The sequence below is a fragment of the Cervus elaphus genome, chromosome 9 (genome assembly GCF_910594005.1).
Source record: "Cervus elaphus chromosome 9, mCerEla1.1, whole genome shotgun sequence".
Lineage (NCBI taxonomy): Eukaryota > Metazoa > Chordata > Mammalia > Artiodactyla > Cervidae > Cervus > Cervus elaphus.
The window spans coordinates 102,422,596-102,494,684 of record NC_057823.1 but is presented as its reverse complement, the minus strand read 5'-3'; the positions used below and the strand labels follow the sequence as shown (position 1 = coordinate 102,494,684).

Genomic DNA, 72,089 nt, shown 5'->3' with positions numbered 1-72,089 from the left:
TTGTTTAAACTATATAGACAGGCATGTTCTAACTCTTTAAAGATTACCTTTACTTGCTCTTTTTCCCTCAATGCTTTGCTTTTATCGTCTTTTTCTATGAAACTTTAAAGTTTCTGCTGACTCCTCTGCTACTCGGGTAGTGTTTATTTTGGGAATTTAATATCCCTTGCTCCATCTAAAAATGTTCCACTCTCTTCTACCTTTTCTAGGATTTATGGTCTTAGTGTTATAACTTCAAGTATACAGAGCAGGTAAATGCTGATATTGATTTATGCATAAATATACATATACATATACATACACATACATATGTGTGTAAATATTTATACACACACACACACACACATTAAAGTTCAGCAAGCTTTGCTTGCCTGTTACCAAATCGTTTTTCATTCTAGAAACTATAATCAGGAATAGGCATCACATAACCAAAGCTTCAAATTCCTGTATGTGATATATAATTCCTAAAGATGATCATCATTGCTGGGTACACAGGGATCTTGTCTGTTTTCCTCTTTCGTATTCTAGGTTGGCCTTGAAATTTATCTTTATCAATAGAATATAGAACTGGCATTGCATTAGTTCTATGCCTTGCCCTAAAAAGGCTTGCCAGCTTCACATTTCAATCTCTTGAAACCCTGAGGTACCATGTAAAAAGATCTGCCTACACTGCTATAGAAGCCAAGCAGAGAAAAAGAGTTGCTTGGACAGCCCATAGCTATTGCAGACATAACCACTGAGGGACATCTCCTGTGACCTGAGGCATATTGGGTGTTTCAGCTCTAATCAAACTCCCAGACAAATGCACTGTATGAGTGACCTCAGCCAACCATGTGGAACAAAAATGATCTTTGCCCAAATTTCAGAATCATGGGCACATAAATAGTTGTTATTTTCCCACCAAGTTTTGGGGTGATTTATATAACAGCAACAGATATGTAAAATAGTCATTAAAAAGAACACATAGAAGAACGAAATATGGAAGAAAGTTTATCATGGGAAAAAGCCTCTGTAATTAAAGTTTTAGGAAGTTAGAGAAGAATCTTCACACCAAAGTGTCTTAAAAGATTTAAAAGATTTGCTGTTGTTGCTTAGTCACTAAGTTGTGTCGACTCTTTTGTGACCCCGTGGACTGTAGCCCACCAGGCTCTTCTTCTGTCCATGGGATTTCCCAGGCAAGAATACTGGAGTGGGTTGCCATTTCCTTCTCTAGGGAATATTCCCAACTGAGGGATTGAACCCACGTCTGAAACATTGGCAGACAGGTTCTTTACTACTGAGCCACCGGGGAAGCCCCTTAAAAGAGTAAATGCGTATAAAAGATATTCTTTAGAAAATCAGTGAAGCTGATCTGTAAGGAACAAGTTGATGCTTTTGACTCATTATAATAAATACAAAAAAAAAAAGTTAAGAAAACCAGTTTAGATATGGTGTGTATTATTTATTGATCGTAACGTGTTACAATAACCCTTTTTAAACAAGCAAGAATAGCAGTGAGAAATTTTTATATTTTATGTTTGATGATTGCCAGGAGGTATAGGAATGACAGATGAGGCAAGTGAGACGCTCTCCTTTATTATCCTCCTATAAATGACAAGAGGAGGGCATTGGAGTCTTTTCACCACTAGGCACTTTTCTTCACTGTCATAATTTTTAACAAGAGCTAATTATTTTGATGGCAGTGTTGGCTACCTGTTATTAATATTTGCTCCAACACTTAGTGCATAAATCAAAAGACACCTGTTATTTTACATTTTCTATAGGTCACAGATCTCAGCATGGTGTAGCTGGGTCGCTCTGCTGCAAAGCCTCTTGTAAACCCTTGGTCAAGGTACTAAATAGCCAAGGCTAGTTCTCATATGCATTGGAGAAGGAAACGGCAACCTACACCAGTGTTCTTGCCTGGAGAATCCCAGGGACGGGGGAGCCTGGTGGGCTGCCATCTATGGGGTCACACAGAGTCGGACACGCCTGAAGTGACTTAGCAGCAGCAGTTCTCATATGAGGACTCCAAGGGAAAGCTATGCTCCCAAGTTCAACTGCATAGTCGTTGGCAGGATTCAATCCCTATGGGCTACTGGACTGAGGACCTCAACTTGTGGCTGCTTTTTTGTTCCTTGCAGGCAAGCTGACCTTCTTTCTGAACTAGTGAGTAAGAGAGCAAGGGTGGATGTACAAAATTGAAACTACAGTATCGTTATAACCTAGCCTAAGCAGTAACATCCCATCATGTTTGTCATTTCAATTTCTTAGAAGGAAGTCAGTAATCCTAGACCCCACTTAAGGAGAGAAAATTATAAAAGAGCATGAATAGTAGGAGACGATAACCATTAAGTTCAGGCTAGTGGTTGCCTAACATGGTGTTTCTCAAAAACTGAATAAGGTCTCCCAATCATGTATCACTAAACTGCATGAAATGCTTAGTTCAATACAGAAAACAAATTAAAACAAGTCATTGCATAAAATTTAATTTATATTTTATTAGTAATAAAAAAAATAAGAGCAAGAGAAGTACTGGAGGAGAGCAGTAAAGAATTAAATCCTCTACGTGAGGTGCAAGATAAATAATCACGTTGAAAAGCCAAGCAAGGCATGGCAAGATTGCTAAACTCCACATACGGAGCAGGCAAAAGGAAATATCCACATGATGAGAGTAAATTCTGCACTGTAAAAAGAAGAAATGGCGCTCAACAGTTGAAACTACCCAGGTACAAGACAAGGAGTTAGGCTAAAATGCAAAGAAACTTCACGGAAGATGGGAAAGCAAAACTGGAACCCAACCAAGATTAAGAATAGTAGGAAGACTGAGCAGATGTGGATATTGTTATTCAGCTGATTAGCTATAACCCGGAGCTCATTTCATGTCTACACACATAAAGCCAGGGATGTCTGGGCTGGAGTTGATTCACTAGAGTTTTGAACATCAATGTCAGTTCCAAATTAGAAAGATAGAGAAAAGCCATGGAGGTTGTTCTGAAAAGAGTTGATAGGCTGATCTCTCCCAGCCCAATTTAGTTCCTGTAGCACTATTGTTAGCACTGGGACAGAGGACAGGTTCATATCAGATTTAGGAGAATTACGCTGGACATGTGTGAAAAGCACAGGAGACTTTCTGCCGTGTGCATACCAGAATTACAGGGAAAGCGGCTTCACATCACAGTGAAGACATTTGCATACTGCTGCCCAGTTGTCAGATGGCATCTCGGTTTATAAATGTAGAAATCACAGCAGACTTTCTTTCTATCAGGATGTTAGGCTCCCTTACTGAAATACGAGCATCAGCAAGCCTCTCTGAATCTCCATTATCATATTTGTGCAGTTTGGGGCTCAGAGGTATGTAGAGTGGAAGTGGAATCAGCAGACTTTTTCACCTGGGGAAAGTCTCCAGAAGTGACACCCTTTCAACAAAAAATTTTAACGTGTAATATCTGACATGACTATTGAGTTAAGGGAGAAATGAAAAGTATTTCCAAGGAAGCAACTATCGGCAAAGCAGAAAATGCGATCCAAAATATTCCTTAACAGCTTTCTCTCTCACCAACTGACTGCTTAGGGTCTGTTTACTGCCCCACTTCCATGTCGCTTTTGCCCCAAATTTGCTCCAATTGATGTCAGAACAGGGCATTGTCTCTGGTCAACCAGTTGTCGAGGGTATATCCCCAGGATCCATGGAAACTAGAGTCTAGTTAGGAATATAACCATTTGAACAGACACAATCATAAGACAGTATAAAATATTTCCATGGTTGATCAATGATAGGAGAGAGGTAAAAACATTCTCTGTGAGCACTAACGGAGGAGATGCTAATTCTGAATAAGAGGACAGAGGACAACACTTGATCTGGATTTAGGAAAACTGACAGAGATTTTCTAAGCAGACTTACAGAGTGGGTGGGTTTAAGTCAGCGAGAGTAATATGAGAAGAGGTACAGAGCTGGAAACTGCAGGACCTGTAATGATCAGTCTGTCTGGAATAAAGGGGCAGGTGCCTGTGGGGAAGGATGGAGATATGTGAAGACAAGTCTAGGAAGATGGACTGGGTAGGTTATGGACTACCATGCTAAGAAATGATAGGAAATAGGATGTCACTGAAGGTATTTGGCAGAAAGTGAAGAACTAAAGAGCCTCTTGATGAAAGTGAAAGAGGAGAGTGAAAAAGTTGGCTTAAAGCTCAACATTCAGAAAACTAAGATCATGGCATCCGGTCCCATCACTTCATGGCAAATAGATGGGGAAACAGTGGAAACAGTGTCAGACTTTATTTTTTTGGGCTCCAAAATCACTGCAGATGGTGATTGCAGCCATGAAATTAAAAGACGCTTGCTCCTTGGAAGGAAAGTTATGACCAACCTAGACAGCATATTAAAAAGCAGAGACATTACTTTGCCAACAAAGGTCCGCCTAGTCAAGTCTATGGTTTTTCCAGTGGTCATGTATGGATGTGAGAGTTGGACTATGAGGAAAGCTGAGCACCGAAGAATTGATGCTTTTGAACTGTGGTGTTAGAGAAGACTCTTGAGAGTCCCTTGGACTGCAAGGAGATCCAACCAGTCCATCCTAAAGGAGATCAGTCCTGGGTGTTCATTGGAAGGACTGATGCTGAAGCTGAAACTCCAATACTTTGGCCACCTCATGTGAAGAACTGACTCATTGGAAAAGACCCTGATGCTGGGAAAGATTGTGGGCAGGAGGAGAAGGGGATGACAGAGGATGAGATGGTTGGATGGCATCATTGACTCAATGGACATGGGTTTGGGTAGACTCTGGGGGTTGGTGATGGACAGGGAGGCTTGGTGTGCTGCAGTTCATGGGGTCGCAAAGAGTCGGACACGACTGAGCAACTGAACTGAACTGAAACTGAAGATACTTTACTGAAGTATTAATGTGTCTGGAGCTATGCTTTAAAAAAACTATATAGAAACTCTATGGAGTGTATATGTAGTAGCACGGTTTGGTATTAAGGTGATTTGCAGAAATGCTGCAATGTATTCATGTATGTCTCTCTTCATAAAAGTATGTGCAAATATGGCTACAATATTAAAAGTGCATGCATATTTCATCCATATACATGTACACATATATGGGCTTCTCAGATGGCAAAGCAGTATATAATCAGCCTACCAATGCAGGAGACACAGGAGATGTGGGTTCGATTCCTGAGTTGGAAAGATCCTCTGGAGTCGGAAATGGCATCCCAATCCAGTGTTCTTGCCTGGAAAATGTCCATGGACAGAGAAGCTTGGCAGGCTACATACAGTCCATGGGGTCACAAAAAGTCAGACAAGACTGAGCATTCATGCACCAAACACATGTACATATTTCTTGAATTTAGAGGTGAGAATAAAGTTTTAGTCAAAATTATTTTTAATTTTACCATAAGGTACCATTTTATATTATATTTCAGTACAAAAGTGAGCATTTCTTCTCCTCTGCAATAGCTCTCTGTTTTTTTAGCCTTTTAACTTTATTGATGCTTTCAATGACTAAGTCAAAGATCCCTGATAAATGTTACATTGCACTTGAAAATACATGGATTATCTTCAAATATCTTTTGTTGATTTCAAACATACTTCCACAGTGATAGGATAAAAGACTCTATCTGATTTCAATATCTTTAGACCATGAAATTTGCACACCTTGCTGTATGACCATGGATATGTTCCAGTGTCTCCCGGTTTATCGTCTCTGGGAACTTAAAAAGCATTTATTTGTCACTGTTGTGTGAAAACTGTATAAATATTCATTAGGTGAAAAAAGTAAAAATCTGTATGTAGGCAAAAAAAGTGAGCAATTCCATTCTGTTTCATTCTCATACATAAGGGAACTTAAATACACACTGCAATACCAACCCGGGCCATATTAGAACTACTGGTTTAGAAATGATGGCCCAAAGTCATTAAAAATGGATAGCTGTTTAGTGGTGTGTGGGAAATGAGATGATGGTCACAGTCCAGTTCCTACTTAACAGGTGTCTGCCTCATAAAAACCACCATCACAATCGGCACTTATTGGCACCCTTATCATCTGTGTGAAGGGAGAAGCCAAGACTCAAGATTGCTTTCCCGTCTCTGTCTGTCAGCACTGCGTAGGATGCTTCACTTCAACATTTCATAATGGCTTTAGTTCTCCTTCTAACAATACTAATTTCTAAAATGAATTTAGTGTCTAAGAAGCCATCTCTAGGGACGGACACTGACTTCTCAAACAGAAAGCAAATTCATTTTAGAGAATAATACTGTTAGAAGGAAAACATGGAGCCATTATAAAAGGTTGTTTATAATGAGAATATTTCAAGGGGTACCATTTCAGATCAGCAGTTTAAAGACAAACATATGTTCCCACCACAGGGACCTGTCCTACTGTTTGAACACCAGAGGAAAATTCATTACTTAACATCATTAAAGGATCATACTCAGACTTAATCATGATTTACAGGGTGAAATCCACAGCTTTACTCAGTGATCCTTGATTGTGATGTTGGACGCTACTCAATGGGAGGAGAATTTGTTTTCCCTTGCTAGCGTGTCATCTCTCATTTTTCATGCTTTATACATGGAATCTAACTCCAAAACCCACTCATTTACCACAAAATTATTTTAAACCTTCACTGACTGTATAGGTGACTATTAAAATTCATCTTTTGCATAAAGTTTCATTTATAGATAAAATACTTTAGGAACATTCCACTGTGCAGTATTTATACTTGAATTTTCTCATTTTGAAAAAAAAATCTTTACTGTGGTGATGATAAGAAACAATTAGCTCTGTTTAAATGACTTAGTGTGATGTTTCAATAGCAGTTGTTTAGGCTTTTGAAGAGTTAAGGGGCAATGGACTTGAATGCATTCCAATCATTTCTATATTATATTTTTATTGACCTTTCCATTTATAAGACAGAAAGAATAAAATTACCTGCCTAACAAAATGCATTCAAAATGCATTTATATTTATTACACAGAAGATAAAAATCAAAGAAAAATTCACAAACACGTATGCTTGCTGCTGCTGCTAAGTCGCTTCAGTCGTGTCCGACTCTGTGCGACCCCGTAGACGGCAGCCCACCAGGCTCCCCCGCCCGTCCCTGGGATTCTCCAGGCAAGAACACTGGAGTGGGCTGCCATTGCCTTCTCCAATGCATGGAAGTGAAAGGTGAAAGTGAAGTCGCTCAGTCGTGTCTGACTCTTCATGACCCCGTGGACTGAAGCCCACCAGGCTCCTCCGTCCATGGGAGTTTCCAGGCGAGAGTACTGGAGTGGGGTGCCATTGCCTTCTCTGCACCCATGCTTAAACCGGTCTTATTTCACACAGAAAGACAATAAATAAAGAAAAAACATGAGAACTTCCAGGATAAAATTAAAACTATAAATAATTCATATTTTTCATAATAACCTTTTAATTTATACAACTAACGCTTACTGAAAAGTTATTAAAAAGATATTTAAAATATTTGATAATACAAAGAAAAGGTAAACCATTTTGACTGTAAAATGTATACAAGCTTGTTGGCTGAAATTTTTAAAGTACAGAAACATATAATTGCTTTCCAGAACACTTTCATTCATTTTATACTATTTTGTAGTCTCTCTTCATTCCTGCCTACGAACATAATTTTTAAGGATATGAGACAGCATTTTCACACAAATTATGTAAAAATAGAAACTGAAATAAAACGTCTATGTTTTTGGATTACAATTTTGACATTATTGCTGCCCCATAAAGAGAAAATAATGCATATCTATGTAATTTGGGACATAAACCTCAAAATATCTCATTTGCAAGTGAAAAAATTATCCAAGGTATAAAATTATCTCAAAGAAGAGTCAAATGAATATCTGTTTATAGTCTCTGTTGCATATTAGAAGTGAAGACTTTACACACAACATTACTTTAGTATGTTCTTCTTTTCAATATGATGATAAGTCAAGTTAACATATTGTTCCTTAAATTTTCAGGTGTTTTGTTAATATATGACTGTTGTTTTTCTACCCTTCTAAAAAAGATCTCTATTATCTACAACACAGGTGACTTATGTGGAATTTAGATATCCAGAAAAGATGACTTGTTTCAAATATATGTTCTAATTTTGATGTACATTTTTGAAAAGTATACTTAAACCTCTCATAATCAAACTACAATTTGCCTAAAGACTTGAGGACTGGGCCATGATTTACTTATCTTTGAGAAAACCTTACACTGAGCTTCACTTTTGACTTAAATCCAATAAATTCATATTAATAATTTTATTGAAGAAATGAGATGATACAGAAATTCTTTCAGAAGTTATAGTACAGGTTGCATTCCACATGGAAGCATACAAACATATCTCCTTTGACTTTAAAATTATTCCTAGGAGCAAGAATAGAAGCCCATTTATCAATTTTACTCTGAAATAAGTTGATGATGCTAGTTAAAAATAAGTTTTCCTGGCTCTAAAAAAAAAATAAAAGAATGAAACTTGCATATAGATTCTTATGTTGTGATTGGTACAGATTATCTTTTTATTTATTGCTTCTCAACTCTTTTTTTAAAAGAGAATCTACTAGAAATATTATTTCTGTCTAATTTTTACAATTTAGAAAGCATATTCTGAAGACAATATATTTCTACATTTAGTAGCTAATATACAAAATACTTCATAAGGTGATAGCTCTAATTGTCACAAACCAAATAGAGTTTAGTGTAGCATTAAAAAATGACAGTTCTTACTTGATTTCATGTGCTAAAAAACACCACTTCAAAATAAAAAGAGGCTTTTGATACGAGTATTGACAGGTGAAGGTTCATAACGCACAAAGACACAAAGTGGAAACCTGTAATTAGTAGAAACTACAAATCTGAAGTATTGCATTAATATCACAAAGGTAGGAAGATCACAGACAGAAAAGAAATCTTCATTTTGTGGCTCAGAGTTTATTCTCTTTAAACTCTTTCAATTTTGCATAATTATCATCCATCTTTTCAGCTGAATGCCATTTCATGCGTTGCTGATCTCTGAGACTCTCCACATGTGGAGAATATCCCAAGGCAGCTTAAAGGACAGTGGTCTGTTAGGAAACACTTCAGCTTCACTCCTTCACGTGTGTGGTACTCTCCGCCCATGCACACCTTAAACCCTGCTCTGTTCATTGCTCTCGCTGCAGTGTTGCCCTTTGACTTCTCAAACATTATCACCTCTTGTCAACCCTGGCATGAAATAGCTTGCAAGGTTTCTATGTTGATTTTAAGGAATTAGCAGCATCAAGCATGTTATTTATTCTGGGTTTATCTTCAGTAATATACACTGCTATGAGCAGCTCTGGATTGCATCATGAATAATCTTCTCAGGATCGGCTGCTGAAGAATTATATCTTCGTCTGGATTAAGGTTGTCTACATCCTGCACCAAAAGTTAAATTTTTAGGACTTCATGTGGCTAAGTTCAGTCAATAAGAAATCTAGCTTCTCAGAATTCAAATTTACAAGGCCATGTCCCCCAAGCTAATGCAGAATATTTAGCATCTTAGTATATTATACATTCATTTACAAAGTCAAGCTCTCATTCCTATCCTGTTTCCAATAAACACACACACACACAACTGGACTGACAGATTTGTTACAGGTTTCTTTTCAGTTCCAATGAAGAATCAGTTCAGTTCAGTTGCTCAGTCATGTCCGACTCTTTGGAACCCCACGGACTGCAGCACACCAGGCTTCCTTGTCCATCACCAACTCCCGGAGCTTGCTCAAACTCATGTCCATCATATTGGTGATGCCATCCAACCATCTCATCCTCTGTCATCACCTTCTCCTCCTGCCATCAATCTTTCCCAGCATCAGGGTCTTTTCAAATGAGTCAGTTATTCGCATCAGGTGGTCAAAGTATTGGAGTTTCAGCTTCAACATCAGTCCTTCCAATGAATATTCAGGACTGATTTCCTTTAGGATGGACTAGTTGGGTCTCCTTGCAGTCCGAGGGACTCTCAAGAGTCTTCTCCAACACCACAGTTCAAAAGCATTAATTCTTCGGCGCTCAGCTTTCTTTATAGTCCAACTCTCACATCCGTCCATGACTACTGGAAAAACCATAGCTTTGACTAGACGGACCTTTGTGGCAAAGTGATGTCTCTGCTTTTTATATGCTGTCTAGGTTGGTCATAACATTTTTTTTCCAAGGAGTAAGTGTGTTTTAATTTCATGGCTGCAGTCATCATCTGCAGTGATTTTGAAGAATGAGTGGAGACAACTCTGCAAGTATATAAAACTGTTCACAGAATTCTGCAAAATAATTTTCAGCAGTGTATATTTGACAGATACAGTTTCAAAATCTTGAATATCAAAAAGTGAAATAAGTTTGTGGAGTGAGGGCTGGACTAACACAACTCGAAGAATGAAGACAGAGCAAAGCAGACATCTGGGTACCAGAGAACCTCTGAGTCAGTGATGGGCCCCGTCACAGGCTCTGCTCATTGCTCTTATTCCCTGGCGGCTGGTGCTTTTTTCTCCACCCAGCACAGGCCCTTCCTCCCAGCAGAGCTCACACATTGGCTAAGATCAGCTATAGTTAGCTCATTCACAGATCGAACAACAGATCTATGTTTCCTTGTTCTTACAGGTAAAATTAGGAGTTGGGATTAGATCAATTATTCATATACAGTTTTGGTCAAACTTCCCATTGATAATTAGAGGAGAAATTTGGGAATGCCACAAAAGACAAAAAAGCACATATAGTATTTTAGAGGTTTAAACCTTCTGCAGAATAAAGAATTGTATGGTAGTATACATTCTTTGGCATTGCTCTTCTTTAGGATTGGAATGAAAACCAACCTTTTCCAGTCCTGTGGCCACCACTGAGTTTTCCAAATTTGCTGGCATGTTGAGTGAAGCACTTTAGCAGCAGCAACTTTTAGGATTTGAAAGAGTTCAGCTGGAATTCCATCACCTCCACCCACTTTGTTTGTAGTCATTCTTCCTAAGGCCCACTTGACTTCACACTCCAGAATATATGGCTCTAGGTGAGTGACCACACTATCGTGGTTACCTGGGTCATTAAGACCATTTTTGTATAGTTATTCTGTGTATTCTTGCCATCTTAATGTCTTCTGCTTCTGTTAAGTCCTTGCCATTTCTGTCCTTTATCATGCCCATCTTTGCATGAAATGTTCCCTTGATCCCTCCAATTTTCTTGAAGAAATCTCTAGTCTTTCCCATTCTATTGTTTTCCTCTATTTATTTGTATTGTTCCCTTAAGAAGGCTTTATTATCTCTCCTTGCTATTTTCTGGAACTCTGCAGAGGAACCAGAGATCAAATTGCCAGCGTTCATTGGATCATAGAAAAAGCAAAGGAATTCCAGAAAAACACCTTCTTCATGACACCATTAAAGCCTTTGACTGTGTGGATCACAACAAACTGGAAAATTCTTAAAGAGATTGGAATACTGGACTAATTTACCTGCCTCCTGAGAAACCTGTATGTAGATCAAGATGAAACAGTTAGAACAAGTCATGGAACAATGGACTGGTTCAAATTTGGGAAAGGAGTATGAAAAGACTGTATATTGTCACCCTGCTTATTTAACTTATGCGCAGAGTACAATCACAAGCTGGAATCAAGATTGCCAGGAGAAATATCAATAACCTCAGATATGCAGATGATACCACTCTAATGTCAGAAAGAGAAAGGGAACTAAACAGCTTCTTTATGAGAGTGAAAGAGTGAAAAATCTGGCTTAAAACTCAACATTAAAAAAACTAAGAACATGGCATTCTGACCCATCACTTCATGGAAATACAAGGGAGAAAAGTGACATATTTTCTTTTCTTGGGCTCTAAAATCACTGTGGATAGTGACTGTGCCCATGAAATTAAAAGATGTTTGCTCCTTCCAAGGAAAGGCAAGACAAATTTAGACAGTTAAAAAGCAAAGACATAACTTTGCCAACAAATATCCATGTAGTCAAAGCTATGGCTTTTCCAATAGTCATGTATGGATGTGATAGTTGGACTATAAAGAAGGCTGAGCACCAAAGAAATGATGCTTTCGAATTGTGGTACTGGAGAAGACTCTTGAGAGTCCCTTGGATTGCAAGAAGATCAAACCAGTCAATCCTAAAGGAAATCAATACTGAATATTCATTCATTAGAAGGACTGTTGCAGAATCTGAAACTCCAATACTTTGGCCACCAGATGCTAAGAGCTGACTCATTGGAAAAGACCCTGATGCTGCGAAAGATTGAAGGCAGGAGGAGAAGCAGGCAGCAGATGGTTAGATAGCATCACCAACTCAGCGGACATGAGTTTGAGCAAACTCCAGAAGATGGTGAAGGATGCAGGAGTCTGGCCTACTGCAGTCCTTGGAGTTGCAAACAGTTGATGCTACTTAGCGACTGAATAACGACAAAAGTCCTGCATTGTATAATGTGTATCGGGATCATATTTCTCTTCTCCCAACCCTTCTCTTTTCAATAATGTATATTAAGCTTTCCTGCTCATGGACCTGGCATAAAAGTATTTGCATTTATATGTATATTCACTGAATCTTTTCTAAAAAAACTTTTTTTGCTGAGCAAATTTGTCCCTATTTTTAAAGACTCTTTCAAAATAAGCTTTCCTAAAGTGAGTATATAAAATTAATATCAACAGACTTCTGAAGTATATCTTTACCTATACTTTTTAGAGCTGCAAATCAGGTAATATGTTAGATAAGATTTGGTTCAAAATTGTTACAGCAGATTCAATTTACCTTTTAACCTGATATCTTTCAATACGTCCCTTTCCTTTCCTCATTCCTCCACTGATGAGTATAACAGATAACCATGTCATATCTGTTAAATAAGAGAACATTTACGCTCAACACCACTTTCCACTCCCACTCTTAAAATTGTAATGAAGCTAAGTAACACATAAACGTAAAAAGGAAAGGGAAAGCCAGACACATTTTCTGCTCAGTGAAACAAACCCTTCTTTTTTTCATAGCACTATTTTCTTTCTGGTACTTTATTTTCCTTTCCAAAGACAGCTGTTACATGCACTATGCGCTTCACCCTGTTTCTATGGCCAAGCACTTTTCAGGTCCTATAATTTTGCCTCCATTTTTCCATCCAAATATGAACATTCCCCTTCCCATGAAATGCACACAGATTCTCTATTTTAGGTGCCACGGTGTGTCAATAGCATTAATCACCATTCGCACCATCGATCACGCAGCTATGAAGCAGTTGGATGATATCTGCCATAACACCCTCTGTGCTAAGATAATGCACTTGAATTCTGATGCAGAAAAATATTGGTTTGCAGACTTGTAATCAATCACAGTATCTTTTCAAGCAGGATTTCTTAGAGATGTAGCAGAGAGTTAATCACACATTCTTAGAGTATGTTTGGATGTGAATATAAGAGAGTTTCTTGTTGTTGAATGATACTGAATAATTAAAATATAATTCATAATTCTCCCAACTACCAATGCCATCTAAGTTATTCCAAATAATATACTGCTCGTTCAACTTTAGTCCTTGCCTCCATAACTGTTCAATATTCTAGGTCTTTAAAATTATTAAATTTAAGCAAGATTCGTGACATTCTAAAATGCAAAGCATAAAGACAAAGCAATCTCCTATTTAGAGTTCTCTACCACAGTGTCATTTAATGAATGCAGATTTTATACAGCAATATATTCCTCGCATTGCTGATGGTGACCTCTGGTATATAGAAAAATTGTAATATATCATAGCAAAATTTAAATAAAATATGAGGGAAATTTTGTAAATGGAAACGACTGAAATAAATGAACAGTAAAATATACTTGAAGGCTCGTTTAACTTGGTTTCATTTGAGACTAAGTCATTACATCCTATGGTGAAAGGCATGGCAACCCACTCCAGCACTATTGCCTGGAGAATCCCATGGACAGAGAATCCTGGTGGGCTACAGTCTGTAGGGTCACAAAGAGTCAGACATGACTGAAGCAACTTAGCACGCACCCACACATTACATCCTAACCTGAAGCCCTTTAAAGCCCTTGCTAGTTTTTTCATCTTCTAAAATTTCATCATTATAGCATTTGGTAAATGCATTACTGATCCTTAAATGTATTTAATACAAAAGGTACTTGCTGCAAGGCTAGGAGCAAGCAAGAAAGTACCATTTGGGTTTCTAACAAATCTAGACATTTTGAGGGAAGAGGCTTTGTTTCTTGGGACGTGTTTATGTTCATTCACTCAGTCATGTTCAAGTCTTGGCAACCCCATGGTAGCCCACCAGGCTTATCTGTCCATGGGATTCTCCAGGCAAAAATACTGGAGTGCATTGCCTTGCTCTCCTCCAGGGCATCTTCCCAACCCAGGGACTGGGCCCACCTCTCTCCTGTCTCCTGCATTGGCAGACAGATTCTTCACCACTAGGGCCCCCGAGGGGTTCCTGAAAAATTCAGACTTATTGAGGGAAGAGACTTTGTCCTGGGATAGAACTCCCAAAGCAGAGCCAGGTTTTGCCCCCAAGGAAATGTTTCATTACATCACACTTCTCAGAGCAAAGAGCAGAAAACGGAGAGGTTTGGAAGCAGGAAGAAGAGGCTTAAGTGTTTAGATGCTAGGTGAGGCAGAACTCGTTTGTCTGGGATTAGAAGGTTTTAAGGCAGAGTGTGGGATAAAGGTAGAGAGGTAAAACTGGCTAATTTTATAAAAACGTTGAGTATGTGTGTATATATATCACATAACATATGTATGTTATATATATATAACACATATCATATATATATACACACATATTTGAAATATTATGTGGTTTGCAGGCTACCAACTTGTGACCTGGGTTCAAATTCTTCAGGGTCTCCTCAGTGTGAAAAACATGCGCGCTCTGCTTCCATGTGCTGTGTGCTTAGCCACTCAGCTGTGTCCGCTCTCTCTGACCCCTTGGACTCGTAGCCTGCCAAGTGTCCCTGTCCATAGGATTTTTCAGGCAAAAGTACTGGAGTGGGTTGCCATTTCCTTCTCCGGGGGATCCTCCCGACCCAGGAAGATCACAGCTGCATCTCCTGCATCTCCTGCACTGCAGGCAGATTCCTAACCCACTGGGCCACGGGGCCCCCTTTCTGCTTTGGTATTTAGGCTTAAGTTCACGGATTGAGTAATATTTACTGAATAATGGCTCAATGATGGTCGTTAACATCATATGGTTCATAACTGTCTATCTCCATTCCTTCCCATTTTTTCTTCCCTTACAAATCTCCCTCTCTCAATAATATCCACCTAATAACCTTCTTAAACTGGACTGAGCTTTCAAGGCCTTTTGTAAGTGCTACCAGCTCCATGAAGTTTCCTAGTTTTCTATGAAGAGAATGAACTTTTTTTTTTCCTTTCTGTGCTTCCATCTTTTTTATTATTTACTTTCAAATTCTTCCTTTATTTATACAATTCTGCCCCTTTATACTATTCTGCTATTATACACTCAGAAAAAGAATCTTTATATTGGGCCAACTGCTTGGACAAGATTAAAAAATCTTCCTTAATAAGGTAATTTTGTGGTTTGTGAGGTTATAATGAGGAATCCATCTAATATACAGAGCTTGAACCCTTCTGCTTACACATACACATGTCAATTCTACTTTCAACATAATACCCTCTGCTTTAATCTTATCTAGTTGGAAAATGAAGTGGTCCAATTAATCAAATATTTTGTTTTATATATATATATATGATACATTTAAAAATCCACATACTTATAGCATTTATGTAAACATACACATATTTATAGATAAATTGACATGTGAATCAATGCAAGGACAGCTTGATGTCCTTCTTGACTGTGTCCTTACAAAACTGAAGTGTTATAAATTCTACTCATTTAAAAAGTAGGCAAATAATATGCATTCTGAAATTTCCACTGGGAAATTTATTCAATAACATATTTAACATATTGATTTGCTTTTATTCATCCAAACTACAAGAATTGATGCTATCCCTTTCATGTGCCTGGCACAGAATTAAACAGCAGGGGACACTGCAAGGCATACACACCAGAAAGATATAAATATTTAGAGTGGCAGTTCTCAACTGGGAAATTCTTTGGCCCCCAGGGGTCAATTGAAAGGTCTGGAGATATTTCCTAAAGTAATTGGGGTAGGGTTCTATTGGATGGAGGCCAGCAATGCTGTTAAACATCTTACAATACACAGGGAAAGCCCCCAAAACAAGGAACTTTTGGCCCCAAACTGTCAATAGGGCTGAGACTGAGATTCTAAATTAGAAGGATCATGAAGGAACATGATAAATACTGTGTTTTTTTGGTTCTGAAGTGGTACAAGGAGGAAGTCATCACCTCTACCATGGGCAGTCGTCATGGAAGGCTGAAAGGAGAGAAACACAGAGATGGTGGCTTTCAGCATGTCTGCCAGGAATATAACATGATGGAAGGACAGGGTACCTCCAGAGGAGAAAAGGAACACGCACAAAGGCACAGACGAGGACTCTAGGATGGCTGGAGTGTATGACAGCTAACGTTATGCGGGATAATGCTGGAGAGTGAGACAGAGATCACTTCAAAAGAGGCGAGGAATATTCTCCTTAGTGTGATATACTCACACACAGGCATATGACTGGGAGACCTTAGGTGTCACACCCGAGACCAGATTGCATTCTAGACAATTGGAGAGTCACTGAATGACTGGTTTACCAATGGATTATAATAATGAAATATGCAATATTTTTTACAACAAATTGCAAGAGAACTTAGTATGTTGGGGTGAACTGGCACTGGAAACTAAAACAGAGTTTATTTTGCAATGAAACCCAAGAGAAAGCATGCAAACCAAGAAGTCAGACATGAGAATGAGTCAAATAAATGACTTAAGGAATAATTAGGACGATGGCTGAAAGTGCTCTGCAAAGCAGACCATCTATGAGAAGTAAAAGTTAGTGAAAAGAGACACTTAAGATTCTAGCTTGTCCTCTTAACTGCAATATAAAGTAACTTTGGAAGTAGAGTTTGGGATAAGATGAACACACTAGCTTCAGTGAATTATATGTTGAAATTGTGATTTCTGGATAATATTTAAGTGGAAGTATCATTAAGGTTTTGCATGCGGAATTTGGAAAGTAGTTCTGGGTAGGAGACACTGATTTGAGAGTTATCAGAATATAGAGAGACATGAGACCCATAGAATGGATCCATTTATCTGAGGGAAACAGAGAGAATGAAAATATAAAAGAACCCAGATGAAGTCCAACAAGGTGATTGGGCTGGCCTCTAGGAATCTAAACTATTAAGAAGACAAAGGAAGCGCTAGTTGAAAAAAGGAAAAAAAAAACTTGTTAAATAATGCAAGAGAGTATGGTATCAGCAGGGTAAGCAAGTTATGTTTGACAACTTTTCATTAAATACATTTTTAACAAAAGAATGTTAACTACAAATTAATAAAAAATATGATTTGAGGACACACTTATGATATTCCATCCTTTTATTCAGGAGACGAATAAAAGGTATAGCCACCTCTGTGCGAAGGCACAGAGAGAGAGAGATATGTCCTGTGCATAAAGGTGCTCAGGGGAAACATCTGGAATGCAAAGGTATCTGTAAAACACCTGAGAGCTAAAACAAAGCCATGTAATGCCAAACAAAGGAGGGTGTGCCTGACAGAGAAGTTAGGTCAGCTGTGGCAGAGGAGAAACCAACCTTCTACCAGAAACCACTCCACTAATCTTTTTTTCAATTTGTGAACATCAAAAGTATCCTGGAAACAGAAGGAGAAGCTTGTTAGCATAGGAGAAAAAAAAAAAGTAGATAAAGTATGTTTATCCCTTCTTGCTTCTTTTGGAAAGGTGGGTACCTTGGATCCTTTTCTTTGTTATATAGGTTAACAAGTAATATTTCACTTTTTTGATAATAGTTTGTTTGTTGGAAATTAAAGCAATCTCTTTCAAGAGGTGCCTTCAGATTCCAAGGTTAAATAACAGAATGCATGCCTTTCAAATCCTGAGATATTTCTGTCATTTACCTTATTGACCTTGGTCTTTCTAGGATGAAAAGTAGTTTCCAGTTTGTTTTTGTTGTGCTTCAGACCCTCAAATGTCAGCGCCTTCCATTAAACTTTGGAAGGCATTTTTGCCTCCTGAACCATCCTTTCAGGAACTTGGTTTATTTATGCTTTCTTCTCTAACCTTTACTTTCAAAATCAACTTCTGGAAAAATAATGTAAGTCTCATATCACAGTGTTCATTTAAGATAGTAATATACTAATTAATCATTATATCAGTCAACTATAACTGTCAAATATGCTCAGTCAATAAGTGTGTCTAATTTCTTGTGTTTAAGGTACCAATGGAAATGTTAGTGTGATTTATTTGGATAATGAATGAGGTTGTTTTTTCTTTTTTAGATTTCACATTTTATTTTATTTTTATTTTTATTAGCTGGAGGCTAATTACTTCACAATATTGTAATGTGAATTGCCATACATTGACATGAATCAGCCATGGATTTACATGTGTTCCCCATCCTGAACCCCCCTCCCACATCCCTCCCCAGTTTTGAACACTGAAATCACACTATGTAGTAGCTTTCCTTGGTATAAATATGTTGAAATAAAATCCTCTTCCCTTCCAGTTCAGAAGGTGACTATTTAATTACATTTCTCTTTTCAGAAAGTAAGTAGTTCCAACTTAAATGGATACACTTAAAGAGAAGCTATTAATTTTTTAATGTGTTAATAGAAACATAGGCTATTCCTCTCTGCTCCAGAACTTTCCTTATGCATTTTGATCTCCCATATTCCCTTTAATTCAACTATACACACACATATACACACACACACCCCTTTGGGAAGAGTTCTCTTCATCTTCTCTTATAGACAGGTGAAGACCTTTAAGAAGTCATTTATCTTTTGCCATTCATTCAAAGAAACATGATCTAGCTTTGAATAATTTTGAGTATTATATATACATTTACTGTGCAAAATTATGTTTTATTATAAATATGAGTATTTTCATATGTATTTATGGTACATTTGCTTTCTTTAATTGAAATATTTTCTTTAAGTAGTAATTTACATAAATCTATCCTATTTGCTGGAGGAGGATATGGCAACCCACTCCAGTATCCTTGCCTGCAAAATCTCATGGACAGAGGAGCCTGGTGGGCTGCAGTCCATGGGGTCACAAAGAGTTGGACACAACTGAGCGACTAACACTTACACTTACCCTATTTGCTAGCTAAAGTCACTGTTATTTTGCTTTTAAGTATCTATGGCTTTTAAGAAAAATGTCCCTTTTCTGTATAAGATTTATTTTTACATTTGATAATAGGGTTTTCATTTTTTTAGAGAGTATAGCTAGGTGTCATCTATGGTACAAGAAGCCTTTCCCCCATCCAATTCCCTAAGTTAGAATTTACTAATAAATAGTTTTAACTTTTTAAAAAGTAATTTGTAAATGTCTTTACAAAAAAACTCTCAAGATTATATCAATTCACTAATAACCCATTGTTTTTTAACCCCCGATTCCTTTTTTCTGTCCTGTTGTTCCTTCTTCCTTCCCCTCCTTCCCATCCTTCTTTCCCATCTTGCTTTCTCCAAGTGCTTACTAATGTACACTGTGTGCACAGTGACATACATGTGCTTCAGATTCCCTCTGCTGCTATAGCAAATCAACAAAACCTAAAGACAAGGCAACACATAGGCAATATCTGGCAGTTCTGGAGTTCGGAAGTGCTAATAACACAGCGTCACAAGCAGGGCTGCATCTCTTCTGGAGTCTCTATAAGGGTTGTTTCCTTGTCTTTTCCTGCTTCCAGAGTCTACCTGAATCTATTCTTGGCTCATGACATCTTCCTCCGTCTTCAAAGCCGACAAGGCAGCAATTTTAAATCCCTCTCTTCTCTGTACCCTTTTCATCTCTACCTGTCTGACTCTATTTTCTTGTGTTTTCTCTTATCTGCATGATTGTGACTATATTGGACCCAGATGTATAATCCAGGATAATCTTTTCATCTCAAAATCACCAGTGTAATCACATCTGCAAAGTCTTTTTTTGCCAACAGATTAATTAGTTATAGATTCTGGGCACACATTTTGAGGAACCATAACTGTGTCTACCACAACACACATTTTATAACTCTTTAAAATATGAAAGTTATAGCAAAATGTTGAAAATGCTAATATATTTATAAACATACATGCATATATATTGATTCACAAATATTTTATACATATTATATGTTCAAATAAATAATGCAGCTTGGTATATGGTGAATAAGATAACTGATGTACTTCTAACGCTTCGTACATTTTAAAGCTTTTATTCAAAAATTGTACTTTAGCACATGAAAAGATGCTCAACATCACTAATTATTAGAGAAATGCAAATCAAAACTACAATGAGCTATCACCTCACACCAGTCAGAATAGCCATCATCCTAAAGTCTACAAACAATAAATGCTGGAGAGGGTGTAGAGAAAAGGGAACCCTCTTACACTGTTGGTAGGAATGTAAATTGACACAGCCACTGTGGAGAACAGTATGAAGGTCCCTTAAAAAACTAAAAATAAAACTGCCATATGATCCAGCAATCCCACTCATGAACATATACCCAGAGAAATCCATAGTGGAAAATGTACATGCACCCCAATATTCACTGCAGCACTATTTACAATAGCCAAGACATGGAAGAGACCTGCTTGTCTCATGACAGAGAAACGGATAAAGAAGATGTGGTACATATATGCAGTGGAATATTACTCAGCCATAAAAGAGAAAGAAATAATGCCATTTGCAGCAACATGGATAGACCTAGAGATTATGATACTAAATTTAAAAAGTCACGGAAAGATAAATATCATATGATATCAATTATATTTGGAATCTATAAATAAAAAAAAATTTAGAAAGATACAAATGAACTAACTTTCAAAACAGAAACGGACTCCAAGACTTTGCAAACAAAATTATGATTGCCAAAGTGGAAAGATGGGGGTAGTGAAAATAAGGAGTTTGAAATTAACAAATTCACACTACTATGTATAAAATAGATAGTCAACAAGGACCAACTGTATAGGACAAGGAAGTCTACTCAATATTCTGCAATAACCTATGTGGGAAAGGAATCTGAAAAAAGATGGAGCAACACACATATATGAATAAACCACTTTGCCGTACACCTGAAACGAACACAACATTGTAAATTAACTACAATATTAAAACAATTCTACTTGTCATTTGCAGCTTCCTTAAAAGCTCATATATTTCCTGCTATCACAAAGGTTTTTCTTTGTTTTTGCATCCAACCAATTACGTTCTCATACACTCTTCTTAATAAACATACTAGTTAATAAGGCATTTTGGCTAACAAGTTCGTGGACTCAAGTGGTCTATTAACAAAGTTATTGATATATAAGGAATGTGGTATAAAAGTCTTGCTACAGCCACACTCCTTCCAGCCAGCACCAAGCAATGGGCATCTCTTGGGACAAACTGCACAAGCCTCGGAAGACCAGGGGCAAGAGAAAGCCCTACCAAAAAAATATGAACGGGGACTCCCCACTGCCAACACCAACACTGGTCCCCGCCGCATTCACACAGCCCCTGTGCCCCAGGCAGCAAGCACCCGGCCTTGCGGCTGGACGTGAGGAACTTCCGGGGCTTCCAGCGCTGCACACGCCAGACAAGATCATGGATGTTTTCTGCACCGCTTCCAACAACGAACCAGCCCCTACCGAGCCCCTGGGGAAGAAGTGCTTTGTGCTGGTTGACAGCACACCAGAGGGACAGTGGTATGAACCCCACCCTGCACTCCTTCTGGGGGCAAGGAGGGGGCCGGGCTGACTCCCGAGGAGGAAGAGAGTTTAAACAAGAAACCATCAAAGAAAATGCAGAAGAAATATCCTGAAAGGAAAAAGAACGCCACGGTTAGCAGTCTTCCAGAGGAGCGGTTTCAGCCAGGCAAGCTTCTTGCCTGCATCGCTCCAAGACCAGGCCGCTGTGCCCCAGCAGAGGGCCATGTGTTAGAGGGGAAGGAGCTGGAGTTCTGTCTGAGGAACATCAAGGCCAGCAAGGGCCAAGAAACCCTCCTCCCTCCTGTCTTAGCTCATGCAATAAAGGCATTCACCGTTCTAAAAAAAAAAAAAGTCTCGCTACAGCCAAGAAAAATTACATTAATCACTTCACCTCTATATATCAGATCTATTACTCTAATCTAGCACATTAAATTTATGTCAGAAGAAGAGCTTTCAACCCCAAACCTAAAATCTAACAATTTAAACAGCCATGCCAAGCTTTTCTTTAGTGAATATGGATGTAGTTAACAGACCAACTTCTGCCATGAAAATTTATGATCGCACACCTAATTCAATTTGATTTAAACCACTTAACACTGCGTAGTGAAAAGAACACTGGTCTAGAATCAGATTGATATTGCCTTAAACTCTGGCTTGATTGCCCCAGTAGACTACGACTTTTGGCGCATCTCTTGCCTTCTCTAAGTTTTCGTGTTTTCATGTGTAAGATGGAAATAATAACATGTATCCCTATTATTCTTATAACAGTGGCTCCCTGATACAAAGGATTCTAAGTAAACGACAGCAGGTTTGAGCACAACCATCTTCAAAAGAAGAAAGAACAAATCATGGAACAAGTCATTAAGTCATGAGCATAATCAAAGGAAAATGAAAATAAAAAATTAAGAGTTAGAGATATGCTTTACTACTTATGAAAGAAAGAAGCTTAGCCAAGTAGTCAGGTAAGGTACTAGGGAAATTTCTAATAATACACAAGTTTGTCTATATAGAGACATCAGGTTCAGTTTTTAAATGTACTTACACTTGCCAGATATTAATCTACTTTTGCACTCACTATTAAGAAATTTGTGGGTTCCCCCCCTTTTTTTATCATATTATTTGTTCAGGCTATTTTGATTCTTTTCTTCTTTTTGCAAACATCTTTTTTATCATAGTCTTTTTTATGATGCTATGCCTTGGACCAGTCAAGCAAGATCACTTCAAAATTCAAAACTTGGGCTCATTTGATCTTTTTTTTATATATATAATAAAATTACATATAATACTATATGTATAATATTCAATACTATAACTTTGTTTTCCTTGTACCACTATGAATATAGTATCATAGAAGAATATATCTCATTCTTTTTATCCAGAATACAATATTATATATAACACATGCTATATAAAACAATATAAATATTATCCTTATATGCAATGCTAACATAAAGTTAAATTTTTATATAAATTAAAGAATTATATTTTATTTATAAAGTTAACTTAAAAGATGGACACAAACATATACACATAAACAGGCACATACCTACAGTGCTATTGAAATAATGACTATTAAAATATCTTCCCAGATGATATCCTTGCTACCTATCTGCCTCCTTATCTAGCTTATCTATTTTCTAATCTAATTTATTTTCAAATTGTCAAGATAGTAATCCTTCTAACCAGGCATGTTTGATTGTTTCTCTCTGGTCTAAAATGTCAAGTGGAAGTCCATTTTGTCTGGGAGGATACAATGGGATAACGCAAGGGCATGGTCTAATAAGGATCTCTGTAATCAGCCCTTCTGAACTCTCCAGATGAATCCCGAGGCCTCATTACTAGTCTCAGCACTCAAATCCTGAATGCTTTTTAGTGTTCCTTTCCCTTTCCAGTCACTTGGATGATTTCTCTCTGTATTTGGTTGACCTTCTATATTGAATATGCCCTCTAACTACCTGGCATAATTTTCACGTATCTATCATTTTATTTCACAATTCTAGTCTTCTGGAGAACTTTTCTTAATTCACTTAACCAATATTCATCACTTTCCCTTTGTGCCTTCAGGTTTTCAGGCCTTCTTCTGTGGTCCTTTTGGACTATTTTGGGGGAATGTGCATGTACTCATTATTGTGAGTACACTTCTTGATGCAAACTTCATGATGCTACAGGCCACATATATGCACTTCTAGCACAGTGCTCCTGACATGGAAGGAAAACAAGAAAGGTTAGTCAGTAAGTAGTCAATAAGTAAACAGACAAATGAATGAAGTTGGTATTTCTAAAATTCAATGTTTAAAGCCATCAATAATTATATTAATGCTATATAAATATATGCTTGTTTTTTTTTTAATTAAACAATATAGAAAACACTGCATGCAAAGTTATGGACTCTGAACATTTCTCCCTATTGTACTACCTTCCCATGAGATACTTCTCCTCAGGGCTTCTTCTTCCTTGAGACACAACACTATTTAACTTAGATCTGTTAAGAACCCTACAGTAGCCTGTAAGTGATCAAGTGAAAGGAAGAGCTTCGAGTCTCTAACTCTAAATCAAAAGTTAGAAATGATTAAGTTTAGCAAGGAAGATATGTCGAAAGCCTAGAAAGGCAGAAAACTAGACCTCTTGTGTCAAGTTATGAATGCAAAGGAAAAGTTCTTGAAAGAAATGAAAAGTGCTACTCCAGTGAACACATGAATACTAAGAAGGTGAAGCAGCCCTATTGCCGATGTGAAGTTTTTGTGGTCCTGACAGATCAATCCTGCCACAACATTCCCTAAGTCAAAGCTTAATCCAGAGCAAGGCCCTAACATCAAACTCACACCTAACAGCGAAGTGCAGGTTGAAGCAGCAGGTCCTGGTGCAGAATTTGCGACAAGTTATCCAGAAGATCTAGCTAAGATAGTGAATAATGGTGACTGCAATACACAACAGATTTTCAATGTACAAAATATAGCCCTCTCTTGGAAGAAGCTGCTATCTAGGACTTTCATAGCTATAGAAGAGAAGTCAAAGCCTTGCTTCAAAACTTCAGGGGACAGCCTAACTTTCTTGTTAGGGGCTAATGAAACTGGTGACTCAAAGTTGAATCCGATGGTCATTTACAATTTTAAAAGTCCTGGGATCCCTAAAAATTATACTGTATCTACCCTGCCTATATATACCCTTCTTGAATATTCATTGGAAGGACTGATGTTGAAGCTGAAACTCCAATACTTTGGCCACCTGATGCGAAGAACTGACTCGCCGGAAAAGATCCTGATGCTGGGCAAGGTTGAGGGAAGGAGGAGATGGGGACAACAGAGGATGAGATAGTTGGATGGCATCAGCGACTCAATGGACATGACTTTCAGTAAACTCCGGGAGTTGGTGATGGACAGGGAGGCCTGGTGTGCTGCAGTCCATGGGGCTGCAAAGAGTCAGATGATTGAGCGACTGAACTGACTGACTGACTCACCCTGCCTATGCTCCATAAAGAGAACAGCAAAGTCCGGATGACAGCATGTGTCTATTTATCATATGGCTTAGTAAATATTTTAACCCCAGTGTTGATACTGATTGATTCTTCTCAGTAAGAATATTCCTTTCAAAATATTACTGCTCATTGATGACATGTTTGACCCCCTTTAAGAGCACTGATGGATCTGTTCAATGAGATTCATATTGTTTTCATGTCTCTTTACCCTACATCCATTTTGTAGCCTGTGGATCAAAGGGTAATTTCAACGTTCAAGTCTTATTCTTTAAGAGATACATTTCATAAGACCATAGCTGCCATAGATGTTTATTTCACTAATGGATCTGGAAAAAAGTAAACCAAAAACCTTCTAGAAAGTATTCACCATTCTAGATGCCATTAAGAACATTTATGAGTCTTGGGATGAGGTTAAAATATCAACCTCAACAGGAGTTTGGAAGAAGTTGATTCCAACCCTCATGAAAGATTTTGAGTCATTTGAGACTTCACCTACAGATATGATGAAAACAGCAAGAGAACTAGAATTAGAAGTGGAGCTCGAAGATGTGACTGAATTGCTGCAATCTCCTGATAAAACTTGAATGGATGAGAAGTGGCTTCTGACAGCTGAGCAAGGAAAGTGATTCCTTGAAATGGAACCTACTCCTGGTGAAGATGCTGTGAAGATTGTTAAAATAACAAAGGACTGAGAATATTACATAAACTTAGTTGATAAAGCAGTGGCAGGGTTTGAGAGGATTGACTCCAATTTTCAAAGAAATTTTACTGTGGGTAAAATGTTATCAAACAGCATTACAGGCTACAGAGAAAATTTTCCTGAAAGGAAAAGTCGATCAATGCAGCAAATTTCACTATTGTCTTATTCTAAGAAACTGCCACAGCCACCCCAAACTTCAGCAACGACGGCCCTGATCAGTGATGCCACAGTTGGCATCACTGTGGCAAGACCCTCCACCAGCAAAAACATTACAACTTTCTGAAGTTTCAGATAACAGCAGTTTTTTTTAACAATAAAGCATAGCTTTAATTAAGGTATATACATCGTTTTTTAGACACGCTATAGCACACTTATTAGTCTACTGTATAGTGTAAACAACTTTTATTGGAACTGGGAAATCAAAACGTTCATGCAATTCAGTTTGTTAAAATACTTGCTTAGTTGTGATGGTGTGGAACCAAACCCATAATATCTTTGAGATATGTTTATAATCTAACTCTGCACAGTTTAACTCCCAAATTATCATAGCTTCATTAATACAGAGTTACATAGCATATTAACAACTGAAAGTTATAATATATTCATATTTACTGGAAGTGGCTACTAAATGTACTACTAGTAGAAAATCAGGTGTTTGAATTTTAAAATATTTTAAACTACTAACTTTCTGAAAAAGTTAGACTGTGTAATTAACCACGATGCAAAACTGGAGAATAAATGAGTTTGGAGCATCACTATATACAAAGGTTTTAAATGTTGGAACACAGAAAATTATAAATTTGAGGTAATCTCTCATATTCAATAAATATGCTTAATAAGTTTATTTTGAGCAGTGCAGAAAGGATCATGCAGGTCAAGTAAAACATGTGAGTGCTTATGATTTGAGTTAACACAACTGTCTTATTTTTTAAAAATAATATATCAATTTTTAAAGATTAAATGTACTAGGCGATTTTTACCAAAGTTTCGGCAATATACATACATTATATAACTGACAAGAAATGCCTTACCTTGTGCTGGGCTTCAAAAACTAAATCTAATTGACTTTAAATTAAATTAGTCAAATCTACTGTGTGTTTGGCACAGAAATGCAATTCCACTGAAAAACAGTTGATTGACATTTGGGAGTTATATCTTAGTTATAATATTCAATTATATAATTGGCAGTCAGGAAACAAACTAGTGTGTGCTAATATGAAACATTATTTCTTACCTTGTTTAAATATAAAATTTATATTCAGCTGGCAAGAATGTTATTATGCAAAATATCAATAAAATAAGCATATTGGGAACAGACTGAAAATTCACATTCAAATTCAAGATTCTCATTGTTCTGATTTATTTAGATAATAACCAACCAGCTGCCTAAGGACTGTATGGAGGATGTGTGTTAATAGTGGCATACGTGGGAAATGGCTAATTTTAACCTTTGCTGCAACATAATGCATTTGACATTTTAAAAAATATAAAAATTCTTATATTCCAAAAGAAACCTCATTGATAGTGAATTGCCAATTCTTTTTCTCTTTTTTTTTCTGGCAACCAGGAGACCCAGATGCTCAGCGCTGGAAGATATTTCTTCCAATAGCAGCATCTGGCGTGCTGGCAGACTCCATAAGCAATTTTGTTTTACAGCTTTAAAGCAGCTTCTGGGTCTATTACATGGTTAATCTGATGGGCTTGTCTGGACTGCCTTGTCCTCCTGGATGCCATATGCCAACAGCCAGAGATGCAGTGAACTATCTGCCCGTTAGGGCTGCTATAAAGAGCACACCTGAAAAAAACCAGCTGCAAAGAGAGTTCTCTGCTTCCGTTCAGGCATTACAGTACCAGTGATGAGTGACCTGGCTAAAACAGTGCAAAAAGACCTTGCCAAAAATATTCACTATCCTCTGAGCACCAGAGAAGACCAGGAAGCTGTAAATAATAAAATATGCAGCAAATCAATGTATCATTTGATAATGACATACGTATTTGCAATCCCCCCCCCATGCAAGAGAAGGAGCATATAATGAAATGTAAAATTGTGAGGGTAAGAGACACAAATTTGATTGCTGCTATTCTGTGGCAATTAGATGATGAGAGGATGTTAGAGATTGTGTCTCACTCATTTTCATACTTTCAGGGCCTGCCAGAGTATTTGGACATGGCAGAAATAGAATAACTTATTTTAAGTAAATAAAAGCGAATAACGTGATATTACTACAATTGTGCAATAAATTGTATAATCCTTAAATTCTTGGCATCATTAATTTATTATCCTTTAGATATTACATTTTATACAGCTCTTCCGGGGAATACTTTTCTTGACCAGAGAATAGACTGGACCAGCCTTCTGTATACCCCGATATCTGTTAATACATGTCATTATACCATGTGACACCATTTACATTTATGTCCTTGTGTGATCACAGTAAATTGCATCCCAGTCTTTTAATTGAAAACAGAAGTTAATTCTGTTTTAATTTAAAACATGTCAATATACACTAGCCTCTTAATTTTTCATGAGGGCTGAAGCATACTCTTTAAATTTAGAAGAGTTTAGGACCTCTGAAATCTAAAACACATCAGCTGATAAACAATGAAAATGGTAAGATAAGAGGAAATGTGCAACTTTTTGTTCATCAAATAAATGACTTGGTGGTGGTGAACTAAAGACTTTCTACTTTACTTGACTAGCTCTCACACTTGGAATCGCTCCCTCTTTTTCTAGTATCGTCTCTCTGATCCACTCTTTTGTTGCTCTCTTCTACTTCTAAGAGCTCATGAGATTAGACTGGGGCCTCCAGATAATTCAGGATAACGTTCCTGTTTTATTAGTTACCTGATCAGCAATCTTAATTCTATCCATAGTCCTCCATTTTTCCTTGTCACAAAACCCATTCATAAGTTTTGGGTTTAGGACCTGAACCTCTCCTGTTCTCCACACTGTCCAATAACCAGAATTTAAAGGGACAGATGGAATATACTCTTGTTAAAGTTGTTCTCAGTTGAGCTCAAGAGTGATGTACAGAAACAGGAGAGGGTTCACTGGTTTATATCATATCAATGCTGATAATTTAGAAATGGTTTAGTCATGCACCCTCACTTTATATAAGGGGAAATTAAATCTTTAAGACCTAAATCATGAAGGCAAAACTATCTCTGCAAGAACTGGGGATAATGACTATTTTTCTAACTCGTATTTTAATGTTCTCTATACTAAGCCATCCTCCTTAATCATCTGCTGGTTCAGGACAAAAATAAATGGGAGTCTATTTCACAGGTTATACGATTCTTAATGATTCATAAAAATAAGTATAAAAAACAAAAATGCGATTATAATAAAGTATAAAATTCTTACAAAGGTTAAAATAAAATGTAATAGGTGAAGGCTACAGATAGTCTCATTCTAATAAAACGAAAGCACAAAAAACAAATGTACTATACAAGGCATGTCATTAGAGCTTTGTTCAGGTATAGCCAGAAGAAAACACTTGGAAGTTGACAAATTAGTTTAGGGAAACTCACTGCTCCAGGCTTCATGCTTTACCCTTGTATGTGGGGAGAATAATTCCCCCCACCTCTGGCTCCCACCAAATAAATTCATGGTAACCTGCTTTTACATGTCTTTATAGTAGCAGACTATGCAATAAAACAAACCAACCAACAAAAGAATCATGCTGAACTACTCAAGTAATTAGAGAGATGGTTTGTCATCCCAGGAAGTTTAATAACTAAAAATCTTAATGAAAATATGTATACTTTAAAACCTGAATTACTCTATTACCATAGCCCTTTCTTTACACCATAATTATTCACTGAATAAAGCACCTTAAGTGATTCTATGGTTAATTTGACTCAGTTGATCTGGCTTCAAAGTCACTCCAGATTCTGTTTGTCATTCTGAAATTCCAACTGTGCTGGAAATCCTTGAAATCATAAAAAAGATCCCCCCTGTAAAATTTCTTTTTCTTTTCCTACTCAACAACCAATGTCCTGAAAAGAATTAGGTATTGACATTGCTACCGCTATCCAGCATGCAAAACCCTTGCCATTTCCTAGCCTGGATGCTAGAAGCCAAACTGAATATTCTCTTGTTCATTGAGACCTTTGTTTTCATATTTTTTTCATTAACAAAAAGGCTGTTTAATATTTCAATACTCATTAGAAAGGATATTTTAAAGGAGAAAGTAATCTAGAATAAAGTATTCAATCACAAATTTGAAAATCTTCATTTAGGAATTTTATATTAAACAAAGCATATTTTGAGTGAGCAATATTTTTCTAGTTTTAATGAATAACATTTGACAAATAGAAATTATATATTGTTAAGGTATACATCATGTTTTGATATACATTGTAAAATTATTAACACAATCAAACTAACTAGCATAACCATTACTTCACTTAGTCACTTTTGAGTGTATATGTTGAGAACATTTGAGATCTACTCTTAGAAAATTTTAACTATTAATAATAAGTATTGTCATAATTCTGAATGTTAGGTCTCTAGAGCTTATTCATCTTTTAACTGAATATTTGTTCCCCTTCACCATTATCTCCCCATTTCCCTGGCTACTAGAAAACAAAATTTTATTCTGTTACTATGAGTTTGACGTTTTTAGATTCCATATATGTGAGATTATGCTCTGGGAGATGGCGAAGGACAGGGAAGCCTGGGGTGCTGCAATCAAGGGTCACGAAGAGTTGGACACTACTGAGCGACTAAACAATGAGCAACATGCAGTATTTGTCTTTCTGTGCCTGACCTGTTTTACTTAATATAACGTCCACTGAGTATATCCATGTTGTCACAAGCGGCAGGATTTCCTTTTTAAGGTTAAATAATATTCCACTGTATTTGTATGTGTACATGACATTTTCTTTATCCAATTACAAATCTACAGACACAGGTTATTTCCAAATCTCAGCTACTGTGAATAATGCACAATGAAGACGAGAATGCAGATATCTCTTAGAAATACTGAACTTACTTTCTTTGGCTGTATATCCAGAAGTGACCTGCAGCATCTTACTCTAGTTTTGGGGTTCCCCAGTTGGCACTAGTGGTAAAGAATCTGCATGCCAACGCAGGAGACATAAGAGACGCGGGTTTAATCCCTGGATCGGGAAGATCCCCTGGAGGAGAGCACGGCACACCACTCCAGTATTCTTGCCTGGATAATCCCACGGGCAGAGGAGCCTGGTGGGCTACAGTCCATGGGGTTGCACAGAGTTGGACACGACTGAGGTGACTTAGCACACATGCTAGTTCTATTCTTCAACATTTCAAGGAAACTCTGCACTGTTTTCCACTGAGTATCAATTTACATTTCTACCAATGGTGGAGAAGTATACTCTTCTATTCAAATTCTCACAAACATTTGTTATCTTTTGAGTTTTTATTAATCTCTGTCCTAACAGGTGTGAGGTGATATCTCATTGTGGTTTTGATTTGCTTTGCCCTCACTGAACACCTTTTTATGTATCTGTAAGCCACTTGTATGTCTTTGCTAAATTAATTTTTATTGAAGCATAGTTGGTTTACAATGTAGAGTTAGTTCCTACTGTACATCAAAATGAATCAGCCATACATAAAAATATATCCCTTCCCTTTTGCACTTCCTTCCCATTCAAGTTACCACCTGCGTTAAATAGAGTTCCCTGTGCAACTAAGTTCCCGTTAGTTGTCTATTTTATACATAGTATCAATAGCGTATATGTGTCAATCCCAATCTCCCAATTCCTTTCCCCCTCCTTTTCCCCTTGATATCCTGATATCCATACATTTGTTCTCAATATCAGTATCTCTATTTCTGCTTTGTAAATAGGATCGGTTATACCATATTTCTAGATTTCACATACATGCACTCAGTTCAGTTAAGTCGCTCAATCCTGTCCAAATCTTGGCAACCCCATGAACCTCAGCACACCAGGCCTCCCTGTCCATCACCAACTCCTGGAGTTTTCTCAAACTCATGTCCATTGAGTCAGTGATGCCATCCAGCCATCTCACCCTCCTCATCCCCTTCTCCTCCTGCCCCCAATCCCTCCCAGCATCAGCGTCTTTTCCAATGAGTCAGCTCTTCACATGAGGTGGCCAAAGTACTGGAGTTTTAGCTTCAACATCAGTCCTTCCAATGAACACCCAGGACTGATCCCCTTTAGGATGCGCTGGTTGGATCTCCTTGCAGTCCAAGGGACACTCAAGAGTCTTCTCCAACACCACAGTTCAAAAGCATCAAGTCTTCTGCGCTGAGTTTTCCTCATAGTCCAACTCTCACATCCATACATGACCACTGGAAAAACCATAGCCTTGACCAGACGGACCTTTGTTGACAAAGTAATATCTCTGTTTTTTAATATGCTGTCTAGCTTGGTCATAACTTCCCTTTCAAGGAGTATTTCTTTTAATTTCATGGCTGTAATCACCATCTGCAGTGATTTTGGAGCCCCAAAAAATAAAGTCTGACACTGTTTCCACTGTTTCCGCGTCTATCTGCCATGAAGTGATGGGACCGGATACCATGATCTTAGTTTTCTGAATGTTGAGCTTTAATCCAACTTCTTCACTCTCCTCTTTCACTTTCATCAAGAGGCTCTTTATTCGTCTTCACTTTCTGCCATAAGGGTGGTGTCATCTGCATATCTGAGGTTATTGATATTTCTCCCAGCAATCTTGATTCCAGCTTGTGCTTCTTCCAGCCCAGCATTTCTCATGATGTACTCTGCATATAAGTTAAATAAGCAAGGTGACAATATACAGCCTTGACGTACTCCTTTTCCTATTTGGAACCAGTCTGTTGTTCCATGTGCAGTTCTAATTGTTGCTTCCTGACCTGCATACAGGTTTCTCAAGAGGCAGGTCAGGTGGTCTGGTATTCCCATCTCTTTCAGAATTTTCCAGTTTATTGTGATCCACACAGTCAAAGGCTTTAGCATAGTCAATAGAGCAGAAATAGATGTTTTTCTCTGGAACTCTCTTGCTTTTTTCAATGATCCAGCGGATGTTGGCAATTTGATCTCCGGTTCCTCTGCCTTTTCTAAAACCAGCTTGAACATCTGGAAGTTCACAGTTAACATATTGCTGAAGCCTGGCTCGGAGAATTTTAAGCATTACTTTACTATCGTGTGAGATGAGTGCAATTGTGCAGTAGTTTGAGCATTCTTTGGCATTGCCTTTCTTTGGGATTGGAATGAAAACTGACCTTTTCCAGTCCTGTGGCCACTGCTGAGTTTTCCAAATTTGCTGGCATATTGAGGGCATGTACAATATTTGTTTTTTCTTTCTGATTTACTTCATTGTGTGTAACCTTCTCTAGGTCTGTCCGGATTTCTACAAATGACCCAATTTCCTTTCTTTTTATGACTAACATTCCATTGTAAATATGTACCACACCTTCTTTATCCACTCTTCTGTTGATGGACATTTAGGTTGCTTCCATGCCCTGGCTATGGATGTCTTCTTTAGAGAAATATTTATTCAGGTCCCTTGCCTAATTATTGGTTTTATTTATTTATTTTGCTATTGAGCTATATGAGTTTCTTATATATTTGGATATCAGTCTCTTAACAGGTGTATTGTTTACAAAGAGCAAAGAGTAAAGGTCACCAAGTGGTGATTTAATTGCTCAGTCGTGCCCGACTCTCTGCGACCCCATGGACTGTAGCCTGCCAGGCTCCTCTGCCCATGGGATTCTCCAGGCAAGAATACTGGAGTGGGTTGCCATTCCTGTCTCCAGGGGATCTTTCTGACCCAGGGATCAAACCCAATACTCCTGCATTGCAGGCAGATTCTTTACTGACTGAGCCACAAGGGAAGCTCGGCATGGTTTACAAGAGTCTTCTGCAGCTTTGTACTTGATCTTTTCACTCTGCTGAATGTTTCTTTTACTGTTAGTTTGATGCAGTTCTACTGCTTTCGCTTTTGTTGCCTTTGCTATGATGTCAAATTCAAAACATCCCTGTTAGACCAATGTCAGGGAAATTTTCCCCTATGTTTTCCTCTCAGAGTTTTATGCTTTCCTCCAGAAGTTGTATGCTTATATTTAAGTCGTTAATCTAATGAGTTGATTTTTATGTATGTTTTAAGATAAGGGTCCCATTTTATTTTTTGCAGGTCAGTATCTAGTTTTGCTAATATCATTTATTGAAGAGACTATTCCCACTTTATTTTCTAGGTACCTTTCTGGAAGACTAGCTGACTGTATATGCATGGCTTCATTTCTGGTTTCTGTATTCTGTCCACTGGCATGAGTAAGCAAATTAAAACAACAACAACAACAACAAAACAAAACTAGAGACTGCTTATTGCCAAACAGAAAATGAAATTTGATCATTTATCTTGTTCTTAAGAAAACTGTAAGTACTTTTGAAGAAATGGAAATTTATTTTGCCTTACCTTGTCTCCTAAATTTCCTTTACTACGGCAGTATTCCCATATTTTGGTAGAATTGTAGTCAAAGTTTAGACAGCTACAAATGAAGTGGAATTAAAAATTGTCCTTAGAATTCCAATATTTATCAAAATGTGGTTTGCTCAGGAAGCTTTACTCTTGAGGTAAAAATCAAACACAGAACAGAAAACAAGCCGTGCCTAGGCAGAACACTCTCTGACAGAAATTGCAGCAAGATCTTTTTTGACCCACCTCCCAGAGTAATGAAAATAAAAACAAAAATATACAGACATAAGCTGCCTGCTGCAGCCCCAGCTTGCCGCTACCCTGTCCGAGGTACAACTACCATGCGGCCTTGCTCAGCGGTCTTCTCTTGTTTTATCAGAGTTTTTCCTTTGATTCTCGTGATTCATTCATTGTGCTGTGTACTGCCATCAAAATAATACCTAAATCTTATAAGTCAACTGAGGCTGTGCGCCGAATGGCATGGCCATGCCATGACCGTGGTGGCTGAAACCCACCAGACCCTTGGGGGATGGTGTGAAGCTGGGGTGTGACGTTTACTGATGATGAGAGTGATTCACACAGCAGCCAAGAAGCCTGGCGGTCCAGGACCAGCCTGGGCAGCAGTGACAGGAGATCAAAGTGGCTTCTCTCTACTGTCGGGCAGCCCAACCACACTTTCCTGCAATCCGCACACGGACAACCCAGAGTTCTGCCCCGCGTAATTACAAAGAAAACACTGACACGGAAGACGTTTCAAGCCCCTGGAGGAGGCCTCTGCCAAACACGGCTGTTACCTGAAACACACGGAATGCCCAACCTAAAAATGTGTGGTGTAGGATGAAGCTCTGATATAAGGCTGGGCGTGGATTTAAACACTCAACATAGGGAACTGTCCAGATTCTATCCAGGGCCTCAAAACTATCAAGAGAAACAAACAAAAAAAAACTATGAACCCAGGTCTCCTGCATGGCAGGCGGATTCTCTTACCATCTGAGCCACAAGGGAAGCCCTAGAGCACTGGAGAGGGTGGCCTATCCCTTCTCAGGGGAGCTTCCCGACCCAGGGGTTGAACTGGGTTCTCCTCCACTGCAGGCGGACTCTTTACCAACTGGGCTACCAGGGAAGCCTCGATAACAAGTTTTAGTAAATTTTTTAAGTGATTTTGATTATACATATACATAGAACCTTCTTTTTCAGATTGTTTTCCATATAGGTTACTACTGAATGTTGAGTAGAGCTCCCTGTGCTATACCTGTAGGTCTTTCTTGATTATACACTTTATATATAGCAGTATGTGTGTATCCCAAACTCCTCATTTGTCCCACCCCTCATGCTTCCCCTTTGGTAACCATAAGCTTGTTTTCTAAGTCTAAAGTCCACATCTGTTTTCTAAATAAGTTCATTTCTATGAATCACTTTGTTGTACACCTGAGACTAACACAACATTGTAAACCAACTATGCCCCAATATAAAATAAAAATTAAATTTAACATTGAGCAGAGTTTCCTGGACTATACAGTAGGTTCTTGTTGGCCATCCACTTTAAAAATAGCAGCATGTACATGTCAATCCCCCCCAAAACAGTGATTATGTGTTAAGAAAGGCTGCCTGATGAAGCGTGCCTCAATGTAAATATCATCATACTAACAAAGCACATGATTTGGTAAAACTGAGTATAAATGAACCTGCTCCTTTGGGCTATTGAATCTTCATGGTCAACACTGCCCTGTCTGTATGTTCATCGATGCTGATAAAATGTGAATTGGAAGTTGATTTTCAGTGCATAATTAATGTACATGAAACTCACATTAGGGATGTTATCCGGTGAGTGCGAGATACAGAAAATGTTACAACAGGAAGTAATTTAAGATAACTTAGCTATGCATTCTTATTTTTACAAAAGAAGAAAATAGGTCATGGGGCATTACTAAGAACCTTACAAAAAGTCAAGTCAGGATTCAAAAGTGACTTTCTTGGTCTCTGGACTTATTTGCACTTATATTCTTTTTGACACTATTCTTCAAGCTTTGTGAACAGAATTTCTTTAATCAAAACTAGTTAATTTTAAGGAAATTCTTAATCTCCGGAAATTGTGTATTGCTCATCTTCATCAAGGAGCAATTTCCTGACACTATTTCTCAGGTTTATATTAAAGACATTAAAAGCCTTGAGACATGTCAAATAACAAAGTTACACACATCATCAACTGTTCTCTTCATGGCATTAACATAAAATAATCTTAAACATATGGATTACATTTAATTGTATTGAGGGAAATTTTAAGAAAATGGTAAACCCATCTTTGAAAGTTCTATAACTTAGCCTTGCAGAGTCAGTGCATCAATATTAGCTAATTTCAATCAGATTAATGTTTTATTTATGTATTTTCTAAACATCATGCTTTATACGTCACTCTGCCTATTCAAATACGTGCTTTGAAAAATATATTTTACTTTGAAGCTATTAAGCCATGAGTGAATATTTAAACAGATTTTATACAAATCAGTATAATTCCCACCCAGTCTACTTCCCATTCCTTCCTCTTAATATCTTTAATATCAGAAATAATGGCATTTCAACCACCCCTTTCCTTTTCCTTCTATCCTGTCCAATTGATCTCTGTGTTACTGATTGCTTTGTAGGAGAGCAGCGTGAGTTACTACTTCTAAACAATATGATTCCACTCAAAATGATGCCTTTGAGCTACCAATCACAGGCAAAGCACAGCATGAGGACTGTAAGACAAGACTGTGAGCTCTACCCACGACCCACAAAGTCGTGCTTTTCCCATGTGTTTTAGTAATTTCCCATAAAAACTGGCTTCAGAGAATATTCTCATACTTTAAAACTCCAAAATTTAAAATAGAAACTTCTGTGACAACTTTTCTTAAAGTCACTCTTGGACTCCCTAAGAGCAGCCATTGTTATTTAATTAAGAAAACAAAGGCAAATTTCCCATGGGTTTTCTTTCTGTATGTATCATAGTACGATAAAATATCTTTTAATATGAAGGAGAGAAATAGATTGGTACTGCTTGTTTTTTTTTTTAAACTTTTTATTGGAATATAGTTGTTTTACAGTATTGTGTTCTTTTCTGCTGGACAACAAATCAGCTATGCATATATGTATGTTGTCATTGTCATTGATTCAGTAAGTTGTACCTGACTGTTTTGCAGCCCCATGGACTGTAGCCGGCCAGGCCCCTCTGTCCATGGTATTTCCCAGGCAAGAACACTGGAGTGGGTTGTCATTTCCTTCTCCAGGGGATCATCCTGACCCAGGGATCAAACCTGCATCTCCTGCATTGGCAGGCAGATTCTCTACCCCTGAGCCACCAAGGAAGCCCACACACACACACATATTTCCTCTTTTTGGATTTCCTTCCCATTTAAGTCACCTCGGAGCAGAGTTCCCTGTGCTATACAGGAGGTTCTCGTTAGTTATCTATGCTTCACACAGTAGCGTATATACATCCATCCCAATCTCACAATTCACCCGTCTGCCTTTTTCTCCCTAGGTGCCCATACATTTGTTCTCTACATCCCTGTATCTATTTCTGCTTTGCAAATACGTTCATCTGTACCATTTTTTCTAGATTATACATATAAATGACATCATATATATGTCTTGTCTAACCACGTGAAGACAGATGGGAAAAATCATCTACAAGCCAAGGAGAAAGCCCTGAGAATGAAACCAACCTTGCCAATACCTTGACCTTAGACTTCCAAGTGCCAGGACTGTGAGAAAACGCATTTTTTAAAATTGTTTAAGACACCCAGTCCGTGGTACTGTGTTATGGCACAACTAGCAAACTAATACACCCAAAATTATTTAAAGTACTAACTCTATCTACTCTGCAATCAGTAAATATTTTGCTATTATAAAACTGGTTAATATGTTCTATTCAGTTCCTATTTCCACATGCTCTTCAGACATAGCTGACCTTCAGCAGCAAAGGGGCAGAACACACCTTTACTGGGCTACCCATGGAGGACCTATGCTGCCTTGCTAAGGCAAGCTGTCTTTCATGCAGAAGAACATAACTGTATCCATCTTTCTCCAGGAACCTTGATAATGTTACATTGATGACACCTCTCTCCAAGGATTATATTGAGCACCCTTATTAGGGACACATCATTCTAACAGTTTTTAGTCCATTTGGAGGCAATACATTCCTACTTTACAAATGCTACTTAATCTCAAGAATACTGATGCTTACAAATCAGACCACTTAAATGGAGATACTTCAATAAAAGTTGTAAAATCTGTTGAAATTAAAATCAGTGGGCATTCCTGTTAGTGCCCTCAGACACCATTAAAGAGCCTTCAGTAACCTCCTTATATGCCTCCTAGAATCTCTGGATGACTTGTGCTGGCATAAACTGTCCATGGGCTTCGGATGCAAGACTGTGTGGTTTTCACTTCTGCAATATACACACATATGTATGCATGTGTGTCCATGCATATATACAAATCAGTTCAGTTCAATTCAGATGCTCAGTTGTATCTGACTCTTTGCGAGCCCATGGACTGCAGCATGCCAGGCCTCCCTGTCCATCACCAACTCCCGAAGTTTACTCAAACTCATGTCCATTGAGTCAGTGATGCCATCCAACCATCTCATCCTCCGCTATCCTGTTCTCCTCCTGCCTTCAATCTTTTCCAGCATCAGGGTCTTTTCCAATGAGTCAGTTCTTCACATCAGGTGGCCAAGTATTCGAGTTTCGGCTTCAACATCAGTCCTTCCAATGAATACGCAGGACTGATTTCCCTTAGGATGGACTGGTTGGATCTCCTTGCAGTCCAAGGGACTCTCAAAAGTCTTCTCCAACACCATAGTTCAAAAGCATCAATTCTTCGGCATTCAGCTTTCTTTATAGACCAACTCTAACATCAATACATGACTACTGGAAAAACCATAGCCTTGACTAGATGGACCTTTGTTGGCAAAGTAATGTCTCTGCTTTTTCATATTCTGTCTAGGTTGGCCCTATCTTTTCTTCCAAGGAGTAAGCGTCTTTTTATTTCATAGCTGCAGTCACCATCTGCAGTGATTTTGAAGCCCCAAAAATAAAGTCAGCCACTGTTTCCACTATTTCCCTATTTGCTATGAAGTGATGGGACCAGATGCCATGATCTTAGTTTTCTGAATGTTGAGCTTTAAGCCAACTTTTGCACTCTCCTCTTTCACTTTCATCAAGAGGCTCTTTAGTTCTTCACTTTCTGCCACAAGGGTGGTGTCATCTGCACATGTGAGGTTATTGATATTTCTCCCGGCAATCTTGATTCCAGCTTGTGCTTCATCCAGCTCAGCATTTCTCATGATGTACTCTGCATATAATTTAAATAAGCAGGGTGACAATATACAGCCTTGACATATTCCTTTCCTGATTTGGAACCAGTCTGTTGTTCCATGTCCAGTTCTAACTGTTGCTTCCTGACCCACATAAAGATTTCTCAAGAGGCAGGTAAGTTGGTCTGGTATTTCCATCTCTTTCAGAATTTTCCACAGTGTCTTGTGATCCACACAAAGACTTTGACATAGTCAATAAAGCAGAAGTAGTTGTTTTTCTGGAACTCTCTTGCTTTTTCAATGATTCAGCGGATGTTGGCAATTTGATCTCTGGTTCCTCTGTCTTCTAAATCCAGCTTGAACATATGGAAGTTCATGGTTCATGTACTGTTGAAGCCTGGCTTGAAGAATTTTGAGCATTACTTTGCTAGTGTGTGAGATGAGTGCAATTGTGCAGTCTTTGAGCATTCTTTGGGACTGGAATGAAAATTCACGTTTTCCAGTCCTGTGGCCACTGCTGAGTTTTCCAAATTTGCTGGCATATTGAACACAGCCCTTCAAAGCATCATCTTTCAGGATTTGAAATAGCTCAACTGGAATTCCATCACCTCCACTAGCTTTGTTCGCAGTCATGCTTCCTAAGGCCCAATTGACTTCACATTCCGGGATGTCTGGCTCTAGGTGAGGGATCACACCATCGTGATTATCTGGGTCATGAAGATCTTTTTTGTACAGTTCTTCTGTGTATTCTTGCCACCTCTCCTTAATATCTTCTGCTTCTGTTGCTGCTGCTGCTGCGAAGTCGCTTCAGTCGTGTCCGACTCTGCGCAATCCCATAGACGGCAGCCCACCAGGCTCTGCCATCCCTGGGATTCTCCAGGCAAGAACACTGGAGTGGGTTGCCATTTCCTTCTCCATCTGCTTCTGTTAGGTCCATACAATTTCTGTCCTTTATTGAGCCCATCTTTGCATGAAATGTTCCCTTGGTATCTCTAATTTTCTTGAAGAGATCTCTAGTTTTCCCCATCCTATTGTTTTCCTCTACTTCTTTGCACTGATAACTGAGGAAGACTTTCTTAAAAATCCTTTTAAAAAAGCCACTTTTATTTTTTGCATTTCTTTTTCTTGGGGATGGTCTTAATCCCTGTCTCTTGTACAATGTCATGAGCCTCCATCCATAGTTCTTCAAGCACTCTGTCTATCAGATCTAGTCCCTTGAATCTATTTCTCACTTCCACTGTATAATCGCAAGGGATTTGATTTAGGTCATACCTGAATGGTCTAGAGGTTTTCCCTACTTTTTTCAATTTAAGTCTGAATTTGGCAATAAGGAGTTTATGATCTGAGCCATAGTCAGATCCCAGTCTTGTTTTTGCTGGATGTATAGAGCTTCTCCATCTTTGGCTGCAAAGAATAAAATCAATATGATTTTGGTATTGACCATCTGGTAATGTCCATGTGTAGAGTCTTCTTGTGTAACAACACAAGAGAAATTGTTTATAGTGCCCTACTTACTAGGTGTTAATTTGACAAATTTATAACATCATCTAATATGGGATTCATTTAGGACTAAACTTCCACTGCCCGAAAAAGTCTTTCTCAATATTCAGATTTTAGGAAGTGGATAATTAATCCAGGTTCTCCTTCTGATCCTTTCCAGGAAATTAAAATTAATCTTCCCAAGCCATTTCCACAGATAATGCAGACTACCAAGAAGGGATATTAAAAAAACAAACAAAAAAAATAAACCAAATAAGCCCACATTTACTTAGTAAAGGAAAACCAAATTTAGAAATAATAATGGAATTAATACCATATCCCATAATAAAACCAGACAACAACCCCTCCATGGTAATAATGCATGGTACAAAAAAATCTACATCAGGCAAAAAAAAAAAAAATGTCTCTCAAGTGCCGCTGCACAGCATTCTGCTGACCCTTGTCCTGTTATTATTGGTCTGAGTACTCTCATTGATATGTGATCCAGAGGCCCAAGCTCTCCAAGTAAGTCATTGTTTCAACCCACCACAGTAAAGGCTCCCATGTCATTGGATTTGGCGGATTCAAGATTTCCCTGTCACCAATCAAACCAACAACTGAGACACGGGCCCACAGTCACTGGCTCAACTGGAGGGTCTACCTACACGTTAATGCTGAAGTCTCACCTCCAGCCACTGACACTAATCGGTGAACATCTGACATTGATTGAGAAAATACACCCAAATCAGGCCATGTGATTTAAAATCTGCGTTCAGGAGAACCCCTTGCCTTATCCATCTGGGCAAAATTTTGGACTCTTGGGATCTTTTATATTCAGCCACCTGTAATTGGGGCTTTAACTGTGCCCATCAGATTCTAGCACTATGGTTCAATTACAGCAGCATCAGGCGTTCTAGCATCCTCCTGGCTAGCTGTGCCTCCACAATGCTCACTGATTTAAAAGATGCGCACAAGTTGAATTCCAAGGCCCACAGTTTCCTTCAAATTCCACAAGTGATTTATCTTTATTATGATACCATGGATTCACCAGAAACATCAACCAAAGATAGGAACAGATTCTCCAGTTGCACATCCCAGACATCACTGCACTAGAAGCTCACCCCATTATCAACCAGGGGAAAGTTATCACTTCAGAGCACATTGCCCCAACCCAAGGCGTAACTGCTGGGGATGACGTCTGCACCAGAGACATCTTGGCCCCGACACAGACCACTGTCCCAGCAGCGTCTACAGCCTGCTTTTCCTGAGTCACTGACAAGTCGGACCTGACAATTTTCACTTCTCTTCCTGCAGTACTAGGGATCTTATTACATCTCATGAACTTGATGTTCATCTCATGAACCCCTTATCAAGGAGTCCTTGATCCTCCTGGACTCCTCGATGTCTGCCACAATGAACAGCTCTGCCCTCTCACACCTGAAAAGAAACCTGGTAGAGCTTGGTACTAGTCCACACCTGTGACATTCGAAATATTAGCGGAGACTGTTGCTTTCTCCAGGAGGCACTTGCTTCACGTTGGGTTACTCCTTGACCCCTCGGGAAGAGAATTCTCATTCTCCAGGACCTTCTTCTACTCCCTCCATCCAGCTTTCCAAAATGACCCTGTCCTGTGACTCTGGTCGTGTCCCACAAACCAGCCCTTCCTCCTGGTTACAAAGGCCGCCTTCCCTTACTATCCACTCAGAACCTCCAACAGCATGACTGCTGAACCTGCCACCTTGACTCAAGGAATACATGAAGATATTATTATAATGAACAACATATTAATAACTCATGCTTTCAATACACTTTACCACTCCACGAAAGACCCTGAAATTCCAGATCTGTTTTCTTGGTTAAGGTTATATAACTGATTTTGTTATTAGACTATAAGGAATTCTAATACTTCGATTTGTTTTGCTCCATTTTATTCTCATAATAAAAAGTTTTCTGTACCACATAGGGGATATAGCCAATATTTTATAATAACTACAAATGGAGTATAACCATTAAAAATTGTGAATTACTATACTGTACACCTGTTACTCATATAATAGTGTATATCAACTAAACTTCAATTTAAAAAGTTGCTTTCTATTCTGTTTAGGGCAACGTATGCAGGTGTGGGTGTGCGTGCGTGTGTGCGTGTGTGTGTGTGTCTGTGACTTAAGTCTTAGGGGATCTCATTTCCCCAACCAAGAATTGAACTTGTACCATAACAGTGAAAGCAACAGGGAATACAAAGTTTTAGTTTGTATGTTCTTGTTCTCAGTGCTCTGTTGACCCAGGTTTTATATATATATATATATATATATATATATATGTATATAAACGATTTATTATATTCAAGAGTTTATAATCTGTGAGTTAAAAATAATTACCAAAAAGAAAAGGAAAGCAAAACCCAGAGATGACCACTTTCCTGCTATCCATCTTAAGACACAGGTCTAAGTCCGTGTGTGTGTGTACGTGTGTGTGCACGCCCCTCTCAATCATGTCCTGACTCTTTGCTACCCCATGGACTGTGGCCCTCCAGTCTCTTCTGTCTATGGGACTTTCCAGGCAAGAATACTGGAGTGGGGTGCCGTTTTCTCCTCCAGTGGTTCTTCCCCACCCAGGAATTGGACCCAAGTCTCTGGCCACTCCTGTACTTGCAGGCAGAGTCTTTACCACCGGGAAGCCTCTTAAACCCCTGCATGTCCTGTTCTAATTACTACTTTCATTCCCAGAGGCAATTGCTATTCTTATGTATATCATTTTGCCTTGATTTTACATATAGCTTTTGCTGAAAAGAAAAAATCGCAGTGCTTGTACACGTTGTGTTTTGCATGCTTTGACATCTGCACAAACTGGATGTTTGTATATATTCTTCTGCAGCTTGCTTTTCTGGCTCAGAGATTCATCTGCAGCTATAGTTATTACATAGTCTCTACAGTACTGTATTCCATTGTATTTTACTTATCCATTCTGCTCCTGATGAAAATGTTTACAGTTTTTTTTATTATTATTAGTTTATTTTAACTGGAGGCTAATTCCTTTACAATATTGTGGTGGTTTTGACCATACATCAACATGAATCAGCCACGGGTGTACATGTGTCCCCCCATCCCAGAGCCCCCTCCCACCTCCCTCCCCATCCCATCCCCTTGGATTGTCCCAGGGCACCAGTTTTGAGTGTCCCATTTCATGCATGGTCCTGGGACTTTGACCCAGGTTTGAGGCTGGTTTCAGGCTGGTCAGCTCCTCTAACTGAGCAGCCGGTTAAGCTCACATCCTGATGCTTCCTTTCTTTGGCTCCCATACCCCGGAGTTACCACGCACAAGCCCTCACTGCCCCAAGGCAAGGGGCAGACCACTAGGGACAGTCCCCATGCCTTGCCTAGAGCCTGAGAAATCATTTGAATTGGCAACTCCACAAGTAGCTACAAAGGCTAGCTAACCCTAATCCCCTGTCATACATAAGCTGCCCCCAATAGCACCTGCTTGTTGCTCATCTGTCCCTGAGTGCAACCCACTGCGTGGCCTTGCCTGGCAGTTTTCTCTGTTTGCATCCTGAGGACAATGAGTTCTGTCTTTCATCTATATGAATGTCATTGTGTCACGTCCTGTCATCAGAACAGTCTTTTTCTCTCTTGTAAAATATGTATGCAGAAGACATCCCTGGCAGGAAACCATATGTGGAATTAAGTAAAGTTGATAGATTCAGGAAGCTCACCAAGGGAAAACTGCCTATTGTCTAGGAGGAATAGACTGTGCTCTGTTTCGGAGAACTCTAAATAGATCCATCACCCCAGGAATGATCTATGTTTCTACAAACGGAGATATCTTGAATTTAAGCATTATATTCGATTTTCAAACAGTGCACACCTGCCTTCCAAGCTTTCACCCAAAGTCTCTTTCTGATCTAACTGTCCCCAATAAGGAGCTGTGGTAAATGTCTGACTTCTGAGTGTCTATGATGAGTTAAAGATATTTGTAAAAATTACATGGAAAATTATAACGTCTAAAAGCAATGGTGTGGCTTTTTATACCGCTTTATGCTGGTGGTCTCTGTTTGGTAGTGTAATGATGATAATATTTTGGAAATGGAACAGAAAACATAGGTAATATTAATATGCATAATAAAGACTATTAACTAGGGTTTTTAAAATTCTTAATCAAAATACACTTTGAGAAAGTGATTAGAACTTGAAATATAAATTTATTGCCTATATTCCTTGATTAGCAGCATGCTATTAGGCACATCAAGTATTATATCTAAGTTCTAGTGTACTTATAGGAAGAGAATTTATACTACCTACCTCATGAGTTGTTAAGTATTAAGTGAATAGTGGGAGTGTAAAGCATTTAGGGGAATTCATAGCATGTAGTATGGACTTAATAAATTATACATAGTGATAGCAATATTAATATTTCAATTATTGACTCATAGAGTAAGGGATATCTAGGCACAAATTATTTTTAAAATAAAAACAGCATCAGCTGAAATAGGTGCTTGATGAGTCTTCAGTGACCAAAATGATATAGTTGATAAATGTGGACAAAATATGAACCACCAGGGTTGTGTAAGGCAGCCCTATCCCGTCTTCCAACAGCTGGGAACTGATGTCAAAGAACAGCAAGTTTTCAAAGCCCTAAAATGCCTACCGTGTTATTAGAAGAATTCCAAGCAGCCCAAGCAACAAAGAGGTCTGTCAAAATCATGCCTGTACCCTGGAGAAGACCCCAAATTCTCCGATATGTGCAGGCCATCTTATCAAATATCATCTGTATTTTAAGATTCCTTAAGCTCAAATCCAGCCTTCCCTTTGCTTTGGGTAGAAAATGTATTACTGTTTTCAGGCACTTCCCAAGATTTTGTGTTATTTGAAGGACACACTGCCATTGGATTTAACTTAATAATTTTAATTTCCCTTCACATTTTAGCAATTCACTCTATTTCCTAAACTATATTTCTAAACCACATGTTTCCTTGTATTTTTTGTATTACTCACATAGGCTATAATCATTAGGAAATGATTATTTTTGCTATATATCAAAATCAGACCATCTGAGCAAATGTATTCATAGAAACTGAAGTCCTGTAGAACCAGTTATTAATATTCCATGAATAAATGCATTCATGAGAAAATGATTTGAAGGCATAGCTCTTCTTAAAAATAGATGAACTGATGCTTTTTCATTTTAGTTTCTATGAAGAGTTATTCTGATATTCACTAGAATAAATGATCTATATAAAAGTGCTAAAATGATATCTACCCAATAATGTAGACTTTATTTTTTTTCTGTCAAATCAATACGTTTTCAAAGCCAATAGGTTAGAATATCAAATAAAAGATAATTTTCTATATAATCTCACTTATTCCCAATTTCAACATATCTATATTAAGCTAGATATTAGGAGAATTTTAAAGAACACCCATTTTCTAATCTGTAATTGTGATGCAAGATAGAAGAAAACAGACTACAAATCCTTAAAGTAACTAACAAAGAAATAAATTATGAATATTATACAATTTTTTAAAGTACAAAATTTATTATGCAACTTATAATAACTTTGCTAAATTACCATTTATATCTAAATTCACTTTTTAAATTGAATATCAGAATTTAAAATATATTGCAGAATTTTTACTTTATGTTTCATTCAGGTAAGTATATGCTGTGTATATGTGTGTGCATGCTCAATCGTGTCCAACTCTTTGTGACCCCATGGATGGTAGCCCATCAGACTCCTCTGTCCAAGGGATTTTATAAGCAAGGATACTGACTGGAGTGGGTTGTCATTTTCTGCTCCAGTGGATCTTCCTGACCCACGGATTGAACCCACATCTCACACATCTCCTGCGCCGGCAGACAGATTCTTTACCACTGTGCCACCTGGGAAGCCCAAGTACATGTTCAGTTCAGTTCAGTCGCCCAGTTGTGTCTGACTCTTTGCGACCCCATGAATCGCAGCATGCCAGGCCTCCCTGTCCATCACCAACTCCCGGAGTTTACTCAGACTCATGCCCATCAAGTCGGTGATGCCATCCAACCATATCATCCTCTGTCGTCCCCTTCTCCTCCTGCCCCCAATCCTTCCCAGCATCAGGGTCTTTTCCAGTGAGTCAACTCTTCCCATCAGGTGGCCAAAGTACTGGAGTTTCAGCTTCAGCATCAGTCCTTCCAATGAACACCCAGGACTGATCTCCTTTAGGATGGACTGGTTGGATCTCCTTGCAGTCCAAGGGACTCTCAAGAGTCTTCTCCAACACCATAGTTCAAAAGTGTCAATTCTTCGGCACTCAGCTTTCTTCACAGTCCAACTCTCACATCCATACATGACCACTGGAAAAACCATAGCCTTGACCAGACGGACCTTTGTTGGCAAAGTAATGTCTCTGCTTTTTAATATGTTGTCTAGGTTGGCCATTACTTTCCTTCCAAGGAGTAAGCGTCTTTTAATTTCATGGCTGCAATCACCATCTGCAGTGATTTTGGAGCCCAGAAAAATAAAGTCTGACACTGTTTCCACTGTTTCCCCATCTATTTCCCATGAAGTGATGAGACCAGATGCCATAATCTTAGTTTTCTGAATGTTGAGCTTTAAGCCAACTTTTTCACTCTCCTCTTTCACTTTCATCAAGAGGCTCTTTAGTTCCTCTTCACTTTCTGCCATAAGGGTAGTGTCATCTGCATATCTGAGGTTATTGATATTTCTCCCAGCAATCTTGATTCCAGCTTGTGCTTCTTCCAGCCCAGTGTTTCTCATGATGTACTCTGCATATAAGTTAAATAAGCAGGGTGACAATATACAGCCTTGACGTACTCCTTTTCCTATTTGGAGCCAGTCTGTTGTTCCATGTCCAGTTCTAACTGTTGCTTCCTGGCCTGCAAACTTTCTTAATTTTAATATTCACAATTTTAACTCTACTTGAGGTAAAGTATGCTTTCATAAATTTCTTTAGTCTGCATATTATCTTTCTAAATTTCATGATTATATATTGTGTTTGTCAAGGTTAATCAGAGAAATAGAACCAAGAGGCTGTGTATATACACAGTAAGATATTTATTTTAAGGAGCTAGCTCTTGAACTTATGGTGGCTTGGTAAGTTCAAAAGCTGATGGTAGGGTGGCAGACTAGAGACTCAAGAAAAAATGCAGTTTGAGTCCAAAGGCAATCTGCTGGTGAAGCAGGATGAGCCTGTGTGATAGATGAAATCCACGGCCATTTTGCTGGAAAATCCCCTCCTGCTTGGGAGAGATCGGCCTTTTGTTTTACTCATGCATTGATTCTACTCACACCTTGGCTTGGATGAGGTCCACTCACGTTGTGGAGGGCAATCTGCTTTACTCAGAGTCCAGAGATTGAAGTGTAAATCTCAACCCCAAACACACTCAGAGACATCCAGAATACTGTTGCACAGAATATCTGATCCCTCATAGATACAGAAGACAAACTGTTTCACCAAAGGGGAGACAGGCTGGGGAAGAGGGGGAGTTAAAGAGATTACGAGATTACAACTTCCAGTTATAAAACAAGTCACGAGAATGCAATGTACAACACAGGGAATATAGTCAATGATACTGCAAGAACTTTGCGTGGTGACAAATGGGTATTAGAATTATGGTGCTCAATTAATAACATATATAAATGTTGAATCACTATACTGCATACCTGAAGCTAACAGAATACTGTATGTCAACTATGTTGCTGTTCAGTCGCCCAGTTGTGTCTGACTCTGCGACCCCATGGACTGCAGCACACCAGGCCTCCCTGTCCTTCACCATCTTCTGGAGTTCGCCCAAGTTCATGTCCATTGCGTCGGTGATGCCATCCAACCATGTCAATTATACTTCAATAAAAATAAAACACCTGGTCTCTATGGCATAGCTAATTTGACATAAGAAAATCGACCATCACACATTTCCACTTTCTTTATAGCAATAGTAACTGCATGGAATGTCTCTCAGTGTTTGATGGTGACTTAGATGGGTGGGATAGGGTGGTGAGTTGTGGGAAAGGTCCCAGAGAGGGGGGATATATGTATACACATGGCTGATTCACTCCATTGTATAGCAGAAGACAATACAATATTATAAAGCAACTACACCCCGATTAAACAAACAAACAAACGATGCCTAGAAGTAAATGCTTGACGTGTTTTGAGTTGATACTATACTGAGATTTATCTATAGTTGATTACTGATGTATCAATGCTGATGATATCAGTAATGAAGCATCTTCCATCTCATATTCTACAGAAAAAAAATTTCTTAAAGAAAAGGAAAGTGAACGTCACTCAGTCATGTCCAACTCTTTGTGACCCCATGGACTTCATAGTCCACGGAATTATACAGGCCAGAATCTGGAGTGGGTAGCCTTTTCCTTCTCCAGGGGATCGTACCAACCGAGGGATTGAACCCAGGTCTACCGCACTGAAGGTGTTCCTTACCAGCTGAGCCACAGGGGAAGCCCAGGAATACTGGAGTGGGTAGCCTATCCCTTCTCCAGGGGATCTTCCTGACCCAGGAATTGGGCCAGGGTCTCCTGCATTGCAGGCGGATTCCTTACCAGCTGAGCTATCAGGGAAGCCTTGAAGAAAAGTTTCTCCCTTATATTACAGACTATATCTAAAAATATCACATAAAATTAGTACTGGTATTAAGTAACTTTTACTTCCTTTGATGGCAAAGACTCCCAGTAGATTACAGAGTACAGAAGAAAGTCTTTTCTTGTCTTAACAATTCTCTGAGGTAGTGTAATCCAGCTGAATTCAGAATCTGTGTTCCTTATTTCATAGCAGGACTGAAAAGAACTGAAACTCAATGTCATAGAATGTGGGTAAACCTCCCTAAAATGGCATCCCTAAAGTTGTCTAACTTCAAGCAATCAGTATCCTATTCTTACTTTTTTCAGGCTTAATAACTTGAAATACCTTCCTCTTCCACTGTTCTTTCACATTACATGCAATTTTTTAACTTGGTGTATGTAACACAGGTCATTTTCCTTTCTTATTTTCATATTAAAACAGCCTAAGTTTCATGTTTGGGTTTTTGTTTCCTTCTTTTCACTAGCCTTGCTACATTTATGTTCTGTTCACTTTTCCCCATCAACATTTCCTGGATTATGATAAGAAATAACATTCCTCAAACTTGATTCTATGGACATTTAAATTATTTTTTTTCAAATTTGAATTACCCAGAAAACTAACCTAAAATAAACCTTCAGAAAAGAAGTTTCATATAGGTATTTGAAAACATCACGGTGCATATCTTGCTTATGGAATGAGAATTAACAGCAGCAGCAGCAAATTCAGAGAATCCTTCATTTACACAACCACCAAGCACTTAGTATCTACTAGGTGTGGGCTCTGCTCTGGGAGTGTATATACACAGCAAACCAAGGAGGGATGAAATCTACATCCTTTGAGTATACACGCCACATACTAAATGCTACAACAGAAAGTCAAGCAGAGGAAATAAGGCAATTTTATTTTCCATGTTTTTGTTTTTATTAATTTAGTTACATACATGCCTACAAAGTATGTAAATCTTATGTGGATAGCTCTATTAATTTTTGTTCAGTATATAATATATGAGCATCCAGATCAAGACATAAGGGGTGATATTTTAGGCTGAGTGTCAGGAAAGTTCTCACTGACAAGTGATATTTGAGCAGAGAAATGAAGCAAGCAGAAGAGCCAGCATGTAGGTCCCAGAAGAAATAATCACACTTTATTTTATCTGGAACTTCCAATGGTTTGAGTGTGCAATCTGTTACCTGGGGAACTGTTCACATCCAGAAGAAATGGTCTATGTAAGATGCATAGTGGTATGGAAGTGTGATGCATTTAAATTGCCTTTCATGTGCCACAATACTGTATCTTCAAGTCTCTTAGAAGTGATGTCTCCTTATCTAACCATAGTTTTTCATTCCAGACAAGGCATATGAGAATTAGTCCTCCTATTTATTTCCAGAAATCCTCTCTACACCTACCATCCTCAGAGAGACCATCACTGTCTCCAAGGCTTCACGCCCCTGTGCTATAGCCAGGACCTTGTTCTCACCTCACATACTTCCCTTCTACAGAGGACTAGAGTCTTGTCCTGCCTTTTCATATTTTGCCTTCTTTTACACCATCTTGTTACATTTTGGAAGGTCACACATAGTGCCAGTTCCTCTTTTGTGCCAGAGGAACAGTCGCTATGTTTTCAGCTTTTAAAAAACCTTCTCTAATTAAATAGCTCACTCACGAAAACTTGCGAAGCTGTTAAGGTAGGTCTCCCCTTTTCTGTCTCCATTTTTCAGATTAAAAAATAGAGAAGTTATTGAAGGCTTTTAGTTACAATATTAAAATATTCTTACAGATCTTAAAATTTCCTAAAGCTCTCAAATTAGAAGTCATGACCTATATTTTCCTTTGCTGTATCTGTTACACTGTAGTGTTTTCTGTTGTATGTGCAACTATAGATATATAGTTATCTACAAGCTATAATGATTACAAATATCAAAAATTATTTTAAATAACTGTTGAAGGTTTTGCCAGTTTTTATCTTACTCCACTCTGATTTTGCAGAAAGTAAAAGTTTCTTTTAAGATATCAGTTTTCTTGCTTTCATTTATTTGAACTTTCATTTCTATGTCTCTAACAGGAAAAAAAAAGAAAAGGATTAAAACAGTATACATAGATACTCCTATCTCTTTTTATGCAATTCTTTCGGATAAATAACAAATTAAAATAAAACGTTTTTATCCTAGAATTACTATAAACGTGTTCTAAAATCATCAAAGATTGTAAGTTTTCATAGTGTTTACATATTGAACAGGACAACCATGTCTTTGGCTGATTTTTAATTATTCAGTAAGTCATTTTCTTCCCTCATTCTCTTCACAAATCATCCCTACTTTCTTTTGATCCTGCTAAGTCTAAGCAACTTAGTTATATATATATATTTTTCACTAGCATAACAGCAACCACTCCCAAGTCTAAATTTGTCCCCCCCCACCTTTGCATTTCAAGAGAAACTGCTAAATTCTATCACAAGCAAATAATATTTGTCCTTGGTAAAAAATACACTCAATTCAAGTGGTCTGCAAATTGTATCCCCCAAAACTGTAGGGGGTAATTGCAATTTCCCTACAAGTAAACAAATTCTTGTCTCACACCCTAGTTTCCAGGGATTTACTGTCAGTGGGTTTCACAGCATTGAGCTAGAAATACATAATGAAAGGGAGGATATAAAGAACTATTTAACTTATACTGATCAAGAAATAGAACCATATTTTTCTGCACCACTGCTATTTCTCAGCAGGTTACATATGTACAGGCTGATATACATTCCAGATCCCACAGGCTATTGAAACTTAAAGACCTCTGTGTCCTTGGCCTGCTTATGACTTACAAGAGACACAAATATGGTTTGGGGATTAGGCAAAGAGGCATTGCATGTTGCAAATTTTAAATTGTCAATTAAAAAGCATCACTGAATCCTGAGTGGAACTGCCAAGGGCATGTTTGTCTGAAAAAGGATGGATTAGTGCAGACAGTCCCCATTGACATTTAAGATACATATCTGTGATTCAGGACACTTGAGGATCTGTATCTAAACAATGCAGTCACATTTCAAGTGCTGGAAGCAATTTTTGTCTTAGTAAACTGAAAAACCCTCAATCAAACAAGGAAAAACTCTCAAGATATACTTAACTTTGTAAACTATTTGTCAGTAGCATTTGCATTCACTATCCATACATGTGATACCAAGTAGACACAAAGATACAGGTCCCTTGGATATGGCTGTATTGAATACAAAAGAGTGAGTGTCATTTCTGTACTAGGAAACTAATGTTGTTTGGTGAAGACAGTTTATTTGCTTTTACGACAGAAGAGATTAATAAACAGGAAAGTATAAACACTTGAGCTGACAAAAATTTTAGAGTGCTTTGTTTTAACTTATTATCCATACTGATTGTGTTTTTCTTTCTCAGAGGTAAAATAAATACAAAAATAACAACAGAACCAAAATAATAATTCATGATCAATAATAATTTTTTAAAAGATTCTAAGTTTCCCTTTTTTAAAGAAAATTTTTATAACATTCTTTCCATGAGTTGAAGGGACTTGAGAATATTTAAACAATCTTCCTCAGACTTCACTTTTACTTGTATAAGTCAGTGATACCACAATGACACATATATATACATAAATATACACACACATACACAAATCTACACATATCACAACGTGATGAGTTAGCTGTTCTCTACAATGAGAAGTAGAGCAGCATAAGATTTATCACTGTTTTCAAGAGAATTAAGGAAATACAATGTTTAATGGAAAATAGCATCAATATTATTTTTAAAGGATTTTCACATAAAACATAAAGAATTTCAATTTCTTTATATTTAGAATCTGTTATATTTATGACATTCTAGCAAACAGAAATTTCTAGGAGAAACCTTGCAGGCTAGACATTTCTAGAAAATTAGGTTTAGCCAACTTACTGTTATCAACAGCAAAGCAACTATGATCTTTTAGGATGGTAAAAATAAACCTGGAAAACTCACTGAAAGAAGAAAATGAGCAGGAGCCATTTTTGATAGAACATTATTAGGCTGCAGTATCTGTTGCCACCACTGACACATACATATCCTGGTTTCACACACTTGCATAAACCCTTCTGACTTAGTATGCTTTTATCAACAGAACATAGCAACACTGATACACTTCCAGTTACAGACCAGAAACTTAAGATACCCTAGCAATTTTGGCTTCTATGTCTTCACAGGCAACGGCTGTGAGAAGTTCCGTCACCCTGAGACCTCCAGGCTGTGAGGAAGCGCAAGCAGCCGCACAGATGCACGATGACGGCGGTGCACTGAAGCCCTTTGCTGCCAACGCCAGCCGAGCCAGCAACTGGGACCAACAGTCAGCCCTGTGAATGAGCGCATCTTAGACCCAGCAGTCAGAGAGCCCAGCGGAATGAGGGAGTAAAGCGATAGAACTTACCAGTCAACCCGAAGAATTGTCACAAACGACGCACTGTTACTGTGAGCCCCCAACTCTCAGGTTGAGATAACTTTAACAACTGTCACCGAGGATAAATGCTACTGTGATCCCCATGTCAGTTAAGGTTCTGCTTCAGTTCATTTTAGTTGAAACATCCAGGTACCACACACAGAGAAACTTTGTTTTAATGACACTATCTACTATTGACAACTGCTGAAATATCATGGCCAAATGGAGCCTGAGTGGATAGCTAGAAACGTTCAGAAGGCTGTTGAGCCCTCCAAACCTGTTTTGATGACTCAAGCTTTGCAAAAGCCAGTTAAACCAGGGCCACCCAAGAGAAAAAAAAATGGTGGCCTGGAGTTAGGGTAACAACATATTTTGAGGCTTAACGTATGAAGTAAAAAATACATATACAATAAAATTTAATTTTAGTGACAGCTGAAATAGTAAAACAACTTTGCTGTCATGGTTATAGAATCCTGCTAGATATTTTCATCATAAAAATATTTTCTAAGTATGAATATAAAACTTTGGCTTTAAATATAAAATTGTTGTTTCTTTAAAAAAAAAAAAGGACATTTTTTTGAGTTCAGAAGAGTCATGTCATTCATCCCCTAGACATACACCCAGACCCTTAGTGCCTTGTGTGTGTGTGTGAGTTACTCAGTCGTGTCCAACTCTTTGCAACCCCATGGACTGTAGTCCACTAGGCTCTTCTGTCCATGGAATTCTCCAGGCAAGAATACTGGAGTTGCTCAACATTCCCTTCCCCAGGGGTTCTTCCCAACCCAGGGATTGAACCTGAGTCTCCTGTATTGTTGCTTACTTCTGAGCCACCAGGGAAGCTCCTCTTGCTTATGTAATTCCAACAGCACCTTACCTACCTTCTTCCTGTTTTCATCCATTTTTGCATTTTCTACTGAACTAGACTTCAAGAAGATAATGCCTTGTCATTTTCTTTTCTCAAAGACATATAGTAGCACTTAATCACATATTAAAATCTCTATAAGTGGTTATATATATTCTTATATAGCATATATACAATATATGTATGCATGTTTTATAACATATGCAATAGGTATATGTGTTTTATAATATATATGTTATAGGTGTTTATTATTGTTTACATATACATATACATATGTATTATATATGTTTTTCCCCTAATAATTTCTCTTATTCCAAAATACTAGGACTTCTCCCTATTATATGAATACATGTTACTATTTTGCCTTTGATTATTTCTTTACTTATTACTTGAAAGATTTTGCTGACCATCAAAAAATCTGTGAAAAACAGTGGTCTTTCATTTTCTTGTTTTCACGGATCATTAAAAAAATGATGAAAAATCAATACACTCTTAGTACATTTGAAGTGATATTTTAAAAAGTAATCCTCAGTTTAAATTCATGAAAATGACATAATTTCCAGTATTTTGTAGATATTACTACTATCAAATAAAATGGTTATGTGACAGTTTGAAGTATATTCACTATAATTTTAAAGCCCAGTGATTTTAAATCTACCATCGCACTTTAAAAATATGTTTCTCCAAAACTGTTAGAATTTTAAATAGTTCACTTTTGTTCATGAATTCATATTTTTATCCCACATGCCCCATTAAGTAGTTTTTCCTTATCATATAGCATATATTTTTTACTTGAAAGTTTTTTTATTAATGACTATAATTCTTAGAAACAAAATATGCACACAAATTGAAGTTTCAAATTTCCTGACACCAGGAAGGAAATCTTTTTGAAGAGCATTATATTATTGTTCAGCTGCTAAGTCGGGCCCCATGGACTGCAGTGTGACAGGATTCCCTGTCCTTCACTACCTCCTGGAGTTTGCTCAGCCTCATGTTCATTGAGTCAGTGATGCTACTCAACCATCTCATCCTCTGTCACCCCTTCTCCTTTGATTTTCAAATCAAAGCTTCGGGGTCTTCTCCAGTGACTTAGCTCTTAACATCTGGCGGCCAAAATAATGGAGCTTCAGCTTCAGTATCGGTCCTTTTAATGAATATTCAGGGTTGATTTCCTGTAGGATTGACTGGTTTGATGTCCTTGAAGTCCAAGGGAATCTCAAGAATCTTCTCCAACACCACAGTTCAAAAGCATCAATTCTTCAATCCTCAGCCTTCTTTATGGTTCGACTCTCACACCTGTACCTAACTACTGGAAAAACCATAGCTTTGAATATACAGACCTTTATCGACAAAGTGATGTCTCTGCTTTTTAGTACACTCTCGAGGTTTCTCATCGCTTTTATTCCTAGGAGAAAATGCCTTAATTTCATGGCTGTAAGTCACTGTTCGTGGTAATTTTGAAGCATAAGAAAATAAAATCTGTCAGTTTCCACTTCTTCCCCATCTGTTTGCCATGAAGTGATGGGACCAGATGTCACGATCTTAATTTTCTGAATCTTGAGTTTTAAGCCAGCTTTTTCACTCTCCTCTTTCACCCTCTTTAAGAGACTCTTTAGTTCCTTTTCGCTTTCTCCCACTAGAGTGGTATCATGTGCATATCTGAGGTAGTTTATATTTCTTCTGACAATCTTGATTCCAGCTTGTCATTTATCCAGTCTGGCATTTCACATGATGTAATGTGCATATATGTTAAATAAGTACGGTGACAACATACAGACTTCCTGGGCTCCTTTCCCAATTTGAATCAGTCAGTTGCTCCATATCTGGTTCTTTGCTTCATGACCCCACATACAAGTTTCTCAGGAGGCAAGCCAGGTGGTCTGGCACTCCCATCTCTTTAAGACACTTTCACTCTTTGTTGTGATCCACACAATCAAAGGCTTTAGCATAGTCAATGAAGCAGAAATAGATGTTTTTCTGGAGTTCCCCTGCTTTCTCTATGATCCAACGGATGTTGGCAATTTATCTCTGTATCCTCTGCCTTTTCTAAACCCAGCTTGTCCATCTGGAAGTTCTTGGTTCACGTACTGCTAAGCCTAGCTTGAAGGATTTTGGGCACATCCTTACTGGCATGTGAAATGAGTGCAATTGTACAGCTATTTGAACAATTTTGGCATTGCCCTTCTTTGGGCAGTTTCAAGTTTCCTGAGATCAGGAAAGAAATATATTTGAAGAGTGTTATATAGCTCTTATAATTTTATAACTGATGAAAAAAAAAAACATCATACATTTTAGTGTGTGAAAAGTTAGTTAAAAATAAAGTATGAGGCTTTATTTTGGCCATGTTGAAGTAACTTGTAGAAGACTTGTCCTCTCATCCCAAAAAAAATAATAAAATAGTGAATGGACACAATTTGTAAAATAATATTGGACACTGATTACTGAGGATTGTGATGCCCAAGAGAAGGAAAACAAAGGAGATTTTCTGATAATGTTTTAACGTTAAAAATCCATTTATATGTTGTCTATAAAATATATTTTAAGAAAAAATGGAAATGTTAACTTTTAAAAAATGGGAAAAAAGTTTGTCCAGACTCTCTCATCATGAGAGATTCAAATTGACCATATTAATATCCAAAACAGTAGAGGCTGATGAACAGTATCAGGATAAAGTTATTAATTAATAATAAAAGAGCTAAATACCAAATATATAATAGTATTAAATAAATAAACACTGAATAATAGAGTTTCAAAAGGTATGGAGAAAAGTTAGAGACAACTGAAAGGAAAAATTCACAAATCCACTATTATTGTTGGACAACTCAAAACCTCTCATCAGTAGAACATAGTGACCAATAATCTGTAAGCATACAGATGACTTAAAGAACAGGAGCAGCAATTTGATCTGTTTAACATTTGAAGACCATCACCTTCAACCACAGCAGAATCATGTTCTATTCAACTGCGAAAGCAACACTTTACCTAAGTGTACTACATGTTGGGTCAGATAACACATTTTGAAAATTTGAAAGAATAAAACATGTTCCCTTATCAAAATTAATACGAATCAGGTATCAGAAACAAAATCATATCTGGAGGATCCATGAATATCTGGAAATTCACCTTCCTTTACAATAATAACTTGCACTGAGAAAACATAAAAGTTATTAGAAAATATTTTGCATGAAATAAAAATAAAGTGACAGACATCGTTTTTGTGCAATACAGCAAAAACAGTACTTAGAGGATTCTTTACACCTTAAAAGGTCTACATCTGAAAAGGAGAAAGGTCGAAAGTCAGTGAACTAAGCTTTCAACATAAGACTCTAGAATAAGATGACCAAGTGAAATCCAAAGGAAGCAGAAATGAGGAAGTAATACAGCAAAGAACATAAATCAACAAATGGGAAAGAACAATAAAGAAAAAAAATTAAACCAAATACTGATTTGTAGTGAAAAGAAACAATATACCTATTATTCTACTCTATTCATTAAAAAATACAAATAAAAAGGAGATTATCAAAAATTGGGAGAAATAATCACTGCAAATCCTTCAGATGTTATAATTTAAAAAGACTGTAGTGTGAACAACTTGGTGATAATAATTTCAACTACATATATGAAAAGTACAAAGTTCTTAGAAAACAATTTGTCAAATTTGTCACAAGAAGAAATAGAAAAGCTGAATTGCCTTATATGTCTTAAAAAAAATTTTAGTCTGCAATTTAGACTATTCCCACTGAGGATACTGTCCCTTAGTATCCAAATCCCCACTGTCCAAATGGATTTTCCATCAAAGTCTATCAACATGAAAGTGGAAATAATGCCAAACCTAAACAAAACCTCCCAGAAAACATACTAGTAACTGCTTTCCAATTCATTTTATGAGGCCAGGATTAAGTTGATATCCAAACTAAACATAGACATTACAAGAAAAAATAATTACAGGTCAATATTTCTCAAGAACATAGACTAAAAAATCCTTAACTATTAGCAAATCTAGTCCTACAACATATAAAAAGACAAAACATCCTACGCCATACGATTGCTTCTGAAAAATATTTCACTACATTTAACATCCTACCTTGATAAATACCAAAATTAAACTAGCTAGGAAAGGATATATAAATTTTATTGGTTTATCTGCAAATAAGCACATGAGATATGTTTATTTTACTTAGAAAGTCAATTTACTATGATTTTATTTACTACAGCTAAAGTTCAACTATTACTTTCAAAATTAACTTTGTCCTTTTAGTAAATCCCAAATCAAACTTCTCTTGGGCCTTTAATATATTATTTATGAATGATAAAATATGAATCATTAATAATTGTGCTTTTAAATATTACAAAGAATGAATCATTTCTGATTATGTTGCAACCATTTATGAAACAACATTGTATTTTATAACCAAATAAATTATGAACATGGATTTTTTAAAAACCAAAAGAGAAAATTAACCTTCTTATGATACATCACCAAATATCTCAGATGAAAATTTTACTTAATATCTCAGATTTAAAAATACATTTTAGCAATACTAGTACAGATGCCAGAGTGGCATAATATCTCCTAATAATTGCTCAAATATTTGTTGGATGAGTAGTTCCAGTAGAACATGAGCCCCTTGAAGACAAAGACTGATCATGTCTTCTGGATATTTTAATCTATAGCACAGTAACAACATTGCACGGAACTGTTTAAAGACTGCATCTTAAACTAAACTTAAACTAAAACTACAAAACTCCATTGTACTTATTTCCTTTTGGTTTGGCTTCATTTCACTTTTCTGCTATTCCAAATAGAAAATACACTCCATTTCAGAAACCTCTCTTAATCTGTCCATTGCTTAATAAACTGACTGGCTTATCCTTTATTCCTGAGTTTACTTCTATCCAACAGGCATCTGAGCTCTAATATTTATTGAACAGAATGTTACCTTTCATTCCAATGGATCCCTATGTTCCTATTTTAAAGTTTTAGTAAGAGCTTGGGAAAAAGCCATTGACATTATCGTTATTTTGTAAACCACAGAGTAACAACCTAAATGTCCACGAAGGTGCACAACAGATGAAATACAGCAATACAAAGGGGACCCTGGGGAATCTGTAGTCTGGTAGCTTTGACACCTCCAGTGTTAAACAAAAGCATGACGTGTGTAGTCTCTTTGATGTTTACTATGAGATGTAATTAATGTTTTCATTCAAACGCTTTTCACATGATTTAGCACAGCCTGACTCACGATTTTAAATCCATCCATACATGACACACTTATTGCAACCTGATTTGCCCAATCCAAGTCAAAGTATAACTGTAGCAACACTTAGAGTATGTTTCCTTGTTCCTGAGACATTGGTTTCTCCATTTCCCAGGTTACCGATTTGACTATAAGCAGAGAAGGAATTTTATAATGGGTAGATATTTGAAATTCAGATACTGACAGAAAATTAAGTTTACAATAAAAAGACAAAGCCGTTTTTGAGAGACATGGAATATCTTAGTTAGGCTTTGAAAAATAAACTCTACCCTTCCTTTCTGCCTTTTAAAATTCTTTCCTACCCAGAAAACAGAATCCTCCATGGGGCTTGCCTGTGAAATTGAGCCATGCATCTTGACCGACTATTCTAGCTAGGCCAGTCACTGCCCAGGCACCAAAGACCAGATTTCCACTGCACCTTCAGACTGCATGGCAGAGAATCACCCGTCAGGATTCCATCCTAGCTTACCCATATTGACAAAAACGTTCTGAATTATACTGTTCCAGGGCTCCTGCCTTGACAGGAGGCACTCAAGCCCGAGGGCCTTTCCCTCTTGTCTGTTATCCTGAATCATCTGCACACCCTGATGCACTGAATAATGGCCGTGGACTATTCCGCAGGACCTGACCCACCTGGTCACTGAGGATGGCAGCACTGCTGGCTTCCTACGATCTGGGAGGCGCCTGCTGCTACACGGAGGTGACCTCCGTCTCTCCACCTGGCTCTGCTACTGAGGAAATCAGTTTTACAAGTGTGCACATTCAGAAATCAAAGCAACTTTGCACCAAGGCGTATCCATCTTTGTCTTTAATTAAGAGCTCTGGCCTCTTTGAGATGAAATACTGAAGTATAAGGCAATGGCAAGGGCACGAATTTTCTGCATCAGGAACCATTTTGTCTGTAAGTCCCTTAGTTAAATTCTTGAAAGAAATCAGACATTTCGATAGAGGGGGGAAAATTAATGTGGCTATTTTATAAAGCCCCATTTATTTCATCTTTGAAGAAAGTTCTTAATATTATAGCTGACTAATGTGCCTACAAAGATTAGTATTTCTCCAGTTGGTTCTTTCAGGTAAATGATTGATTTATACTTAATTGTTTGAAGTTGATTTCACAGCCTGTTTTACATTTTAAAAGAACTGCAATATTGGTGAATTATAATAAGTGGAACCGAATATATGGAAACTGCAAAGCACTCCTGAATCCGTTATTGAAAAGACAGATGAGAGCAAGAGGAAAGTAAGACTGATTAATACATTTAACTTAGTGAAATTCGGGGATGCTAACAGTTCCATGGTGTTAATAGTTTGTTTTCTGCTTGCTTTTTGTATTTATAAAAACAGTTAGCTGACTTTTATGGGTTTCTTCATAATTCCACTCTGTAAGCTGACGTACAGCACTAGCCACAGAGGATTTCAAAAGCCTGCTCATTGGATCTCCTGCCCCACTCTAGAGCTCCCACGACACATTCACCCAGATGCTCAAAGTGATCTTTGAAGAACATCAATCAGATTACACCTCTTTCCTGCTCAAAACCTTCCAGGGCTTCCCATGTCATTCAGACTAATGACCCACCGTCGTCCCCCACAGGGCCTGTACGATGTGTCCCTGCCTGTCTCTCTGACCTTGTCCAACAGTCTCCTCTCTTGCTCACCCCACTCTAGATGGAGAGCTTGTCTTGCCGCAAGCCTGCAGTTTTCATCTAACTGTGAAGTTATGTGTTTAAATTCTCTTGGCCACAGATGTCTGTTAAAATACTCACTATAATCTCATAGGTTACAGCCCCATAAAGTCAAGAATTTTTTTTTTTTCTATCCTGTTTACCATGGTGTCTAATAAGTTACATTCTCAAGTAAGGTGATACTAATCACTTATTTATCTCACAACAGTTCTATGAGAACAAGGTCTAAGAGCAACTAAAATGGTTTGTTCATTACCCCATTCACACTCCCTTGGGTAGCTCTTGAATATTAAGGCCACAAACACTTGTCGAGTAAATTGTCCTAAGAAAGTAAATGTATTAAGTATGTGCATGAGGAAACTCCGGGGGCAGAATTCAGGATTGTCACAGAAGTTCCAACAATGTGGTCACTTTACTTTTGAAGCAAATTAGAATAATGTTATTAATAAATGTACACAGCCTAGAAGCACTATTACTTGGTAAAACAATGTAAATTAAAGCGTGAGCTTTTAAACTACGCAAGCCACGGTTCGCACTGTGGCTCTGCTCCATGCATCTATTTGTGACTTGGGCACATTCACTAATTCGCTGACTTTTTCTTCTATAAATGATGGTGAAACCTTTTATGCCACAAACCTGCAGGCAGATTCTTTACCATCTGAGCCACCAGGGAAGCATGGAATATACTGTGTGTGCATGTCTGCTCAGTCGCTCAGTCACATCCAGCTCTTTGCGACCCAACAGGCTATATCCCTCCAGGCTCCTCTGTCCATGAGATTCTCCAGGCAAGAATACTGGAGTGTTTTGCCATTCCCTTCTCCAGGTATACTGTAAGGAGTAAATTAAGCATTATATATGGTCAACTTAAGAAGTATATACTTTCAAATCTGAATGATTATAGTTTTATGATTCAGTGATATAGAAATCTCTTTAAAGCCTTGCTTGTCCCACCTATTTGCAGCTACAGGCATGATATCTTCTTCTAAGTAGGGTAAAATATTGAAAAGATGGACCATGATGAGCTATAGAAGTCAATTCCTGATACATTTACTGGGATTCTTGTTCCATCCTGCTCAACGGGATTTTATTACACACTAGATAGTGCACTAGGACAATACAAATCAAAATGCCTCTTTCATATGGGAGAAGAAGTTATTCTTTTTCTGCCTGGCATGAACTTCAGAAGTCTCAGAGTGACAGCTTCAATTAACTCAAATCAATTTGAAGTTGAGAGACTCTTAAGAAATTGACCTACTGTGTGAGGCTAATTCACTTTTGACCCAGAAATTAATGAGCAGAACTCTTGGCTAAAAGAGGAACAGAACAGAAGAAACACAGGTTTCAGAAGATTTGTGATTAGGTAACTTCCCTGGTGGTTCAGACGGTAAAGTGTCTACCCGCAATGAGGGAGACCTGGGTTCAATCCCTGGGTCAGGAATATCCCCTGGAGAAGGTAATAGCAACCCACTCCAGTACTCTTGCCTGGAAAATCCCATGGATGGAGGAGCCTGTTAGGCTACAGTCCATGGGGGTCGCAAAGAGTCAGATCAGACATGACTGAGTGACTTCACTGACTTCACATGATATAATAAAATACACTCAGGCTATCTGTAGAACCACTTCTACTGACTGATTCAGAAACAATCACATATACATACAAGCTCTACTTCAATAAAATAGTTTATCAGGATAAATTTATAAGTTACCAAATTAGTTTATATCACTTAGATTCACATATTTTTTTCCAAATCAGAGTAAAGACCAAATGTTTCATACTCAAATGGCCCAATGCAAAGTACTTCAAAATACTGAACCACTTAAAATCATAAATGATCAGGAATGAAAGTGGAAAATCAACCACCAAGTTATTTATGAAATAGAAACAGCAAAAGATCTTTGCTATTGGAGACTACAATATTTCTGAGCCTACTTGCCAGGAGACTTAAAATATTATCATTATTATTACATATGTAAGTAAATTAACCTGCGTGCATGCTCAGTCGTGTCAGACTCTTTGCGACCCAATGGACTACAGCCTGCCAGGCTGCTCTGTCCATGGGACATTCCAGGCAAGAAGACTGGAGTGAGTTGCCATTTCCTCCTCCAGGGGATTTTCCTGACCCAGGGATCAAGCCCACATCTCCTGCAACTCTTACACTGGTAGGGGGATTCTTTACCACGGAGCCACCTGGGAAGCCCAATTAAATTATGGATGTCCAGAATTTCTTGTTTGTTCATTTGTTTTATCTAGTCTCCTCTTCATTATGGGAAACAGCCCATCTTCACCAATGGTGAACAAAGGAAGGGCTATTTTATACACTTTGACTCCGCTCCACTGGTCACAGTCAATCGGTCCAAAAACCAGTGGCTGACCCAAACTGAACTAAAACCACTGCCAGGGAATTTTGAAAGTGAGGAACAGAATTAGATATTCCAGGGAATAAACTGGAAAGTCATAAAGCTCCAGCAGCATCATCGGTCAAATTTGGTGCAATGTGGACTGGAAAGCCTGAGAAGAAAACATGAAAAATATACACAGGAGGAGACAAGAGACAGATTTTCTGGATGGCTGGGGAAGGCCTATTTCCACTCATTTGTTCTTGGTTCTTTTAAACCATCCCAATTTTTACCATGTCATTGTTACTAATCTATATTGTTAGGCATGGCAAATACTGCTAGTTAGTCCCCAACAACTATTCTGCCTGCCTTTCTCAGCAGTAGAACAGGTATACAGAACTATCATTAAACAAAAAGATAAATTTCCCAGGTTTCCTTGAAGCTGGGTGTGGCCATATCATTCCTTTTTCTTGCTTTTTGTGGATATAATATGGACATAATGAGTGGTCACCTTGTGGACACACAATGTAAAAGTCATACATTGAACTTGACTGTGTAAAACATTAAATGGAAGCCGGTTCTTCAATATCTATACCAATTCTTGAATGCCTGTTTCTGCGAAAGATAAATAACGTCTTTCTTTTAGACAATTGTTATTTTGCATTTTCCCTATCCCACAAACCTAATCCTAACCAATAGAATATCGGCTTTCTGTCACTTGGAAACAAAAGAGTTGTAATTAATATATCACCTTATTCATTTATAATCACAAATGTCTTCTGTTTCCGCTTGTTATATATGTGATAGAAATGACTAATATTTTTGCCTTGTTAGTTAATATTTGCCATTTTACTTAAGCCAAAATTCATTATCTCATTCCAAATTGACCCATCCTAAAACTGATTGCTTCTGACAGTAGTGATGCATTTTGTTCTGACAGCTATAAACTAAATTTGGATACATTGAATACAGTCTCTTTATTCTCTGCACAGTGATTCCTGCTAATATCAATCGAAGCTTCCCATTTTAACACTGGAAGCATACAGCCTAGTATAACGGAGTATAGTCCTTGAAATATTCTTTTACATGAGATGAAACGACCCTGTTTTAGCACAAGATTTGCACATTAAAACACAAGTTTAAAAAAAAAAACACACAAGTTAAAATTATAAGTAGAAGATATTATATTTATCTAAAGAAAGTATTATATAAACAATTATTGTTTTTCTTTATATCATTTTCTGTGTGTATATTCAAATTATTTAAATCACTTTTTCTTTAAGGAGAAAAAAATCATTTGCTGGAGGCCCATACACTAAGTCTAATTTTCCATCAGTGTGTCTCTTTATCTAATTAGATATGTGTGGCTGCTACTCCCTCAAAATTGATTCGTATCATCTTCTCTATCTATATAATCATATAGCTGGAACAAACTTTTTATACCTTTCCCCAAGAATGAATAATCAATCAGAACACTTTCATAAATCAGGAACTTACAGACAAAAGGTCATGTTGTTTGTCTAAGACAATATTGATTGGGAATTTTTTGTTTCCTGGAATTGCTACTAGAGCATTCAGGTAAAAGAAAACCAGGGACATCAATTATGTACGTTGTAAAGAAAGTCACTTGTAACTTGTAAAGAGACATATATTCCGTTCCAAGTCTTACTAAGAGGCAGAAGAACTGGCCCTGTCACAACCTCCTCCTGCTCACAATTGTGGACTAAAATACTACGGTCAGAAGAAGAGGTCCTCTCCAATGTGCTGGTAAGTACTATATGTTTTAGGAATGAAAATTCCTTTCTGGGTAAGTAAGAAAAGGAGAGGGGTGTTTATGTTCTAGAAGGCAAATGAGGAGAGGTTATGAGAATAATTTCCAGAGATTAAATGCTGCCTTAAATAGATATCTGCTCTGCCTTTGGGGCCAGCTGGAGTGGGTACTGGGTATAAAGGGGGAAAACACAAGACAAAACTGAAGAGAGATCATAGAGGGAGAGAGAATGAGGGAACAGCCCTCCACTGACATACTTCACAATTTGGTAAGAAAAAGCTGCTTGAGTTTCCTCTGGTTAACTAGGTATCTCAGAGAATCAGTTCAGTTCAGTTCAGTTGCTCAGTCATGTCCAACTCTTTGCGACCCCATGAACCACAGCACGCCAGGCCTCCCTGTCTATCACCAACTCCCAGAGTCCACCCAAATCCATGTCCATTGTGTCAGTGATGCCATCCAGCCATCTCATCCTCTGTCGCCCCCTTCTCCTCCTGCCCACAATCCCTCCCAGCATCACGGTCTTTTCCAATGAGTCAGCTCTTCGCATGAGGTGGCCAAAGTATTCGAGTTTCAGCCTCAGCATCAATCCTTCCAATGAACACCCAGGACTGATCTCCTTTAAGATGGACTGGTTGGATCTCCTTGCAGTCCAAGGGATGCTCAAGAGTCTTCTCCAACACCAGAGTTCAAAAGCATCAATTCTTCAGTGCTCAGCTTTCTTTATAGTGCAACTCTCACATCCATACATGACTACTGGAAAAACCATAGCCTTGACTAGACGGACCTTTGTTGGCAGACTAATGTCTCTGCTTTTTAATATGCTATCTAGGTTGGTCATAACTTTCCTTCCAAGGAGTAATTCTCAGAGAATACCTATGGACAATTCCATTGCCATCCTTCCTGAGATGCTGCCTACCAGAAAGTGGGAATTTATAAAAAGCAAGATGCTAAAAAGCATACTGTTGATAGACTTTGGTAAGTAGTGGAACATGTTTAGTTTAGAAGCCAAGTCTTCCAAATCTGTGAACTGTGTAGGAAGGAGGCTGGGCAAAGTTCTCCAAAGAACTCACTCACCGACCCCATGAGCGAGGCTAACAGAGGGGACGTATGTATGGTGTGGAAGCTGATTTCAAAGATGTCCCTCCCCACCTTGTCTTCAGCCTAAGTGAACGATTTCTCCTGTTTACCATGCCCGTGTACCCCCCTTCTTCACTCGAAGGGGTGAGCCCTCTGTAACCCACAGAATGCAGCAGAAGTGACACTGAAAAACTAAGTCCTCCCGTGGCTTCTTGGAATTGCCCTGGGGACGTCAAATCCAACGTAAGAAGGTGAACGATCACAGGCCGGCCTTGCTGTAAGAAAGACTAAGCCAGACACGTCGGAGAGGATACACAGCAACAGAGATGACTCGCCACACTTGTTCAGGTCATCTCAGCAGAGGCGTCAGACGAGTGAAGAAAGGAGCCGCCTGGATTTCAGCCCCCGCCCCCGCCCCCCAGCAGGTGCTACATGGCGAAGAAACAAGATGCCCAGCAGAGACCAGGGCTACTCCTGATGAGCAGCGCCGGCTGAATCAGTCATTCCTGATGAGCAGCGCCGACTGAATCAGTCATTCCTGATGAGCAGCGCCGGCTGAATCAGCCATTTGACTGTCTCCTGGTCACCTGAGCCCTTCTACTTTCAGCCAATATACACCATGGATTAGACATGAGCCACCTCAGTGTTTTCTACTCAAACTCCTGGTCAAAATAACTGCAGACAACATAAATTACTGTTTTAAGGGACTAAATTTTGAGTTGGGTTTTTTTTTATATTTTTTTGTTTTGTTTCTGGACTCAGAAATATACAAAAGACAAAAGAGAGGGCTAGCATATGAATGATAATGAACAGAGATTGCCTACAGCCATACTGGTTATTAGCTTTCCTTTTACCCTTAAACCTTCAAATACTCATCATTCTAGTTTGTTTTATGAATATCTTTGGCAAAATTTTAAGGGGTGCTGTGGTCTATACCTAAAGTATATCATTAATAATAGTGAATACATATTAAACAAGGGTGAAATTATTGACTCAGTACCAACATATCAAGATATAAAATTATACATTGAGGAGGAAAAATAAACAACATAACTTATTTATAAGTAATATTTTTCTAACATTTACATTTCCCATTCTATACTAACTTCCTAAATTATCAGGACTTTTATTCACCTTCTTTTAAAATTTTTCAATGTTATTTTGTGTTAAAGTACTACCAATATGTATTTGTAATAATATTATAACAGTTACACAGGAAAATTTTTTACTGTATATCATGCATTTCTCTGACAACTACCAGTAGTATTCTACAGTCATTGTGATAGCTGACTGAAAATGCCCATACACTAGAATGCTTACTAGAAGATGTTGGCTACCCTTTGAGGGGGGCTGAGCTAGAACCTATATGGGGAGGGCTAAGAGAATCCCGGAGCAGACTCTATCCACTGAATCACACACACCTTTTCATATCAAGATTCTGCAGTGACATGGAGGCAGCCTAGATACACATGGACAGACGGATGGATAAATAAATTGTGATACATATACACAATGGAATATTACTCAGTCATAAAAAGGAACAGATGTGAGTCAGTTGTGAGGGGGATGAACGCAGAGCTGTCATACAGAGTGAAATGAGTCAGAAGGAGAAAAACATTGTATATTAACGCACATATATGCAAGCTAGAAAAGTAGTACTGATGAGGGCTTCCCGTGTGGCTCAGAGGGTAAAGCTCCTGCCTGCAATGCAGGAGACCTGGGTCCAATCCCTGGGTCAGGAAGATCCCCTGGAGAAGGGAATGGCAACCTACTTCAGCACTCTTGCCTGGAAAATTCCACAGTATTGATGAACCTGTTTACAGAGAAGAAATGGAGGTGCAGATGCAGACAGTCTGGGGGACACAGCGGGTGAAGGAGAGGCTAGGGCAAACTGAGGAAGTGGCAGTGACATACATAGACTCTCATGTGTGGCCCAGAGGACCAGCAGAAGTGCCGCACAGCACGGGCAGCCCAGCCTGGCACTCTGTGATGACCTAGGCGGTGCAATGGCGGGGAGGCTCAACAGGGAAGGAATACAGTTATGACAGATTCGCACTGATGTATGGCAGAGACCACCACAACACAGTAAAGCGATCAACCTCCAATTAAAAAAAAAAAAACAAAAAACAAAAGATTCTGCAGTGGGAAAAAGAGGAAAGAGTAGATATGGCAACACCAGGCAGACACATAGGTGAGAGAGGAGATGAGGTTTAAGTCAATTTCGAGTTTAGCATTTTAAGTCATAGTGATTATTATAACTGAACGTGTAAACATATGAAACCTGCTAAAATGGAGATTCCATGAAACACAATGAAAAGTGATGACTAGGACAATTGTGTTTGTGTGTGTGCAGTTCTGTACTATATTGAAACTGCTCAAAATTGGTTACATTTTTTTATAAGCTTCATTATTAAAATAAAGGTTTGTTCAAAGATACATGGGAATAGTAAAAATAGATTGATTCAGAGTCATTTTAGGCTGTTTATCTTGCCTTACAAGAGAGAAACTTCTGCATTTTAATCACTGCAGAGAAGATAACTACATTTATTGATTGTATCAGGAGGTATCTGCATCAGTACTTTACCTACATTATCTTGCAGCAATATCAGAGAACTCCATCAAGCAGTCTTTATTATCACCATGTTGTAGGTTGAAAAAACGGAGACCCAGAGAGCACTGGTAACGTGCCCTGGATAACATAATAAATAAATAACTGGTTAATCTGACATCCAAATGATTGTCCATTTGTCTAAAATGTCTTTCAAGTCATTTCCCATGTTTAATTCTGAAATTTAAAGATCATTCTGGTTTCTCTGGGAGAAGTTACTCACATGACTAAAGAAGACATGACAAATTATTTTCTTTCCTGGTACTTTTCCAAAATCTCACCTCAAAAACATAAAAAAAAATACTTCTTGAAATTTTGGTTTGGGGACCAAAGTTTAAATTTATTCCACTAAGCAATATTGACACCCCATGTTAAAGCATCTTGAAAAAACAGCCCTTTAAGTGGAAGTAGTTGTTATTAAGAAAAGTGAAAGTGAAAGTTAGGTAGCTCAGTCGTGTCCGACTCTTTGTGACCCCGTGGACTGTAGCCTGCACCCAGCTCTTCTGTCCATGGGATTTTCCACGCCAGAATACTGGAGTGGGTTGCCATTTCCTTCTCCATGTTATTAAGAAAAAAAGTTAATTAATATGATAGAGGCAACCATGTTTCCATCAATATGAAGAGATAATTTAGATACCACCTTAATTCATTTTAATTGCCCTTCATGCTCCATACTAAATGGACTGAGAGAACACTGTAATCTTACTAGAGATGAAAGAAAAACACATGCCATTGTTACATGCAGAAAGAATTACACAGCATAAATTATTTAATCAGTTCATGTACATAACTGGGAAGTTGTGGCCACGTATAACAAAGAGTAAAGTAAAACTTGACTTTAATACTTAACGTGTTATTAAATGGCTTTCCACTGGATTAGAAGTATTTCCCTAAGGAACTGACAAATAGTTTTAAATGGAACTCTACAAGGAATTTGCATATGAAGAATGAGATTATATGAAGAATAAGCATAAAATAATTGTTTTCTTTTCTTGAATAGTAACAATGCTTCCTCATTGGTATTAATGAAGTATTTACTGTAGGAAGAAGAAATCCCTACTAAATACTCAAATTTTAACTTAAGCTTTCCTACATTAACAGCAATATTTCTCTAACCTTTCATGTTATACTTCTTAAAAATTTATCCTTAGCTAGAAATAGTAGAACATACATTTCAGATTAAAGTTTTGAGGATTTAAAGATTAAAAGGTACTGGATAACTATAAATAGTACTATTAAAAACAATTACCATTTCAAAGTTAAGAAATGACACTCAGTAAAAAATCTAGAAAAGAGCAAGGTGTCACAAGAACAATTATTTCCAAATAAACATCTTTCAAAGGTTTGACTCATCCAACTCTCCCTTCTCCCTTATAAGTTTTTCCTTTCCATTCTGCCCCTCATTTACTGTACTGACACCCATCAGTCTCCCTTACTCCCTATCTTAGAATTAAAGGCATATATTGAGTTTGGAAACATTACCAATTTAAGTTAAATAATCACTGCTTATTTTATACTGTACTAGTATAGAAGTGTTTCGGATTTAAGGTGGTATTATTTGATAAGCCCTGATGATGGTTTCTTGATCATTGGTAACAGTTAGCAAAGTCCTTCAAGGCCAAAATTGCATGCTACTCCAGTATCTCTTGACTACCTACGTTTTCCTACATCATGCAAAACGCCGGGCTGGGTGAAGCATAAGCTGGAATCAATACTGCCAGGAGAAATATCAATAACCTCAGATGTGCAGATGACACCACCCTTATGGCAGAAAGTGAAGAAGAACTAAAAAGCCTCTTTATGAAAGTGAAAGAGGAGAGTGAAAAAGTTGGCTTAAAGCTCAACATTCAAAAAACTAAGATCATGGCCTCTGGTCTCATCACTTCATGGCACATAGATGGGTAAACAATAGAAACAGTGGCTGACTTTATTTTCTTGGGCTTCAAAAACACTGCAGATGGTGACTGCAGCAATGAAATTAAAAGACTCCTGCTCCCTGGAAGAAAAGCTATGACCAACCTAGACAGCATATTAAAAAGCAGAGATATCACTTTCCTGACAAAGTCACATCTAGTCAAAGCTATGGTTTTTCCAGTAGTCATGGACGGATATGAGAGGTGGAACATAAAGAAAGCTGAGCACCAAAGAACTGATGCTTTTGAACTGTGGTGTTGGTGAAGACTCTTGAGAGTCCCTTGGACTTAAAGGAGATCAAACCAGTCCATCCTAAAGGAAATTAGTGCTGAACATTCATTGGAAGGATTGATGCTGAAGCTGAAGCTCCAATACTTTGGCTACCTGATGTGAAAAACTGACTCATTGGAAAAGACCCTATGCTAGGAAAGATTGAAGGCAGGAAGAGAAGGGGAAAACAAAGGATAAGGTGGTTGGATGGCATCACCA

At 38.0% G+C, this 72,089-nt stretch overlaps 1 pseudogene; it reads left to right on the top strand.

Moving 5' to 3' along the window:
* The first annotated feature begins 21,413 nt into the window (after positions 1-21,413).
* LOC122700834 lies at positions 21,414-54,014 on the top strand (annotated as a pseudogene).
* The last annotated feature ends 18,075 nt before the right edge of the window (positions 54,015-72,089 follow it).